General features: G+C 44.8%; 1 non-coding gene across 1 annotated transcript; it reads right to left on the bottom strand.

Annotated features, from left to right (window-relative positions):
• Positions 1-46,934: 46,934 nt before the first annotated feature.
• Positions 46,935-47,016, bottom strand: trnal-uaa (transfer RNA leucine (anticodon UAA)). The gene has a single exon. It is a non-coding gene; the product is annotated as a tRNA-Leu (tRNA).
• Positions 47,017-72,089: the final 25,073 nt, after the last annotated feature.

Genomic DNA, 72,089 nt, shown 5'->3' with positions numbered 1-72,089 from the left:
TCCAGCTCCTTTATTTTCTATAATACCAGAGGAAGCAGTGACGCTGCTCCAGCTCCTTTATCTTCTAAAATACAGGAGGAAGCAGAGACACTGCTCCAGCTCCTTTATTTTCTATAATACAGCAGGAAGCAGTGACCCTGCTCCAGCTCTTTTATTTTCTATAACACAGGAGGAAGCAGTGACACTGCTCCAGCTCCTTTAATTTCTATAATACATGTGGAAGAAGCGACGCTGCTCCAGCTACTTTATTTTCTATAATACAGGAGGAAGCAGTGACGCTGCTCCATCTTCTTTATTTTCTATAATACAGGAAGAAGCAGTGACGCTGCTCCAGCTCCTTTATTTTCTTTCATGCAGGAGGAAGCAAAGACACTGCTCCAGCTCCTTTATTTTCTATAATACAGGAGGAAGCAGTGACTCTGCTCGAGCTCCTTTATTTTCTGTCATACAGGAGGAAGCAGTGACTCTGCTCCAGCTCCTTTATTTTCTATAATACAGGAGGAAGCAGTGACGCTGCTCCAGATCCTTTATTTTCTCTAATACATGAGGAAGCAGTGACGCTGCTCCAGTTCCTTTATTTTCTATAATACAGGAGGAAGCAGTGACACTGCTCCAGCTCCTTTATCTTCTCTAATACAGGAGGAAGCAGTGACGCTGCTCCAGCTCCTTTATTATCTACAATACGGCAGGAAGCAGTGACACTGCTCCAGCTCCTTTATTTTCTATAATACAGGAGGAAGCAGTGACGCTGCTCCAGATCCTTTATTTTCGATAATACAGGAGGAAGCAGTGACGCTGCAACAGCTCATTTATCTTCTATAATACAGGAGGAAGCAGTGACACTGCTCCAGCTCCTTTATTTTCTATAATACCAGAGGAAGCAATGACGCTGCTCCAGCTCCTTTATCTTCTATAATACAGGAGGAAGCAGAGACACTGCTCCAGCTCCTTTATTTTCTATAATACAGCAGGAAGCAGTGACCCTGCTCCAGCTCCTTTATTTTCTATAATACAGGAGGAAGCAGTGACGCTGCTCCAGCTCCTTTATTTTCTATATTACAGGAGGAAGCAGTGACGCTGCTCCAGCTCCTTTATTTTCTATAATACAGGAGGAAGCAGTGACTCTGCTCCAGCTCCTTTATTTTCTATAATACAGGAGGAAGCAGTGACGCTGCTCCAGCTCCTTTATTTTGTATAATGCAGGAGGAAGCTGTGACACTGCTTCAGCTCCTTTATTATCTATAATACAGGAGGAAGCAGTTACACTGCTCCAGCTCCTTTATTTTCTATAGTACAGGAGGAAGCAGTGACGCTGCTCCAGATACTTTATTTTCGATAATACAGGAGGAAGCAGTGTCGCTGCAACAGCTCATTTATCTTCTATAATGCAGGAGGAAGCAGGGACACTGCTCCAGCTCCTTTATTTTCTATAATACCAGAGGAAGCAGTGACGCAGCTCCAGCTCGTTTATTTTCTATAACACAGGAGGAAGCAGTGACTCTGCTCCAGCTCCTTTATTTTCTATAATACAGAAGGAAGTAGTGACGCTGCTCCAGCTCCTTTATTTTCTATAATACAGGAGGAAGCAGTGACTCTGCTCCAGCTCCTTTATTTTCTATACTACTGGAGGAAGCAGTGACGCTGCTCCAGCTACTTTATTTTCTATAATACAGGAGGAAGCAGTGACTCTGCCCCAGATGCTTTATTTTCTGTAATACAGGTGAAAGCAGAGACGCTGCTCCAGCTCCTTTATTTTCTATAATACAGGAGGAAGCAGTGACGCTGCTCCAGCTCCTTTATATTCTATAATACTGGATGAAGCAGTGACGCTGCTCCAGCTCCTTTAACTTCTATCATACATGTGGAAGTAGCGACGCTGCTCCAGCTCCTTTATTTTCTATAATACAGGAGGAAGCAGTGACGCTGCTCCAGATCCTTTATTTTCGATAATACAGGAGGAAGCAGTGTCGCTGCAACAGCTCATTTATCTTCTATAATGCAGGAGGAAGCAGGGACACTGCTCCAGCTCCTTTATTTTCTATAATACCAGAGGAAGCAGTGACGCTGCTCCAGCTCCTTTATCTTCTAAAATACAGGAGGAAGCAGAGACACTGCTCCAGCTCCTTTATTTTCTATAATACAGCAGGAAGCAGTGACCCTGCTCCAGCTCTTTTATTTTCTATAACACAGGAGGAAGCAGTGACACTGCTCCAGCTCCTTTAATTTCTATAATACATGTGGAAGAAGCGACGCTGCTCCAGCTACTTTATTTTCTATAATACAGGAGGAAGCAGTGACGCTGCTCCATCTTCTTTATTTTCTATAATACAGGAAGAAGCAGTGACGCTGCTCCAGCTCCTTTATTTTCTATAATGCAGGAGGAAGCAAAGACACTGCTCCAGCTCCTTTATTTTCTATAATACAGGAGGAAGCAGTGACTCTGCTCGAGCTCCTTTATTTTCTGTCATACAGGAGGAAGCAGTGACTCTGCTCCAGCTCCTTTATTTTCTATAATACAGGAGGAAGCAGTGACGCTGCTCCAGATCCTTTATTTTCTCTAATACATGAGGAAGCAGTGACGCTGCTCCAGTTCCTTTATTTTCTATAATACAGGAGGAAGCAGTGACACTGCTCCAGCTCCTTTATCTTCTCTAATACAGGAGGAAGCAGTGACGCTGCTCCAGCTCCTTTATTATCTACAATACGGCAGGAAGCAGTGACACTGCTCCAGCTCCTTTATTTTCTATAATACAGGAGGAAGCAGTGACGCTGCTCCAGATCCTTTATTTTCGATAATACAGGAGGAAGCAGTGACGCTGCAACAGCTCATTTATCTTCTATAATACAGGAGGAAGCAGTGACACTGCTCCAGCTCCTTTATTTTCTATAATACCAGAGGAAGCAATGACGCTGCTCCAGCTCCTTTATCTTCTATAATACAGGAGGAAGCAGAGACACTGCTCCAGCTCCTTTATTTTCTATAATACAGCAGGAAGCAGTGACCCTGCTCCAGCTCCTTTATTTTCTATAATACAGGAGGAAGCAGTGACGCTGCTCCAGCTCCTTTATTTTCTATATTACAGGAGGAAGCAGTGACGCTGCTCCAGCTCCTTTATTTTCTATAATACAGGAGGAAGCAGTGACTCTGCTCCAGCTCCTTTATTTTCTATAATACAGGAGGAAGCAGTGACGCTGCTCCAGCTCCTTTATTTTGTATAATGCAGGAGGAAGCTGTGACGCTGCTTCAGCTCCTTTATTATCTATAATACAGGAGGAAGCAGTTACACTGCTCCAGCTCCTTTATTTTCTATAGTACAGGAGGAAGCAGTGACGCTGCTCCAGATACTTTATTTTCGATAATACAGGAGGAAGCAGTGTCGCTGCAACAACTCATTTATCTTCTATAATGCAGGAGGAAGCAGGGACACTGCTCCAGCTCCTTTATTTTCTATAATACCAGAGGAAGCAGTGACGCAGCTCCAGCTCGTTTATTTTCTATAACACAGGAGGAAGCAGTGACTCTGCTCCAGCTCCTTTATTTTCTATAATACAGAAGGAAGTAGTGACGCTGCTCCAGCTCCTTTATTTTCTGTAATACAGGAGGAAGCAGTGACTCTGCTCCAGCTCCTTTATTTTCTATACTACTGGAGGAAGCAGTGACGCTGCTCCAGCTACTTTATTTTCTATAATACAGGAGGAAGCAGTGACTCTGCCCCAGATGCTTTATTTTCTGTAATCCAGGTGAAAGCAGAGACGCTGCTCCAGCTCCTTTATTTTCTATAATACAGGAGGAAGCAGTGACGCTGCTCCAGCTCCTTTATATTCTATAATACTGGATGAAGCAGTGACGCTGCTCCAGCTCCTTTAACTTCTATCATACATGTGGAAGTAGCGACGCTGCTCCAGCTCCTTTATTTTCTATAATACAGGAGGAAGCAGTGACGCTGCTCCAGATCCTTTATTTTCGATAATACAGGAGGAAGCAGTGTCGCTGCAACAGCTCATTTATCTTCTATAATGCAGGAGGAAGCAGGGACACTGCTCCAGCTCCTTTATTTTCTATAATACCAGAGGAAGCAGTGACGCAGCTCCAGCTCGTTTATTTTCTATAACACAGGAGGAAGCAGTGACTCTGCTCCAGCTCCTTTATTTTCTATAATACAGAAGGTAGTAGTGACGCTGCTCCAGCTCCTTTATTTTCTATAATACAGGAGGAAGCAGTGACTCGGCTCCAGCTCCTTTATTTTCTATAATACAGGAGGAAGCAGTGACGCTGCTCCAGCACCTTTATTTTCTATAATACAGGAGGAAGCAGTGACGCTGCTCCAGCTACTTTATTTTCTATAATACAGGAGGAAGTAGTGACTCTGCCCCAGATACTTTATTTTCTGTAATACAGGTGAAAGCAGAGACGCTGCTCCAGCAACTTCATTTTCTATAATACAGGAGGAAGCAGTGACGCTGCTCCAGCTCCTTTATATTCTATAATACTGGAGGAAGCAGTGACGCTGCTCCAGCTCCTTTAATTTCTATCATACATGTGGAAGTAGCGACGCTGCTCCAGCTCCTTTATTTTCTATAATACAGGAGGAAGCACTGACGCTGCTCCAGCTTCTTTATTTTCTATAATACAGGAAGAAGCAGTGACGCTGCTCCAGCTCCTTTATTTTCTATAATACAGTAGGAAACAGTGACTCTGGTCCAGCTCCTTTATTTTCTAGAACACAGGAGGAAGCAGTGACTCTGCTCCAGCTCCTTTATTTTCCAGAATACAGGAGGAAGCAGTGACGCTGCTCCAGCTCCTTTATTTTCTATAATGCAGGACGAAGCAAAGACACTGCTGCAGCTCCTTTATTTTCTATAATACAGGAGGAAGCAGTGACTCTGCTCCAGCTCCTTTATTTTCTATAATACAGGAGGAAGCAGTGACTCTGCTCCAGCTCCTTTATTTTCTATCATACAGGAGGAAGCAGAGACTCTGCTCCAGCTCCTTTATTTTCTATAATACAGGAGCAAGCAGTGACGCTGCTCCAGCTCCTTTATTTTCTCTAATACATGAGGAAGCAGTGACGCTGCTCCAGTTCCTTTATTTTCTATAATACAGGAGGAAGCAGTGACGCTGCTCCAGCTCCTTTATTTTCTATAATACAGGAGGAAGCAGTGACACTGCTCCAGCTCCTTTATTTTCTCTAATACATGAGGAAGCAGTGACGCTGCTCCAGTTCCTTTATTTTCTATAATACAGGAGGAAGCAGTGACGCTGCTCCAGCTCCTTTATTTTCTATAATACAGGAGGAAGCAGTGACCCTGCTCCAGCTCCTTTATCTTCTCTAATACAGGAGGAAGCAGTAACGCTGCTCCAGCTCCTTTATATTCTATAATACATGAGGAAGCAGTGACGCTGCTCCAGCTCCTTTATTTTCTATAATACAGGAGGAAACAGTTACGCTGGTCCAGCTCCTTTATTTTCTATAATACAGGAGGAAGCAGTGACGCTGCTCCAGATCCTTTATTTTCTATAGTACAGGAGGAAGCAGTGACACTGCTCCAGCTCCTTTATTTTCTATAATACAGGAGGAAGCAGTGACGCTGCTCCAGATCCTTTATTTTCGATAATACAGGAGGAAGCAGTGACGCTGCAACAGCTCATTTATCTTCTATAATACAGGAGGAAGCAGTGACACTGCTCCAGCTCCTTTATTTTCTATAATACCAGAGGAAGCAGTGACGCTGCTCCAGCTCCTTTATCTTCTAAAATACAGGAGGAAGCAGAGACACTGCTCCAGCTCCTTTATTTTCTATAATACAGCAGGAAGCAGTGACCCTGCTCCAGCTCTTTTATTTTCTATAACACAGGAGGAAGCAGTGACACTGCTCCAGCTCCTTTAATTTCTATAATACATGTGGAAGAAGCGACGCTGCTCCAGCTACTTTATTTTCTATAATACAGGAGGAAGCAGTGACGCTGCTCCATCTTCTTTATTTTCATAATACAGGAAGAAGCAGTGACGCTGCTCCAGCTCCTTTATTTTCTATAATGCAGGAGGAAGCAAAGACACTGCTCCAGCTCCTTTATTTTCTATAATACAGGAGGAAGCAGTGACTCTGCTCGAGCTCCTTTATTTTCTGTCATACAGGAGGAAGCAGTGACTCTGCTCCAGCTCCTTTATTTTCTATAATACAGGAGGAAGCAGTGACGCTGCTCCAGATCCTTTATTTTCTCTAATACATGAGGAAGCAGTGACGCTGCTCCAGTTCCTTTATTTTCTATAATACAGGAGGAAGCAGTGACACTGCTCCAGCTCCTTTATCTTCTCTAATACAGGAGGAAGCAGTGACGCTGCTCCAGCTCCTTTATTATCTACAATACGGCAGGAAGCAGTGACACTGCTCCAGCTCCTTTATTTTCTATAATACAGGAGGAAGCAGTGACGCTGCTCCAGATCCTTTATTTTCGATAATACAGGAGGAAGCAGTGACGCTGCAACAGCTCATTTATCTTCTATAATACAGGAGGAAGCAGTGACACTGCTCCAGCTCCTTTATTTTCTATAATACCAGAGGAAGCAATGACGCTGCTCCAGCTCCTTTATCTTCTATAATACAGGAGGAAGCAGAGACACTGCTCCAGCTCCTTTATTTTCTATAATACAGCAGGAAGCAGTGACCCTGCTCCAGCTCCTTTATTTTCTATAATACAGGAGGAAGCAGTGACGCTGCTCCAGCTCCTTTATTTTCTATATTACAGGAGGAAGCAGTGACGCTGCTCCAGATCCTTTATTTTCTATAATACAGCAGGAAGCAGTGACGCTGCTCCAGCTCCTTTATTTTCTATAATACAGGAGGAAGCAGTGACGCTGCTCCAGATCCTTTATTTTCTATAATACAGCAGAAAGCAGTGACGCTGCTCCAGCTCCTTTATTTTCTATAATACAGGAGGAAGCAGTGACGCTGCTCCAGCTCCTTTATTTTCTTTAATACAGGAGGAAGCAGTGACTCTGCTCCAGCTCCTTTATTTTCTATAATACAGGAGGAAGCAGTGACGCTGCACCTGCTCCTTTATTTTCTATAATGCAGGAGGAAGCAGTGATGTGCTCCAGCTCCTTAATTTTCTATAATACAGGAGGAAGCAGTGACGATGCTCCGGCTGCTTTATTTTCTATAATACAGGAGGAAGCAGTGACACTGCTCCAGCTCCTTTATTTTGTATAATACAGCAGGAAGCAGTGACGCTGCTCCAGCTCCTTTATTTTCTATAATACAGGAGGAAGCAGTGACGCTGCTCCAGCTCCTTTCTTTTCTATAATACGGGAGGAAGCAGAGACGCTGCTCCAGCTCCTTTATTTTCTATAATACAGGAGGAAGCAGTGACGCTGCTCCAGCTCCTTTATTTTCTATAATACAGGAGGAAGCAGTGCCGCTGCTCCAGCTCCTTTATTTTCTATAATACGGGAGGAAGCAGAGACGCTGCTCCAGCTCCTTTATTTTCTATAATACAGGAGGAAGCAGTGACGCTGCTCCAGCTCCTTTATTTTCTATAATACAGGAGGAAATGGAGACACTGCTCCAGCTCCTTTATTTTCTATCATACCGGAGGAAGCAGTGACGCTGCTCCACCTCCTGAATTTCCTTTTTCGATCCCGTGTCCATCTTCGGCACGATACCTTGTGTGTTCTGATGTTTTCAACGCAAAATTCAGATAAGATTATCCCTATGATCTTAAACGAGACAACAATGGGAGGGAGTGAAACACCGTCATACTGAAGATAAATCCCCTCGAGCAACCCATTCACATTTTCCCCCATAGAGTGAGTCACAGACACACATGCCCGGAGGTGGGTCTGGGGTGTGCCAGGGAGGGCAGAGGTTTCGGGATTATACCAGCTCCTTGTGCTTCAGTTCCGCTCTCCATCTACTAAAGATCACCTCCCCCACCCCCCCACCCCCCCCACACACAAAGATTTCTCCAACGAAAGGCAGCTTTTGGTGCAACTAAAGCCAGTTTTACAGACAATCAGAGACATTGCGATGAGTTGGAATTTAAAATGGACAATTGCCTCACATGGAACTTTCAAATTTGAAAACACACTGATCCAATTCTGCAGCTCCTCAAAATCTGTCGCACATTGAGGTACAATACTCCCAAATTCGAGGCCCTTTGATCCAATCCCTGCAGTACATTGCACACAAATCAGGAAGGATTCGAACCACCAAAACTCCGAGGCATTATCCATGATGTCAGTGGCCCAACGGCAACTGGAGGTATGACAGGGAGTCGATATGAAATGGACACATGGACATCGGGGGAAACAGTATTCACAAGGTGAACAATCAGTAAAAATAATTATCGTCACTGTTTCACATCAGATGTCCCACTCCGTGAAGCAATGTCTTTCAATGCCCAAGGAAACATATTTACCCTCGGGTACCTGCTTCAGGGTCGCCTGCGCCTCTGCTGGAAGTTGCCATCATTTTATTCACAGTCACTCCGCGATTTTTTGATTCACTCCAGTGAAACATCTTTTCATACCATGTGCCATGGCCTCTTCCAGTCAAGATCCTGAACCAGTCCAGCGAGAAACCTCTGTTGATTTGAATCCCGGGATGGAGAATCAGACGAGATGGACAGCGCCTTTTATTATTGGAACCCCTTCACTGCAACCTCACGCCTCAAAACGTATCTCTGCCCGCGTCAACCTGTTCTGTACATTCCTGCATTACACCTCCTGACCAACATCAGATTACCACAGCTCCGCTTTCTTTACTTTGAAACCTAAGGCGATAATATGAAGCATTTGCAAAATTGAAGAGAGAAACTTTCTTGCCGAAGGTGGTTATGAAGGGATGGACAGGCACAAGGGCGTGTACAATTCAGGTCGCTTTGGATACTGTCAGCATTACCGGGGGCCCGTGCTGAGGAGTCAAAGTTTGTATCGTCCAGACATGGATACAGTTCCCATTCAGGGAATGAAGGTTTAATTCTCTTCATGTGAATTGTCTGAATGAAAACGCATTCCCCGTTCCACACAGAAGACAAACAGGGATCCCTCCAGAATCAGCCCAGTGATTGCTTGAACCATGTAGAAGGACAATGACAGCGGACAGATACGATAGTGACCCCTTCAAATCTCCCTCCAATCATCTCACCTTCCTGAGGTGGAAATATGTTGGTGTTCCTTCAGTGCCTCTGGGTGTAAATCCAGGAAATCCCGCGCTTGCAGCATAATGGCTGTACCTCCGTGTGAAGGAGTTCAATGGCTCACAAAAGCAACTCATCTCCTCCATCTCTGGGGGATTTAGGAATGGACAGCGAGTCCTATTCCATTGAGTGATATCTTTATCCCAGGAATACGTTTCTAACAGTGGTAGGTTCCAATCGGACACCAGCAGGAGATCGGTAGTAAGTTGAGAAGTGGAACAGGGAAGTGAAATTGACGTGAATGACAATGATGACTGGGAGGCATGAGGCAGGAAGTGAGTCTGGATCTGGTGGTGCAAGGCTCAGTGTCGCTGCTAATGGGTCAGCCTTTACTGCAAACTGTTTACATTGCTCACACACCATTCCTGGTCAATTCATGGCAATGAGACTGTTCCTCTTCGTGTCAGATTCCCTCTGTGTGTATTAAAGCCGTGAATACGTCCCAAGAGGATGAAAAATGTCCCCTTTGTTCTGTTAGTTTAAACAGATACAAATATCTGTTTGAAGCCAATGCAAGAGAAGATTGCCCTTTTATGTGCCTTTGCATTGAAGAATGTTCAATCGTGAAATGTCTGGTTTTGCAAAAGCGGGGTTTGATTGCAAATTACACTGAGTAATATTGATACAGAAATGTATTTCCGAGTTACTGTGGTCATGTGGTTAAGGAACTGCACATATGGACGTCGCTTAGTTATTCAAAAACCCCCCTTGGTAAGCAGCTGACCATAGTGTCCAATCGCAGCTGCGCCTGTTTGTTGTCTTGAAGGCTCGTGGGTTCACCTTTTATAAAGTGTCGTGTTACTGATGAAGGGACTCAGCATCCTGTTTGAGTTCGAGTCTGTTATGATTTGGCAAACCCTTTTTCGTGGTTTAGTTCCAGCAGTGCATGTTGTCCTTTCTAACCAATACACCAACCTGGAGTTTTTAGCCGCTGTTCCAAAATGCACCCCTTCTTCTCCTCCACTTTTATTCTCCCTCCTTCAATCCAAGTTTGGTGGGAATAACAAGTTGAGGCAGTAGACACTGCAGAAAGGCCGTGGAATGTTGTGGTTATGGCACAGAAACCATCAGTGGATCACCCTCATTCTCTGCTGTCGCCATTCATTCATTTTACAGCATCATTTATGCTTCCATGTTCTCCTATAGGTGTAGCTTTTTTTTCAATTGGATAAAGAATGCAACTTTAATTTCGAAAGGGTTACAATATTTTGAGGAAGAAATGGCCCCTTGTATCACATCCAAATAGCAGACGTATTATGTGAGCCAGGTTTTACAGACTCCAACCAGGTTCCAGAAAACCTCTCAGCAGCTCCATTCTCAAACTATCCCTGAACGCCAGGCTTTTTATAGAGTAGGAATGGGAAATGAGGGATATTGGCAAAGAAAGGGTCAAAGAATATGATAAAGAGTGAGGTAGATACATAGAGATAAAGACAGAAAATTAGACACCCATCTTGAGGTAGACCCTGAAAGAATCAGATCTCGGGTCGACCTGGCTGCTAACTGGCAAAAAATGTATTTTGAGAACTATCCTCATTCGACCGATAAATCTGACCATTATCCCGGCATTGTGGTCTAGAAATGAAGAACTAATCTGGTTCTGTCGTTGTGAATCATTGTCTCTGTTTCTCTCCACAGATGTTCTCAGGACTATTCAGTTTGCACGTCAATTCTTGTTTTTGGTTCAGATTTCCAACATCTGCATCTCTTGGTTTTCTGTTAAACTTTAAAACGTTTGGCACAAAACCGATGTGCTGCCAGCTTTGAAAAGTGATCAGAAATATTTTTACCACGATGTGTGTGCAGAACAAATCACGCATTCCTTGACCGGGAATAGAACCCGTGTCAGGACGGCGAGAGCGCCAAATGCTGGTAACTAGACTCCAAGGGAAGGCAGAAGGTGGCCTTGCATTTATTCAGAATGAAAACTCTTTTCCCTTTTCATTTCTGATCAGTTTTGCTGCAGATTAGGTCCTCCTTGCCTTCGAGCTTTCACAGAGTGGGAAGAGACCGTTCGGCCCATCGGACAGTGTAGCTCATCAGGCATCCATGTATTCCAGTCCCAGATTCTAGTTTTGGCACAAAATGTTATGTGTACTGATGTTTCCAGAGCAAATATCAACGCGATTCTCACTGTGAATTTAAACGACACGACAATGGGACTGAGGTCTGACATGGTCACACTGTGTTGTAACCACCTTGAGGAACTGAACCTCATTTCCCCCCACAGAGGGAGACACACAGAAACATATCCCGAGAGGAACAGATATCTCAGGATCATACCAGCTCCTTGTGCTTCACTTCCGCTCTCTGCTCCACACAACAGCTTCTCTGACAAAGGCAGCTTTAGGTGGAACACTCGCCAGTTTGACAGGCAACGAGAGATGTTGAGCTGAGCTGCAATTTAAAATGGACAATAGACCTAAATGCAACTTTTAAATTCGACAACACACTGATCCAAACCATTCAGATCCTCAGAACCTGACAAAACAGGACCAATCATACACCTGTCTGACATTGAGCTGTAATGGACCCAAAAGCAACATTCCATTTGAATACACACTGATCCAATCCTTGCAGCTCGAAAGAACCTAAGAAAATAGCAACTGACAACATGCAATTGGCTGAACTAACACATTACACTCGAGACATGTAGGATGTAAACCTACATTCGTCTGATTCAAAGTCAGATGTTTTATCTATTGCTTCACTAGCAGGATGCACACGCACACGCTGGACACCTTTCCATATGTGATGTAAACATGGACATCTGGGAAACAACATTCATAAGGTGATCACCCAGCAAAGATAATCCACTTTGTGTAACAGGGCCTTTCAATGGCAAAGCAAATACATTTGTCCTCAGGTGCCTGCTTCTGTGTCGGCTGTTCTTCTGCTGGACGTCTCCAGCATTTTATTCACAGTCACTACACTATCTTATGATGCACTCCACGGAAATGTACTTTCATACGTGGATTCAGTGTCACTTCCAGTCATGATCCTGAACAAATTCAGCGAGAAATCTCTGGTCATTTCCAACATGGAATTTGGAATCAGACGATTTGAACGAAGGGTTTATTGTCGCCGCCCCATCACCGCAGATCAACGCCTCAAAACGAGCCGCTGTTAGTATCAAACTGTTCTGTACCTTGCTGCAGTAAATCAGGTTAGCACAGCTCCGCTTTCTTCACATTGAAACCAGGTCGGCAATATGAATTTTTTGGAAACTTAGAGAGAGAACCATTGCTGCTGAAGATGATGATGATGTGAAGATCATACACAGAGTCTGGACAGATCAGGTCACAAGTGTTACTGTCAGCTTCAGTCGGGTTCCTGGTTCGGAGTTTGTAATGCCCAGACCGGGATATAATTCCCAGTCAGAAAATGAAGATTTATTCCTCTTCTTGTGAGTTATCTTATTGAAAGCTAACTCCTGCGTCCGCACAGAACACAGACCCAGACCAACCCAGTGACTGTTTGCATCTATCTGGAAGGGCAAAAGCAACAGATACACGAGAGAACTAACCACAAATCACCCATCTAGGATCTCGCCTTTCTCAGTTGGAAATATGTCGCTGCTCCTACAGTGCTTTTGGGTCTAGATTCTGGAACTCCCTCCCTAACAGTAACATGGCTGTACCTCGAGTTCTTCCAGGGTTCTGTGAAGTAACTCAACATTTCGAGTAAATAGGGATGGACAGTGATTCCGATCCCATTGAGTGGCATCCACCGCCACGAATGAGTTTCGAACAGGGTGGTTAGATTCCATATCGCGAGGAAACAGGCCCTTCGGCCCAACACTGGCCCTCCAGAGAGTAACACACACCGACCAATTTCCTTCTGGCTAATGCACCTAATACTTTTGGCAATTCACCATGACAAATTCACCCTAAACTGCACATCTTTGAACTGTGGAAGGAAGCCCACACAGACACGGGGAGACAGTTGCCGGAGGCTGGAATTGAACTTGAGACCCTAGTGTCGTGAGGCAGCAATGTTATCCACTGAGCCACCGCGCGGACCCCTACGGTTTCATGGTGGACACCTGCTAATGATCAAGAGAAGTGATTCAGTGGAGCAGGGTGATTGAAATAAAATGAAAGGTAAAGCCGACTGGAAGGCTTGAATCAGTAAGTGAGAGAGGAGCTAGTGGAGCAAGGCTCAAGGTTAGAACTAAAAGATCAGCCTATACTGCCCACTGTTTGTACTGACTCACACAACACTCCTGATCCATTCACCACAATGACCCTGTTCTCTTGGGGTGATATTCCCTCTGTACATATTAACACAGTTCATGGGCTCCAGGAGGATGAACACATCCTCTTTATCCTGTCAGTTTAATGAAGATGGAGGTATCAGTTTGAACCCAACGCAAGAAGAGATTGCCTCTTTCTGTGCATTATCACTGGGGAATGTTCAGCTGTGAACTATTCTTTTCTGTATAAGGGGAGACTGATTTAAATTCTCACCGAGCAACTTTCAACCCGAAACAAATGTCCGAGTTACTCTGATTGAATAGTTAATGAACTGCAGATCTGGATTTGAAGATCAGTGTCTGCGCTGTCTCCGTGGATTAATGAGTTAAAGCGCCTGGTAAAAACCAGACCAGGACGGTGTCAAATCCTGGCGTTGCATGTCCTGTATGTTGAAGGTTCGTTGCTTAACCATCCCGTAAATGCTATTTTGTTGACCCACCATACCGAAAGAGACGGCTCAGCATCCTTCTGGTGTTTGAGCTCAGCCCATTGGTATTTCATGTTACCACGTCCTACCGCCTCCTGTGGCCCCATCAGTCAATGCTCTATCTTTCTAATTCCACTTTTATTCTCTCTCCTTCATTCCCACTTTGTAGGGAATAACGAGGTGAGGCAGGAGACACTGCAGATATCCCAGCAATGTTGTGGGAATGGCACACACACTGCAAGATGATACCCCTCCTTTTCTGCTGTCACCATTCATTCGTTCAATTGAAGCAAAGGCTTCACTTAAATCGTATAATTGGGGTGAAATTGTTTTTTTGTTTGGTGGATTCTGAATTCTATTAAGAATTGTAAAAGCTCATCATATTTTGAGTGAAGAAATGTCACCTTACCACAGGCCTCAGTGACATACACTCTACCCGGAGAATGCGAGTACAGTTCTACACACTCTACTCAGGGGCGGGGAAAGCCCATTAGTAGGTCTACTCTCAAACTATCTCCGAGTGTCAGACTTTTCAAAGAGCAGAAATGGAAAATAAGCGATATTGATAGACAGAGAGTGGGAGAATGTGGAAGAGAGTGAGGTGGATACAAAGAGGAAATGAAAGACGAGTAGAGACACATATTGAGGGAGAGCCTGATAATGGAAGCTCTCCATTTAAAATGGGTGCTCACTGACAGAAAGGGGAATAAAAAAGAACAATTGAAGGCCAGCGTTTCACCAGCTCAAGGCAACAGAATCAGCATTACACCCGGAAAAGGTCGGTTGACATTCAGAAAGTTGACCTTTCTCGTCTAATGTAATATTCTGATAACTATGCTGATTTGCTCAGTAAATCTGACAATTACTCCAGCATTAAAACAATAACATACATAACTAGTCTGGTTCTGTCGATCTGAAACATTAAACCTGTTTCTCTCCACAGATGCTGCCAAGTCTGCCTAGTTTCTCTGTCAATTTCCGTTTCTGATTCAGGTTTCCAGTATTCGCAGTGCTTTGTTTAAAGTTACTCTGCATTAAGTATGGGACAACACTTGATCAATTGTCAGCTCCATACTTCATTCCCTGCTTCGGGAAGGCTGTCCCCACGATTAATGGTACGAGGAAAACTCCACTTGCTGCAACAGTGAGAAAACTGAATCCTCACCAGGAGGCTCACAGGGAAAGCAAAAAGAAAAGGCACTGTGTGTTTTCATCATGAAACCGCTTTTGTCTTTTCATCTGTGATCATTTTAGTTTCAGATTAGTTTCTCCCTTTCTTCCGATTTTACAGCGTGAAAAAGACCTTTCGGCCCATCTGCAGTGCGGGTCATTGGACTTCCATCTATTCTAGTCCCAGTTCCCATAAACCTGCGTTTCTGATGTTACCAGGGCGAATCGAAATGGGATTCCCCTTTGATCTTAAATGACACAACAATGGGACTGAAGTTGGACATGGTCACATGATGTTGTAACACCGCCGAGGAACTCAACCTCATATTTACCCACAGATGGAAACAAACAGAGGTCTCAGGATTAGTCCCGTTCCATATGCTTCACATCCGCCAGTTTCTCCAACCAGCTCACCACAGCTTTTCAAAGAGGTCTGCAGCACAAAAAATGCCCTTCGGACCATCCAGTCTGCACCAGTCGAAGACTGGCCCCTGACTGTTTTCATCTCGTTTTCCAACGGTTGGCTCGTAGCTCCAACAAAGTTGGGATGGAATTGTTCAATTCATACCGTCTCAACTTCCTCTGGGGATTTCTGTGTGTTGTACCCTGAAAGGCAGAGGGTTGTGGATTGTCCCCATTCCCACCCTGTCTGAAATGTCTTTTTTCCCTTCTCCCGTGTTTTGTATGTGAAAGATGAAGATAGGATGTAATTTTCCTTTTTTATTTGTTGTCATTACTGAATCGTAACCGGTAGGATTCCAGGCTGTGAGGGTAAAACCAAATAAATTTCAAGTCCATTGCCTTAAACACGCATCGACGATTACAGAACCACACTGTCCTCTTCATTTTCCAGGTGTCTCTCATTGTGGAGCTGAGGAAGAGTGAATCATTATCGGGTTTGTTTGAATCCAATCACTTCACAGTTTGCAAAAGCGTTACATTTTGGTGCATGGTGGGTCTGGTTGTATCATTCTGAAAGATGGAACGGACATTCATTTAAACCCAAGAACAATAATTGCAAGAGAAACTCAGCAGATCTTACAGCATCTATGCAGAGAAAATCAGAGACAACATTTCAAAACTTCATCAGAACTCGGTAATCTCCCACAGGTCCTGCCAAACCCGTCAGATTCGACAGCAGCTTCTGTTTTTGCTTCAGATTGCAAGAATCCACAGTTCTTTACATGAACCATTAAAGCAATGCAGAAACATCTTTGTGGTTCCTCACACGAAAGGGTTCCGATTGGAGAACATTTTCATGACCCCACTCGACACACGAAACTGTGCATCATCCAAACAGATGCAGCAAGAACAACCATTGCTGTCGCCCTGGGGGCTCTTGAACTAGGAACCTTTCATTTAACAGCCGAATGCGCTGAAACTTCTAACCTAACACCTTGCACGATCCTCTAAAGCAGGCTGTGACTGACTTCCCACTTCAGTCTGCCCTTCCCCGAACGCCAACTCTCCTCTATCAGTTTTACTTTGCCAGAATATAGACTGGGACATTCATTATGGCGACATGGGAACAGTCTGATCCCACCCACTACAGACACACCCATGACACTGGGAACCAGCTCTCCTCCAACAGGGACAATCTCCCTTCGAGCCTCCCAGTGTCTTGTGTGGCCCCGAGTTATTTCATTGATCTAGAGTCCAGATGAGATTTGTATTCCTCATGTACAGGAACGAGAATTCTTTCAATGTCTCCGATTAGTTCATGTGGCGTCCTCTTAAAGAAGGGGAAGGTGTCTTGGCTGTTTCTGCTTAGCCCGACAGTTCACCCTTCTTCATCCTCCTCTGATTCCATTTCCCAAAGAGTTCCCGAACATTCACAAAGCTGGAAACTGTGTTATAAGGGATGCGCCTTTATCATTTGTGCACCTGCCAACTGACAATATTTTCCCCAAATCTCTTCACAATCCTCTGTCTTACACCGTGTCCCAGGATGAGAAATCCCGTTTTATGGAGAGATTCACGAGGCTGGTGAGTTTCCCTTCGGAGTAAAGATAGTTAACCGGCAATTTCCGGCGGCTGTTTATAATGATGGGAGTGGGAACCGTGGGCATGGGCACTTTGACGAGCAGGAGCAAGTGTTGCCACTGACCAGAGGCAGTGAACAGGGGACTGGGATTAAAGGAATCTAATGAAAAGCAGCACTTCTGCGCAGTACATTCAGAGAATACTGCAGGAGCTCGATGGGTCCAGCAGTATCTGTGAAAAGATAACAGAAATAACGGTTGGAGGGTGGTATATTTCTGATTAAGAACTCGAGCAGCCTATGTCTAATCAAACAACTGACATGCTGTTTCTGAAGTTTGAGCGAGAATGCATCCTACAGGAAGTTGTTCAAGATGGAATTGGCAGGATTCGACCCTGCATGGGGAAGCATCAATGGATTACTAACCCATGGCCTTAATTACTGTGGCATGAGGACCCTTGCATGCAAATGGCTTAATATCTCTTCTAGAATGGAGATTTGTAACCTGAAATACCAGTATTTGGCTTGTCCTGTCCGCAGCATGACCCCAGTATTCGCTGTCACCCTCTCTTGGTTCAGAACGGAGGAGGATGCTGGGAGATCAAGTTGAATGACACACACATTGATGAGAGGTAAAGTGGATGGGAAGGATCCATTTTGATGTGCAGAGAGATTCATAGACACAGCAGTGCACCGAGTGTTCTTGTGTTTGACTAGCACTTACACCGCCAGCTGAATTACAGCCATTGAAGTCTCTTGAAGAAGACTCTCCATTGGCAAATCTAATGTGAAAAATCAGGTCTAATTGGTTAATCAGATGTCAAAATATGAAATGTTTTCAAATACCCACAGCTGTCAGTAGAGAGTGTAGATCTACCTTCAGTGGTTCATTCTGCTCGGATTTACACCCAGGATAATGTGGGACTCGATGGCCTCATCGCAACGGAAGGGGTCAAACATTGAAGACTCTGATGGGGAGGATATTCTCTCGATGAGAGGGTAGCAAATCAGTGGAATACTTTCCAACAGATGGTCGTCAAGGCTAGGTATTTTAACGGCTGAGATAGACACACATTTAGTCAATTCGCAATCAAGGGCCAGGGAGATAAGGCTGAGAAGGGGAGTTGAGGATTAAACAAATCAGCCCGTGATCTCATTGAAAATCGCCATCTTGATCGGCGAAAATGCTTCCAACTGATCTAATATCTTTGCTGTCATTTGGAAGATGCTAAATACCACTGTAAACGAAGGAAAGCACAAAGTTAGGAAGAGATGACTGCAGGCAAACGGAGTCACAATTATTTATTGAAGGGAAAATCAAACTGTCAATTTGCCAGATTTCTTTGCTCACGTGGGCGGTAGAGTTGATCAAGGGAGCTGTTGATTTGAGTGTTCTTGGATATGAAACAAATAAAGGTCAGTGACTTTTGTTTTCTGGCAAAATACATGGCCTCTCCTGATGCTTACAATGAAAGAGATGGTTTCCAAGAAAAGACAGAGACTAAGTCACCTGTAAAGTAATCGATGGCCAAGATATAACTCGCGATGTTCTATGGGACATATGTGATTTATTGATTATTGTTCTCCAAACTTCCTTTACAATGGAAACGGGAGTGGGAGCGGAGAAATTAAACCCACCCATGATTATTCCCATCTTTTATCACTCACTTTGTTTATTTCTTGTACGTTTTATTTCACATTGTGGTTACTGCGAGTGGGCTTGTAAACTGCATCTGCTGGTGAGTTCTTTCCTCACGGTTGCTAATCTTTTTCAAAACACATTCTGCATCCTTATCTCCTGAATGAAGGTAATCTCTCACCATTGTGTAAGTGTCACTAAAACCTCTGCATTTCACACGCCTCTGTATGTCATCTCCCAACATTAGTTGATACTTTACTGTGTTGCAATTGTCCATAATAAGATTAAAAATACAAAATAGAAACAGGTGAACATGGGTTTACAAGCAAGTTATTGCAGCTAAACCGCAGATGACTGCCCACAATACGATCACGGAAACACACACCGAACCATCAGGCAACACGGAATAAGTTCAGCACTAGAGGACATGTCAGGAACAGCACCAGAAACACAACAGAAATATTTCTCTGCGCTGCTATGTTGGATGGATTTCTCAATGAGCAATCGAGAGTTACATGTGTTCCATCAGGAGTTACGTCACACACGGAAGTAACCAGTGTCACAGACGTTCATGTGATCCAAGTTCCAAGCCCCGGAATCCGAGACACTCAGTGCCCTGTGGATAGCTCCAAGGTACAGCCGTCCGTGGCGTTTATGGGTTAGTTGAACTTTATGAATGCAGCTCGCTAGTTGTCGGCCTGTTTCTCCGATATAGTGTTTCATGCTGTCGCTGCGTGGAATCTACACAACCACGTTTGTACATGATGGGTATTGAGTGTTGTGTTCTGGTGTGTTTTGTCTGAGCGAGGCTGTCGGTTTATGTGCTGTTGCAACCCAGTGTGTTCAGAGGAGTCTGACTGTCAGTTCCCAGCAATTTATTTTAATAAAGGGGAGTATGCTTTTATAATTGCCTGGTGGCATATCCTCGTTGCGAATTTCGTGTGCTAGATATCTGGGAATGAAGTCGTGGGGATATCCATTCTTGGCAAAGAAATTGTGTGGCCGTCCCGAATTGTTACGGACCAGCTGTCCCGAGTAGCAATCCGTCCAGACGGCAAGGTTTGGTGAGAACAGCACAATAGTAATAGGACAGGGGCAAACAGAAGGTTGCCAGAGAATTTCTAGAAGCAGGGCACTCATCCGCGGATTCCATCAATAAACAGATTCATCTGGACCCAGTCTGTAACCCCAAAATCCGGAAGCAGCGGGAATGAAACCAAATCAATTCCAACTGCCACAGGACAGCAGCGCTTCACAACAGACTCTGCAGCCCTGAGGAGGTCACCCAGAAATGTGAGAAAAAGGCTGTAAACCATCTTCCCAGCTCCGCCAAACATTCCAACACCAACTCCAGGGGGCACACGGGCTCCACATCTTTCTGCTCCAAAACGCTCCGGTTTTCTGCAGCAGAGTATTTTACCCTGAACCCCCAGGAACAAGGTGAGGATGCAAACCCGTACACGGCCAGGAACGGCAGTGAGAGCGAGGGCAACAGCTGCCATTGTCGTATGGACAGCCACAAACACTACCTTTGAAAAGGACTTTGTCCATATGAAAGTCTGTGCAGCAGAATAACCCGGAGCCCAAACCGCCTGCCCTTGGGATTCATATTCCAGACAATTTACGGTGGGTCACCGTTTTCCCTGAAAGTGAGTGGGGATTGATATTTCATTTCTGATGTGAAACCAGATCCTCCACTGAATCTGCTCGCCGTTTTTTGTTGCTGTGGTGAAACGGTGCGCAATCACGGTGTGAAACGTTGTTATAGCTCTCTGGTTTCCTTCATTACTGTCCTGGTCAGGGAGGCTGGGGATTGGTCCTCTCCATCAGATGGAGAGACCAGCGCATTGTTGACCCAATTTAATCAAGAATGAAATTCATCATCTTCACTTCTCATGGTTCATTGTTGTTCTGTTTTGTTGTATGTTACTTGAGCACTTTCTGGGACTTGACAATGCATTAAAGCTCCAGTATGTTTGGAAGCACGGTTTGGAATTGTCTCGCTGGCATTTGTGTGAGCAGTACATGACATTGACGAATCGCACTTTACAAAGTCAATATGCCAGTGTGTCTGGCAATGGTTCCGCCTATTCTGTTTTGCTTCTGTTCCACGCTAAGAGCTGTCAGTTTTTGGATTCGCTGGAGTGCTGAGGGAGTAACACAATTTGCGTGGTATTTTTCTTCAGGCCAAACTCCACCCTCTAGGAAAAATAGCCAAACGCGCAGAGTAACAAACAGCACGCGTTGTTTAGCAAATGGTCTATTCAAGCTGGTGTCAGCTTCTGGAGCGTCTCAGAGTTGCCAAGCACGGAAACAGACCCTGTTATCGAACGTGCAAAAGTGACTTCACTACGAAACCAGAAGGAACAGAAAGCCAGTTAAGTGAGAGAAACTAAAAGAAATGGAGTTATCAGAGGGAGATCACAGGAAGTGACACCTTTTCCTACAGAAAATAACCTAAGACCAGGAGGCAGTGTTTCCTCCCCATGCTGGGTTTCAGGAAACATGGTCAGAGCTGAAGCTGAGTTTTCAATGGGACGGGCAGGATACCATTTTACTGACCATGTAGGTGTGAACAACATACAAGGGTCTGCCTCGTCACTCTCAGGAACTCACTGTTTAACTAAGAAGCTGACCCACTGGATTAATATCTGTGTGCAGTGTTAATTAGCACAGAGCCAATCAGATCAGGGAGATACCTTGGTGCCTTGCAGACTGCTGTGGGAGAAATGGGTTCTGGTTCCCTTCTCACAGATGCTGCCTGACCTGATGGGGTTAGATTTCAGATCCCCAGGAACAGCATGGGTTTCCCTTTATGTATTTTCTTTCTCCTTACTTAATGGGTCATTTGTGTGCTTAAGATCCCACATGTTTTTTACTTACCCCTTCAGCAGATCTTGTTACAGTAAAAGACCTGTGCACATGAACACCAAGGTAACTCTATCCATGTTCACGTTTCACACTCTGTAGTTCGGTCGAGTTTGTCTCTCTTTAGCCTTTTATACCAAACTCCATCACAGCGGGCTTCAGTCTGTTCATTTCCCTCCACAACCTTCTGCTATTTCCTGGTGACATTATTATTCGCCTGTCTGTACAAACAATCATGATAATGTGTTACTGGAAAAGCGGAGCAGGTCAGGCAGCCTCCATGGAGCAGGAGAATCGACGGTTCGGGCATGAGCCCTTCTTCAGGAATGTGCAAACAATCCTGTTGGCCGGAATCATTCACAGTATCTTCTCCAAATCCAAGTTAGATGTCAAGGAAAATATTGATTGTCTTTTCTTTCTCGATAATAAATGACCGTCTGTATCGTTCATATATAGAGAACAACAGGATTAAAATATTCATCCTTGTAGTAAAAAAGCAAATTGGATTTTAATTCTGCTGTTTGCAAGTTGCAGTAATTTATGATCACTTTGCATTTCTCCATCCGAGCACATTAATTCTCCATGGTGAGCTGGAGCCATTTATTAGAATAACTTCAGTTTTTATCCAGCCTCTTATGTAATAAGTTGTGAAACAGATTGGACGGCCTTACCTTCATTCATCTTTTATTTTATTCCATCACATTTGTTGAATTTTAACTCCACACTGACTCTCCTTATACAGAGTGACCCTCTCCAGTTGGGTTTGTGTTGTTCTGCTCCAGGTATATTCCAAGTGTAAACAGCACCGGTGGCAAACTGATCCGCCTGTTGTCATCAGGAAAAGATTCTTGTTGTACTTTTGAGACTGATGTCATATTGTAAAATTTGTATGTTGAGGCAATAGAATTACCCTTTGGGCAGAGAACTGGCTCGAATGTAGAAGACAGAGGGTAGTGGGGGAGAGTCAGAAAGATGCTATTCCACATTGGAAGTGTTTAAGGGGAATTGCTGTTATACAGATGTTTGTAAAACTTAGGAACTCTAGCTCTTTGTGGCTGGAGTTTATTTTATCCTTGTGTCGATTTGACACATTAACCCTCCTTCTCCACCACTACAGAAGCTGTTGGAACTGTTCAGTGTTTCCAGCAGCTTCTGTAATTATTTCAGGTTCCTGACGGGAGCTGAAATAATTCGCCAGGAAAACCAAGGAGCAATCTGACAGATCCGGTTTACCACATAATGAAACATTCATGAGCTGGTTTTGTTCGGTGGATTTCTTTAAAGGTGAGTTTAAAATCCATAACCAGGAATTGAACCTGAGCTTGGAAGGCAGCTATGCACACCACTATCCCACTATCACCCTGCTAGCAGCTCCCTCCCCATTCCCAAACACACTTAACAAGGCCGTGATCATCACCAACTGGGTTGGGGCTGAAATCCAAACAAGAAATTGCTGGGGAAGCTCAGCGGGTCTGACAACACCAGAATCAGAAGCCTTCAGTTCTGAAGACCAATCCCTGGATCTGAAAGGTTCCCTCCCCACAGATGCTGCCAGACCTGCTGAGTTTCCCCAGCAATTTCTGTGCTGTCTCTTAGATCTGCAGCATCTGCAGTTCTTTGTTGGAAACAACGCAAACGTTGAGCCACCGAAGGGGATATTGGGTCAGGTGATAGTCTCCCTCATCCATAGAGGCAGATGGGAAGGAGCATAGAATCATAGAATCCCTACAGTGTGGAAACTGGCCATTCGGCCCATCATGCATCCCACCAAGACTCACCCCCGCCCCACCTCTCCCTGTAATCACGCATTTCCCATGGCTTATCCATCTCACCTGAACATCCCTGTATACTACGGATGGTTTACCATGGCCAACCCACCCTAACCTGCGCATGTCTGGACTGTGGGAGGAAACCGGAGCACCCGGAGGAAACCCACACAGACCCGGGGAGAATGTGCAAACCCCACACAGACAGTCTTCAATCAGACAGGGATCTGGGGAATTGGAGAGGATTAGACAGGGAGTCCAGGCGGTTCGACTGGTATGTGAATGATGGGCCGAACAGCCTGATCTCAGTGCTGTAGAAACTCTACAGTAACATGCCTCCCTTCATGCAGCATTCATCACAGTTTGTATTGTGCTTTAATCCGTCCTGTTATTGACCTTATTCTGAATGAAATGGATGGAGAGGGGTTGTTGTTGCAACAGTAAGGGAATTCCTAGAGGCATGGGACTCATCCACAGATTCAATCAATAAGCACATCGACCTGTACCCAATATACCAGCCACTACAGTGGACAACTCGAAATGACAACCGGAAGCGGCAGAGACAGGCCACTATAAATGCCGGAGGAAACAGCACAGAAGCGCTTCACAGGAGGCTCCCAAGCACTGAGGATGTCACCTAGACAGGGGACAAAGTCTGCAACACAAATTCCCAGCTCGGCGAACAGACCCCAACAGATTTGATGAGATTCCCTACAGTGTGGAAACAGGCCCTTTAGCCGAACCAGGCCACACCGACCCCTCGAAGAGTAACCAACACCACCCCGACCCCCCGACCCCCCGACCCCCCGACCCATTTCCCTCTGACTAATCACTATGGACAATTTTCCAAGGCCAATTCACCGAACCTGCACATTTTTGGCCTGTGGAAGGAAGCCGGAGCACCCGGAAGAAACCCACACAAACATGGTGAGAATGTGGAAACTCCACACAGACAGTCACCCGAGGCGGGTATTGAACCTGGGATCCTGGTGCTAACCACAGAGCCACCTTGCCACCTAAATTCTGGTGCTGTCAGACCTGCTGAGCTTCCCCAGCAATTTCTTGTTTGGATTTCAGCCCCAATCCAGTTGGTGATGATCACGGCCTTGTTAAGTATGTTTGGGAATGGGGAGGGTGCTGGGAGCAGGGTGATGGTGGGATAGTGGTGAGCATAGTTGCCTTTCAAGCAGCTGACCCAGGTTCGATTCCCGGCTATCGCAGTGTTGCGCTTTCTAAGTCGATTTTTAAAAGAAAACCACCAGGATGGAACCGCATCTGTCAGATTGCTCTGTGCTTTTCCAGGCGATGGATCCTCTGAATTGCAGTGTGGAACCGGGCAAAATTGCTCGGCATCTCGGAAGCTTTCCCCTCTGCTGCTTCCCATTTCTTATTGAAATATTGGTTGCAGCACAAGGATGGGTTTGTTTTGTTCGAAAAGTGAGAGACTGCTCCCGTCAGGAACCTGAAATAATTACAGAAGCTGCTGGAAACACTGAACAGTCCCAACAGCTTCTGTAGTGGTGGGGAGGGAGGATTAATGTGTCAAATCTACACAAGGAGAAAATAAACTCCAGCCACAAAACAGAGTTCTTAAGTTTTACAAACATCTGTATAACATTATTCGGAGCCATAAATTCCCCTTAAACACTTCCAATGGGGAATAGCATCATTCTGATTCTCAGTTTGAGAGATGTCCCTCAGTGAGCTCCTCCACCATTCTTTCCATTTAACTGGGAACCCACTATCCGCAGTCTCCAATCAAATGACCTGAACTGAGACACACAGAGATCTTAAAGAGTGACACAATGCAGATAGGAAGTTGATTTCATTTCTGGTTCTTAGTCCAATCTTCACTCAGTGAGACAGAATCAGGTATTCAAGGCTCAAACAAGAGCTGGATTCTGCTTCTGGTGATTGTCTTCATTCAGTGAGAAGGAGGGCGTGGGCCGGAAGGAGTTCATCATTGTGCTTCGGGTTGGCTGCTCAGTCTGCAGCATTGCAGGCCGTGGGAGCAGGGAAGTGGGAAAGGTACCTCGTGTGGACTGCAATAGGACTTTCCACACATTGTTCCAGGCCAGTTACAGAGCTCCAGGAATTCTGAATGAGGATCGGAAAAATGCATTGATTGAAGGAGGAGGATCAGGAAAACAGGATAAAGCTGATGAGATCAGCAGGATCTCTCGGTCTAACTCTGTGCCATACTTTATTTTCTGCTTCATAAACCTACAATCCGGATCTCAATTCACTCAGAGCACTATAAGCTCAGAAAAAAATCATTCAGTCCAATACATCCATGCTGAACTGATATCCGATATCAATCTCATCCTATTTGTCAGAATTCGGCCCATGTTGCTCTGAACGCTTTTTAATTCCTACACCCACCCAGATGCCTTTTAAATGTTGTAATTGTACCAGCCTCCACTACTTCATCTGGCAGCTCATGCACACAGTGCCCTCTGCGTGAAAAATGTTCCTCTTAGGTCCCTTTTAGTTTCCCCTCTCAACTTTAACAAATGCCATCTGCTTCTGGACTCCCCCACCACAGGAAAATCACCTTGCCTTTTTACCCTATTGAGGACCTTCATGAATTTGTGAACCTCTATAAGGTTACCCCTCAGCCGCTGACGCTCCACGGATAATAGCCTCAACCTATACAGTCTTACCCTCCAGCACAAACCCTCCAACCTTGGCAACATCCTTGTAAATCTTTTCTGAACCCTTTCAAGTTTCACAACCGCCTTCTTATAGGAGGGAGTCCAGAATTGCACATTATATACCAAAAGTGGTGGAACCAATACTGCAACATGGACCTCCCAACTCCTTTACACAATTAACTGAGCAATAAAGGCAAAAATGACAAAAGCCTTCTTCACTATACTATCGAAATGTTAGTCCACCTTCAATGATCTATGAAGCTGCACTCCAGGTGTATTTGTTTAGCAACATCCAGTACCTTGTGAATAAGTCAGTGAATAAGCGAATAAGTCCTGCTCTCTTTTGCTTCTCCAAAGTGCAACACCTCACATTTATCTAAATTAATCTCCATCTGCCACTCCTCGGGCCATTGGCCCATCTGATCAAGATCCCGTTGTCTTCTGAGGTAACCATCTTCACTATCCTTGACACTTTCAATGTTACTGTCATTTGCAAACTTACTATCCATTCGTCCTATGGCAACATCCAAATCATTTATATAAATGACAAAACAACAGTGGACCCAGCACCGATCGTTGTGGCACACCGCAGGTCACAGGCCTTAAGTCTGAAAAGCAACCCTCACCAGCACCCTCTGTCTTCTACCTTCGAGCCAGTTCTCTACCCAAAGGGTAATTCTACTGCCCCAACATACAAGTTTGAAATTATGACACCATTTTCAAAAGTACAACAAGAGCCTATTCCTGATTGGGCAATCGGGGCCAGGGAATCAATAAAAAGAAATGTGCAAGGTTCGGTAAATTGGAGATTCAGTTCAGGGCATCACTAAATGAAAACAATTCAGCAGGGCACCTGTACGTGGAAGAAGTGATTCAGGGAACAATTAAATGGAAGGAATTGAGGCAGGGCAACAATAATTGGAGAATTTATGCTGGTGCCTTTATATTGGGCAGGATAACACTCAAAGGGAGAATTGGTGCAGTTTCAGGATTGGTGCAGGATTGGTAAACGGGAGAAATGGTGCAGAGCAGCGGAGTCATAAATAGGGTCATACAATCATAGACATGTACAACATGGAAACAGACACTTCTGTCCAACTTGTCTATGACTCAATCTTAGAATTCTGGCAGCACTCCACAAAATTGGAGGATCATTCCAAGGAAATGCTAAATGGATGGACAGTTTGTCAAATTAGTGCAGTTAGAACCGAATGGGAGAGTTTCAGTATCGCAGTAAATGGGAGAATTAATGCAGTGCAGCACTAAATGGGAGAATTGGGACATGACAGTACTTGATATGGGAATGAGAGTCGGGCACCCCGAAATTGGACGAGGGCATCAGTCAGTATGAGGATTGGTGAAAGGCAAAACTGAATGGAGAACCTGTTCAGGACATCAGCAATTGAGGGAAATGGTGCTAGGCAACAAAGAATTAGATAATTGATGCGGGACATCGTAAATGTGAGACCTGGTGCAAAGTGGAGCTAAATTAGAGAATTGGTGCATGGCAACAGTAAATGGGAGAATTAGAGTAGCGCACCCTTAAATGGTAGAATCGGGCTCAGGTATCAGTAAATGGAAGGATTAGTACAGGGATACGAGTAAATGGGAGATTTGGTGGGAAACAATAAATGGGAGATCTGTTGCACAGTGCAGTTACATTAGAAAATTGATGGGAGTGCCAATATATTAGAAAATTGGAGCAGACCATGTCTAAATTGGGGAATAGGGGCCAGGGATTCAATAAAAAGAAGATATGTTGCAAGCATCGGGAAATTGGAGATTCGGTTCAGTGCATCACTAAATGAAAAAAAAACAAGACATCCGATCGTGGAAGATGTGTATCAGGAAACAACTAAATGGAAGGAATTGATGCAGGGCAACATTGTTTGGAGAATTCATGCAGGTGCCATTAAATTCTAAGTGTGAGGACTGGGGCAGGATAACCCCAATGGGTGAGTTGGTGAAATTCCCGAATTAGTGCAGGATTGGGAAATGGGAGAATTGGTGCAGGGAAGGGGAGCACTAATTACAGTCTCAGAGATGCACAGCACGGACCCTTCGATTCAACTTGTCCACACCTAAATTTAAGAATTCTGGCAGCCCTCCGCTAAATTGGAGAATCATTGCAAGAAACTACTAAATGGAAAAGTTGGGGAAGAGCCGATTGAAATGTGAGAATTTCCAACAGGGCGTCAGATAATGGGTGAATAAGTGCAGTTCACCACGAAATGGGTAAGTTATGCTGTGTTGCACTAAATGGGAGAATTGGGGCAGGGAGATTTAGAGTAGCGCACCCCTAATTTGGGCGAGAGCATCAGTCAGCATGAGGATTGGTGTAAGGCAAAACTGAATGGAGAACTTGTTCAGGACATCAGTAATTGGGCAAAATGGTGCTCAGCAACACTGAATTGGAGAGTTGGTGTGGGGTATCAGTAAATGAAAGACCTGGTGCAGGGTGCTGATAACTTCGAGCACTAAACATGGAGCAAATGGGAGAACACGGGCAGTGAATCAGTAAATAGGACAATTGTTGCAAAGGATTAGTGGTCCAGATTCAATACAGTGCACCATAAAATGAGGAGTTGGTGCAGTTCACCACGAAAGGGGGGATATTTGCAGTTTGGGGAATTTGGAGATTTGATGCAGGGATTGCCAAGATTAGAGAATTCTGTCAGCAGTCTACTAAATAGGAGATTTTTGCAGGGAAATACTGAATGGAAGACCTGGTGCACAGTGGAGCTAAATTAGAGAATGGGTGCATGGCAACAGGAAATGGGTGAATTAGAGTAGCGCACCCTTAAATGGTAAAATCGGGGTTGGGCATCAGTAAGGAGAAGAGGTAGTACAGGAGTATAAGTTAATTCGAGATTTGGTGAGTTTCAATAAATGGGAGATTCGGTGCACAGTGCCCTTACATTGGAAAATTGGTGGGAGTGTCTGTATATTAGAAAATTGGAGCAGAGTATGTCTAAATTGGGGAATAGGGGCCAGGGAATCAAGAAAAAGAAATGTTGCGAGCATCAGTAAATTGGAGAGTCAGGTCAGTGCATCACTAAATGAACAAATAGAATCAGCAGGGAATCCGTACATTGAAAATGTGTATCAGGGAACAAGTAAATGGAAGAAATTGATGCAGAGCAACAATAATTGGGGAATTCATGCAGGTGCCGTTACATTCTAAGTGGGAATACTGGGGCAGGATAACGTCAATGAGTGAGTTGGTGAAATTCCCGAATTAGTGCAGGATTGGTAAATGGGAGAATTGGTGCAGGGAAGCGGTGCACTAATTACAGCCTTAGAGATGTACAGCACGGAAACAGATCCCTCCGTCCAACCTGGCCACGCCCAAATTTAAGAATTCTGTAAGCTCGACACTAAATTGGAGAAACATTGCAACAAAATACTAAATGTATAAATTTCGCAAGGGCTTATCGAAATGTGAGAATTTTCAACAGGACATCAAGTAATGGGTGAATTAGTGCAGTTCAGTGCTCAGTGGGTGAGTTATGCTGTGTTGCAACTACACGGGAGAATTGGGGCAGGACAATACCTTTTGGGACATTTAGAGTCGGGCACCTCTAAACTGGGCGAGAGCATCAGACAGTATGAGAATTGGTTTCAGGCAACACTGAGGCAACCTTGTTCAGGACATCAGTAATTGGGGGAAATGGAGCTGAGCAAAAATGAATTGGAGAATTGGTGTGGGGTATCAGTAAATGAGAGATCTGGTGCGGGGTGCTAACAACTTTGAGAATTGGAGCAACTGGGAGACCCCGGGCAGTGAATCAGTAAATAGGACAAATGTTGCAATCTGATCTCCAAGATTAGAGAATTCTGTCAGCAGACTAATAAATGGGAGAATTGTTGCAGGGAAATACTGACACTCAGTCGCAGCAGTGTGTACCATAGACAAGATGTACTGGAGAAATTCCCTAAGGTTCCTTCCAGAGCAGCTTCCAGACCCACGGCACTATCATGTGGAATGCTGAACACAGCAGATACACGGGAACACCACCAGTTGACAATTCCACATCAAGCCACCCCCCATCCTGGCTTGGAAAAACATCTCAGTCCCACAAGTGCCATTGGTTGGAAATCCTGGAACTCCCTCCCTTACATCATTGTGGGTTTATCTGGACCAAATAAATGGCAGAAGTTCAAGGCAATATCTCACCGTCACCTACACCAGAGCAATTATATCTGAGCAATCCGTGGTGACCCAGCGGCAATGACCCAAACACATGAATGAATCATAAAATAAAGCTCAGTATTTGGGACCCAGTGCTCAGCTTCTGAATAAATTGGATCTATATTCTAGAAAATAGAAAGGCGATTTCATTGGAATGTATCTGGTTCCGAAGATGCTTGAGAGGGAACATGCTGAGAAATTAATCCTGTGGGTCTGGGAATCTGAAACACGATAACACAGTCTCAGGGGTTACTGGAAAAGCTCAGCATCTGTGCAGAGAAATCAGTGTTAATGTTTCAGCATCCGCAGTTCATTCGGGTTTGATTACCACCCTCTCAGGGTAAGGGGCAGGTTATTTGGGACTGAGATGAGGAGACAGCGCTTCACTCTAAGGCCTCTGAGTCTTTACTATTCTCTCTCCCTGAGGATTGTGGATGCTCCCTCACTGAGTACATTTCAGATTGGAATAGACAGATTGCCAGTGTCTCAGGGAGTCACGGGATATGGGGAGTGGATAGGAAACCGGATTTGAAATCTGAAACCAACTCTGATTGGATTGACTGCCAGAACAGACTGAACAGTTTAAACAGGCTGTATAGTCTCCTCCTGCTCACATTTCCTGAGCTCTTAGATGTTTACTGAACCAATTCCCAATCCCCTTTGGATTTGGTTCAGAACTGATGGCTTCTGATTAGATTAGATAAAATTCCCTACAGTGTGGAAACAGGCCCTTTAGTCCAACCAGGCCACACTGACCCTCCGAAGAGTAACCCACCCAGACCCATTTCCCTCTTACTAAACACTATGGACAATTTACCAAGACCAATTCAATGAGCCTGCACATTTTTGGCCTGTGGAAGGAAGCCGGAGCACCCGGAAGAAACCCACACAAACATGGGGAGAATGTGCAAACTCCACGCAGACAGTCGCCCGAGGCGGGTATTGAACCTGGGACCCTGGTGCTAACCACTGAGCCACTATGCCGCCCAAAGTCTGGTGTTGCGCTAAGCTTCCCCAGCAATTTCTTGTTTGGATTTCAGCCCCCACCCAGTTGGTGATGATCACGGACTTGTTAAGTGTGTTTGGGAATGGGGAGGGAGCTGCTAGCAGGGTGATGGTGGGATAGTGGTGAACATAGCTGCCTTCCAAGCAGTTGACCCAGGTTCGATTCACGGTCATCGCAGTGTTGTGGTTTCTAAGTCGACTTTTAAAGGAAAACCACCAGTACGAAACCGGATTTGTCAGATTGCTCCTTGATTTTCCTGGCGATGGTTCCTGTGAATTGCAGTGTGGAACCCCGGGCAGCATTGCTCGGCATCTCAGAAGCTTTCCCTTCTGCTGCTTCCCATTTCTTATTGAAATATTGGTTGCAGCACAAGGATGGGTTTGTTTTGTTGGAAAAGTGAGAGACTGCTCCCGTCAGGAACGTGAAATAATTACAGAAGCCGCTGGAAACACTGAACAGTTCCAACAGCTTCTGTAGTAGTCGGGAGGGAGGGTTAATGTGTCAAATCTACACACGAATAAAATAAACTCCAGCCTCAAAACAAACAGAGTTCCTAAGTTTTACAAACATCCTTATGACACTTTTCTGAGCCATCAATTCCCCTTAATCTCTTCCAATGCGGAATAGCATCTTTCTGATTCTCACTTTGAGAGATGTCCCTCAGTGAGCTCCTCCACCATTCTTTCCATTTCACTGGGGACCCACTATCCGCAGTCTCCAATCAAATGACCTGAACTCAGACACAGAGAGATCTTAAAGAGTGACACAAGGCAGATAGGAAGTTCATTTGATTTCTGTTTCTGAGTCCAATCTTCACTCAGTGAGACAGAGTCAGGTATTCAAGGCTCAAACAACAGCTAGATTCTGCTTCTGGTGATTGTCTTCATTCAGTGAGAAGGAGGGCCGTGGGCCGGACGGAGCTCATCATTGTGTTTCGGGTTGTCTGCTCAGTCTGCAGCATTGCAGGCCGTGGGAGCAGGGCAGTGGGAAAGGCACCTCGTGTGAACTGCAATAGGACTTTCCACACATTGTTCCAGGCCAGTTACAGAGCTCCAGGACTTCTGACTGAGGATCGGAAAAACGCTTTGATTGAAGGAGGAGGATCCGGGAAACAGGATAAAGCTGATGAGATCAGCAGGATTTCTCGGTCTAACTCTGTGCCATACTTTATTTTCTGCTTTATAAATCTACAATCCGGAGCTCAATCCACTCAGAGCAATATAAGCTCAGAAACAAATCATTCAGTCCAACAAATCCATGCTGAACTGATATCCGATGTCAATTTCATCCTATTTGTTAGAATTTGGCACATGTTCCTCTGAACCCTTTTTAATTCCTACACCCACCTCGATGCCTTTTAAATGTTGTAATCGTACCAGCCTCCACTACTTCCTCTGGCAGCTCATGCACACAGTGCCCGCTGTTTGAAAAATGTTCCCCTTAGGTCCCTTTTATGTTTCCCCTCTCAACTTTAACATATGCCATCTACTTCTGGACTCACCCACCGCAGGGAAATCACCTTGTCTTTTTACCCTATTGAGGGTCCTTCATGATTTTGTGAATCTCTATAAGGTGACCCCTCAGCCACTGACGCTCCAGGGATAATAGCCTCAACCTATATAATCTTACCCTCCAGCACAAACCCTCCAGCCCTGGCGACATCCATGTAAATCTTTTCTGAACCCTTTAAACTTTCACAAAACCCTTCTTATAGGAGGGAGTCCAGAATTGCACATTATATACCAAAAGCTGCTGAACCAATACTGTAACATGACCTCCCAACTCCTTTACACAATTAACTGAGCAATAAAGACAAAAATGACAAACGCTTTCTTCACTGTCGTATTGAAATCTTAGTCCACATTCAACGATCGATGAAGCTGTACTCCAGGTCTACTTGTTTAGCAACGTCCCTAGTACCTTGTCCATTCAGTGCAAATGTCCTGCTCTCTTTTGCTTCTCCAAAATGCAGCACCTCACGTTTATCTAAATTAATCTCCATCTGCCACCCCTCGGCCCATTGGCCCATCAGATCAAGATCCCGTTGTCCTCTGAGATAACCATCTTCACTATCCTTGACACTTCCAATTTTACTGTCATTTGCAAACTTACTAACCATTCGTCCTATGGCCACATCCAAATCATTTATATAAATGACAAAACAACAGTGGACCCAGCACCAATCCTTGTGGCACACCGCTGGTCACAGACCTCCAGTCTGAAAAGCAACCCTCCCCCACCACCGACGTACCAGCTCTCTACCCAAAGGGTAATTCTACTGCCCCAACATACAAGTTTGAAATTATGACACCATTTTCAAAAGTACAACAAGAGCCTAAGTCCAGTCAAGGATCGTAGTGGGAAGTTGTGTGTGGAGGCGGAGGAGATTGGTGAGACACTAAATCAATACTTTTCATCAGTATTCACTCAGGAACAGTACACTGTTGCTGATGTGAATATTGAGTCACAAGTGATTAGAATGGATGGCCTTGAGGTACGTATGGAAGAGGTCTGGGAATACTGGAAAGGATAAAAATAGATAAGTCCCCTGGGCCTGATAGAATTTATCCTAGGATCCTCTGGGAAGCTAGGGAGGAGATAGCGGAGCCATTGGCCTTGATTTTTATGTCGTCGTTGTCTACGGGAATAGTGCCAGAAGACTGGAGGATAGCGAATGTGGTCCCCTTGTTCAAGAAGGGGAGCAGGGATAGCCCGAGTAACTATAGGCCAGTGAGTCTCACTTCTGTTGTGGGCAAGGTCTTAGAGAGAATTGTAAGGGATAGGATTTATGAACATCTGGATAGGAATAATGTGATCAAGGATAGTCAGCATGGTTTTGTGAAGGGCAGGTCGTGCCTCACAAACCTTATTGAATTCTTTGAGAAGGTGACCAAGGAAGTGGACGAGGGTAAAGCAGTAGATGTGGTGTATATGGATTTTAGCAAGGCGTTCGATAAGGTACCCCATGGCAGGCTAATGCAAAAACTACGGAGGTATGGCATTGAGGGTGCATTAGAGGTTTGGATTAGGAATTGGCTGGCTGGAAGGAGACAGAGGGTAGTAGTTGATGGTATAGGTTCATCTTGGAGCGCAGTTACTAATGGTGTTCCACAAGGATCTGTTTTGGGACCATTGCTGTTTGTCATTTTTATAAATGACCTGGAGGAGGGGCTTGAAGGCTGAGTGAGCAAGTTTGCGGATGACACGAACGTCGGTGGAGTTGTGGACAGCGAAGAAGGATGTGGCAGGTTACAGCACAATATAGATAAGTTGCAGAACTGGGCAGTAAGGTGGCAAATGGAATTCAATGTAGCTAAGTGTGAAGTCATTCACATTGGTAGGAGTAACAAGAAGATGGATTACTGGGCTAATGGTAGACTACTTGGTAGTGTGGATGAGCAGAGGGATCTTGGTGTCCATGTACGTAGATCTTTCAAAGTTGCCATCCAGGTAAATAGTGCTGTGAAGAAGGCATATGGTGTACTGGGATTTATTGGTAGTGGAATTGAGTTCCGGAGTCCTCAGAGCATGTTGCAGTTGTATAAGACTCTGGTGCGGCCTCATCTGGAGTATTGTGTGCAGTTTTGGTCGCCATACTATAGGAAGGATGTGGAGGCACTGGAACGGGTGCAGAGGAGGTTTACCAGGATGTTGCCTGGCATGGTAGGAAGATCGTATGAGGAAAGGCAGAGGCACTTGGGGCTTTTCTCATTGGAGAAAAGAAGGGATAGAGGTGTACAAGATGATTAGGGGGTTAGATAGGGTTGATAGTGAGAACCTTTTTCCGCGTATGGAGTCAGCTGTTACTAGGGGACACAGCTTTAAATTAAGGGGTGGGAGGTATAGGACAGATGTTAGGGGTAGATATTTTACTCAGCGGGTTGTGAGTTCATGGAATGCCCTGCCAGTATCAGTGGTGGACTCTCCCTCTCTATGGGCATTTAAGCGGGCATTGGACAAGCATATGGAGGTTATTGGGCTAGTGTAGGTTAGATAGGCATCGGTCGGCGCAACATCGAGGGCCGAAGGGCCTGTACTGCGCTGTATTTTTCTATGTTCTATGTTCTATGACAGTACTCGATGTGGAAATGAGAGTAGGGCACCCCTAAATTGGGCGAGGGCATCAGTCAGTATGAGGATTGGTGAAAGGCAAAACTGAGTGGAGAACTTGTTCAGGGCGTCAGTAATTGAGAGAAATGGTGCTAGGCAACAAAGAATTCGAGAATTGATGCGGGACATCAGTAAATGTGTGACCTGGTGCACAGTGGAGCTAAATTAGAGAATTGGTGCATGGCAACAGTAAATGGGAGAATTAGAGTAGCGCACCCTTAAATGGTAGAATCAGCTGGCGCATCAGTAAATGGAAGGATTGGTACAGGGATGTGAGTAAATGGGAGATTTTCTAGGAAACAATAAATGGGAGATTCGGTGCAAAATGCCGTTACATTGGAAAATTGATGGGAATGCCAATATATTGGAAAATTGGAGCAGTGCATGTCGAAATTGGGGAATAGGGGCCAGGGAATCAATAAAAAGAAGAAATGTTGCAAGTATCGGTAAATTGGAGATTCAGTTCAGTGCATCTCTAAATGAAAAAAAAAACAGCAAGACATCCGTACGTGGAAGATGTGTGTCAGGGAACAACTAAATGGAAGGAATTGATGCAGAACAACAATAATTTGAGAATTCATGCAGGTGCCATTAAAGTCTAAGTGGGAGGATTGGGACAGGATAACCTCAATTGGTGAGTTGGTGTAATTCCCGAATTAGTGCAGGATTGGGAAATGGGAGAATTGGTGCAGGTACGCGGAGCACTAATTACAGCCTTAGAGATATACAGCACGGAAACAGATCCCTCCGTCCAACCTGTCCACGTCCAAATTTAAGTATTCTGGCAGATGTCCACTAAATTGGATAATCATTACAATAAAATACTAAATGGGTAAATTTCGCAAGGGCTTATCGAAATGTGAGAATTTTCAACAGGACATCAAGTAATGGGTGAATTAGTGCAGTTCAGTGCTCAGTGGGTGAGTTATGCTGTGTTGCAACTACACGGGAGAATTCGGGCAGGAGAATACCTTTTGGGAGATTTAGAGTCAGGCACCCCAAATTGAGCTAGAGCATCAGTCAGTATGAGGATTGGTTTAAGGCAAAACTGAGTGGAAAACGTGTTCAGGACATCAGTAATTGGGGGAAATGGTGCTGAGCAACACGGAATTGGAGAATTGTTGTGGGGCATCAGTAAATGAAAGACCTGGTGCAGGGTGCTGATAACTTCGAGAATTGGAGCAAATGGGTGAACACGGGCAGTGAATCAGGAAATAGGACAATTGTTGCAAAGGATTCGTGATCCAGATTCAATACAGTGTATCACGAAATGGGGGAGTTGGTGCAGTTCACCACTAAAGGGAAGATATGTGTAGGATCGGTAATTTGGAGATTTGATGCAGGGATTGCCAAGATAAGAGAATTCTGTCAGCAGACAACTAAATGGGAGAATTGTTGCAGGGAAATACTGAATGGAAGAACTGGTGCACAGTGGAGCTAAATTAGGGAATGGGTGCATGGCAACAGGAAATGGGAGAATTAGAGTAGCGCACGCTTAAATGCCAGAATCGGGCTCGGGCATCAGTAAGTAGAAAAGGTAGTACAGGGCTACGAGTCAGTTCGAGATTTGGTGGGTTTCAATAAATGGGAGATTCGGTGCACAATGCCATTACATTGGAAAATTGGTGGGAGTGTCTGTATATTAGAAAATTGGAACAGAGCATGTCTAAATTGGGGAATAGGGGCCAGGGAATCAATAAAAAGAAATACTGCAAGCATCGGTAAATTGGAGTCAGGTCAGTGTATCACTAAATGAACAAATATAATCAGCAGGGCATCATTGAAAATGTGTATCAGGGAACAACTAAATGGAAGAAATTGATGCAGAGCAACAATAATTGGAGATACTAAATGGGGGAATCAGTGTAGAGTTCCATTCCATCAGAACATTGGTGAGAATGCAAACATATTTTCTGTAATACAGGAGAAAGCAGAGATGCTGCTCCAGCTCCTTCATTTTCTATAATACAGGAGGAAGCAGTGACACTGCTCCAGCTCCTTTATTTTCCATAGTACAGGAGGAAGCAGAGATGCTGCTCCAGCTCCTTCATTTTCTATAATACAGGAGGAAGCAGTGACACTGCTCCAGCTCCTTTATTCTCTATAGTACAGGAGGAAGCAGAGACGCTGCTCCACCTCCTTTATTTTCTATAATACAGGAGGAAGCAGTGACGCTGCTCCAGCTCCTTTATTTTCTATAATACAGGAGGAAGCAGAGACGCTGCTCCATCTCCTTTATTTTCTATAATACAGGATGAGAAGAGAAGCTGCTCCAGCTCCTTTATTTTCTATAATACAGGAGGAAGCAGTGATGCTGCTCCAGCTCCTTTATTTGGTGGAAACAATAAATGGGTCGGTTCCATGTTGTACATTACTATGACTCTATTTAAAAGGCATGTGGATGGGATGTGGACAGGGAGGGTTTGGAGGTGTAAGGGTCAAATATTGGCAAATATAGCTAGATTAATTTCGGTTATCTGGTCAGCAGGGACGAGCTGGAATGGAGGGTCTGTTTCTGTGCTCGGCACCTCCGAAATCCTGATGAAGGACTTTTGCCCGAAACGTCGATTTTCCTGCTCCTCGGATGCTGCCTGACCTGCTGTGCTTTTCAAGCACCATTCTGAGCTAAGCCCTGAAATGCACTCATTCAGAGTTCCATCAATCTCATACCATGTACTTCTCAAGCAGGCGACTTCTACTGCCTACCGAAGGTACACAATGCCAGCACACCAAGATGTCCCATCATATTAGGCAATGGGACCCGATGTGGGGACCTCACTGCCAATGTCAAATACATCTTGAAAGCCATGAGGCAGCGGGTATCCCCAGCTTTTGCCAGGACAGAACATTGGGACACAGGCAGATTTCAACCTCACACCTTCAAAGATGAATCTGAGCTGAGGTGGCACCTATTGTTAACGAGTTACCTGAGAATTTAGCTATTTTTACAGACGGTTTACATATGATACAACAAAATCTAACATGGTATTTCTAACAGTATACAGACCGAACAGACAATACACTTTTATTTTTAAATATATCATTTCAGTGGCATCACCCTGTAATCTTTTACAATAAAGTCTGTGTCGTATGATGTTATGCTCCATGAAGGATCAGCGCTCCAAAAGCTGGTCCTATCAAATAAACCTGTTGGACTATAACCTGATGTTGTGTGACTATTTAATTTTGTCCACCCCAGTCCAACACCGGCACCTCCAAAACTTTACTGCATATTGTTTACACTAACTCACACGCTGTTCAGGTCAGTTTAGCACAATGACCCTGTTCCTCTTTTTGTGAGGTTCCCTGTGTATATTAACAGAGTTAATGGGCCCCGAGAGGATGAACACATTCTCTTTATCCTGTCAGTTTAAACAGTGAAACATATCAGTTTGAAGCCAGTGGAAGAGGAGATTGTCTTTTTCTGTACAATTTCAGTGCAGAACGTTCAGCCATTAACAGTCTTTGTAAAAGTGGGGGTTGAATGCAAGTCTCACTGAGCAACATTAATACAGAAAACACAATTCCGAGTTCCTGTTATCAATTGGTTAAGGAACTGGGATGAGAAAACCACTTGTGGTGTGGTGCCGTGGCTCAGTTTGTGAACTTGCCTCCATCATAAACAGCCCACCAAGATTTCACATCGTAGTGGTGCCTGTGTATTTTACCAAATGCATGGTTGTCTCAACATCTCCCAAGTCAGTGTTGCTCATCCGAGGGGGCAGAAAGCCTGTTAGCTCGTCCACTCTCAATTTGTCTCCGAATGTCAGACTTTTCAAAGAGCAGAAATGGGAAATGAGGAATATAGGCAGACCGAGAGTCCGAGAATGTGAAAGAGGGTCAGGTGCATTCACAGAGAAAGAAAGAAATATGGAGACGCATATTGAGGGAGATACTGAAAGAACCAATACTCCAATCGCCATGGCTGCTGACTGACAGAAACAAATAGGAATAAAAAGGTAACTATTAAGCACAGCCGTTCACCAGCTCCGGGTAACGGAAAGATTCTTACAGCCAACAAAGTCATTTTGAATTTTCAACATTGACGGTTATAAGTTAATGAAAGATTTTGGTAAATATCCTGACAGGGAAAACTGATCATTTTACCAAAAATATAATACAGAAATGTCGAAGTACCCTCGCTCTGCCGATATGAAAGATTAACTCTGTTTCTCTCCACTGCCCGACTGAGTTTTTCTATCAAATCTTGGTTTTGGTTCAGATTTCAAACATCTGCAATTCTTTGTTTCATGTTACTCTTAACAACGTTTGAGACAAAACCAATGACCTGACGGCTTCAGAAAATGGGTCAGAAATACTGTTAGCAAGATATCTTTGCAGAACACATCGCCCATTCGCTGACAAGGGATCACTCTTTCCCCTTCAGAGAGTGCACCAACTCCTCACCGTGAGATTAAAAGGGAAGGGGACAGAAACTGTCGCATTTATTCTCAATGAAACCACTTATACATTTCATTTTGGATCATTTTCACTGCACATTAGTTTCTCGTTGTCTTCGAGGTTTTTTTAACACAATAGAAAAATATCATTCGGCCCATCATGCAGTATGGCTCATCAGATAGTCATCTGTTTTCGATCCAGTGTCCAGCTTTGACACGATACCTTGTGTGTTCTGATGTTTTCAACGCCAAATTCCGAAAAGATTATCCCTGTGATCTTAAACGAGACCACAATGGGAGGGAGTGAAACACCGTCACACTGAAGGGAAATCCCGTCGAGCAACCCATTCACATTTTCACCCATAGAGTGAGTCACAGACACAAAGGCCCGGAGGTGGTGGGGGGGGGGGGGGGAGGTCAGAGGTTTCGGGATTATACCAGCTCCTTGTGTTTCTGTTCCACTCTCCACCTACTTAAGATCACCCTCCGCCTCCCCCACCCATCTCCCCCGCCCCACCCCCCCTCCCCCACACACACATAAGTTTCTCTGACAAAAGGCAGCTTTAGGTGGAACTAAAGCTCGTTCTACACACAATGAGAGACGTTGCGATGAGCTGGAATTTAAAATGGACAATTGCTTCACATGCAACTTTCAAATTTGAAAACACACTGATCCAAAGTCGGCAGCTCCACAAAATCCGTCGCACATTGAGGTACAATACTCCCAAATTCGAGACCCACTGATCCAATCCCTGCAGCACATTACACACAAATCAGGAAGGATTCGAACCACCAAAAGTCAGAGCCATTATCCATGATGTCAGTGTCCCAACGGCAGACGGAGGTACGACAGGGAGTCGATATGAAATGGAATCATGGACATCAGGGGAAACAGTATTCACAAGGTGAACAATCAGTAAAAATAATTATCGTCTTTGTTTCACATCGGATGTCCCACTTCGTGAAGCAAGGTCTTTCAATGTCCCAAGGAAACATATTTGCCCTCAGGTACCTGCTTCAGGGTCGCCTGAGCCTCTGCTGGAAGTTGCCATCATTTTATACACAGTCACTCCGCGATTTTTTGATTCACTCCAGTGAAATATCTTTTCATACCTTGCGTCACGGCCTCTTCCAGTCAAGATCCTGAACCAATCCAGTTCACCTTTTATTAAGGGTCGTGTTGCTGATGAAATGACTCAGTATCCTGTTTGCGTTCGAGCCTGTTATGGTTTGGCAAACCCACTCCTTTTTCCTGGTTTAGTTCCAGCAGTGCATGTTGTTCTTCCTGACCAATACACCAACCTGCAGTTTCTTGCCGCTGTTCCCAAAGCACCCCTTCTTCTCCTCCACTTTTATTCTCCCTCCTTCATTCCAAGTTTGGTGGGAATAACGAGTTGAGGCAGGAGACACTGCAGAAAGGCCGTGGGATGTTGTGGTTATGGTACAGAAACCAGGAGTGGATCACCCTCATTCTCTGCTGTCGCCATTCATTCATTTTACAGCATCATTAATGCTTCCAAGGTGTAGTTTTTTTTTTCTATTGGATGAAGAATGCAACTTTAATTTTGAAAGGGTTACAATATTTTGAGGAAGAAATGGCCCCTTATATCACATCCAAGTGGCAGACGTATTATCCGTAGAATGTGAGCCAGGTTTTACAGTCTCCTGCCAGGTTTCAGAAAACCTCTCAGCAGCTCCATTCTCAAACTATCCCTGAACGTCAGGCTTTTCATAGAGTAGGAATGGGAAATGAGGGATATTGGCAAATAAAGGGTCAAAGAATATGAAAAAGGGTGAGGTATATACACAGAGATAAAGACAGAAAATTAGAGACCCATCTTGAGGTAGACACTGAAAGAATCAGATCTCGGGTCGACATGGCTGCTAACTGGCACCAAAAAAAGGATTTTGATAACTATCCTCATTCGACCGATAAAACTGACCATTATCCCGGCATTGTAGTCTAGAAATGAAGACCTAACCTGGTTCTATCGTTGTGAATCATTGTCTCTGTTTCTCCCCACAGATGTTGTCAGGACTATTCAGTTTGCACGTCAATTCTTGTTTTTGGTTCAGATTTCCAACATCTGCATCTCTAGGTTTTCTGTTCAACTTTAAAACGGTTGGCACAAAACCGATGTTCTGCCAGCTTTGGAAAAGTGGTCAGAAATATTCTTACCGCGATGTGCGTGCAGAACAAAGCACGCATTCCTTGACCGGGAATAGAACCCGAGTCACGGCTGCGAGAGCGCCAAATGCTGGCTACTAGAACACATGGGAAGGCAGAAGGCGCCCTTGCATTTATTCAGAAAACTGAATTAGTGACTGTATGAGAGCATGAGTCAAGCAGTTCATCTGAGGATGTGAATCTTTTCATTCCTGTTGTTGACTGAATGAGCGGTAACCATACCTTCTGCTTGGAAACTCCAATATGTGAACTGCTCCAAACCATGACTGAGGTTTTCTGGTTTGGGTTCACGCAGGTTTAGAAATGCTCGGGTCTAAATGAGGCGTTTCCGAGCCTACTTTGGGATACATTAGACAGAGATGACATCAGGTAACCAGTGTTCGCTGTGAGCCGAGCAAATGAGAGCTTTCCATGTCACTGAACCAGGCTGCCTTCACATGGAAAGCAAATGTGATAGTTTTGGTGCAGAAAGGATCAGTGCAGGTAACTGTACCCTTAAAATGGACGGCGGGAGAAGATCTACAATCGACGTATATCGCCGACCCGGGAGGAGAGAAACTTAGTTGAGAGTGTGGTGCTGGAAAAGCACATCCAGTCAGGCAGCATCCGAGCAGCAGGAGAACCGCCGTTTGTTTTCGGAGCGTTTCATCATCTCCAGTCATCACTTTATCCGAGCAGAGAAACTGAATAAAGTTTGACCCAGCAATTAATTGGAATGGTATTCCTTTTCACCATGGCAGCAGATATGGGCTAGCTCATTCAAAGGCAGGTTTGCTGATGAGAACAACCAGCAGGAACGCTCCATTCCCACCAATCCACCTGTCCCAAGGGAATAAAGTTGCTCCTGCCCTGGTTTGAACTAGAGATGTTTCGGATGTGACCCAAATGGAACAACGAGGTCCCAACCGAGTCACCGAGCCACTGCTCTTCATCCAACACTGACATTTCCGTTCCGTATAGACCAATGTTGGCCAGGGTTATTAACATGATTGAAAACAATAAAGGATATCACGGGAAAATGCTCAGGAAATACTGACAAACAGGTTGCCAGGTTTGCCGAGTTTGGAATGTACAGCGAGGCTGAATAGGCGCGGGCAATTTTCCCTGTAGCGCCGAGACAGAGGAATGTTCATAAATGCGCTCTTAAACAGGATGGCCAGTAGGGCTGGAGATATCGCCACATATTCACCACCACTGCGCAGTGAAATTTGAAAAGAAATTAATGCAGCAGTTATTTGGAATTATACTTCTTTTCACCACTAGAGTAGTGATAGGCGAGTAAATACAAAACAAGGTTTGCTGATGAGACTGCAATAAAGCCCCATCGATCACCATCTGGAAAACTGTCACGATTTGGAGATGCCGGTGTTGGACTGTGGTATACAAAGTTAAATATCACACAACACCAGGTTATAGTCCAACAGGTTTAATTGGAAGCACACTTGGTTTTGGAGGTGATAGTGGAGGGCTCGATCGTAACACAGAATGTAGAGCAAACATTTTCAGTATGATTAAACTGAAATTATACATTGAAAAATTGATTGTCTGTTAAGCCTTTCATCTGTTAGAATACAGTGATAGTTTCACTTCTTTCATGTGTAAATCACCAAACCATTTTTAAAAGTTGCATTCTCGGGTGAGCTGTTAACAATGGTGATAGCGAGACAATATGTTGAAGGTGTTAGCCCCCTGAGTTCTCTGTCTATGACCTGATGTTTAGATTGATTCTAATCTAAAAAGTGAGATAACAGCGTTTTACATAAATTCATGCAGTTTTTGAGCTCAGAGTTCTACATGAATGTATGCAGTTTTTGAGCAAAGTACAATGTAACCGTGAAAGTATAAATTCACCCCACAAAATATACGTGTGCATGTCGGTCTTTGTCTGTCTGTGTGTCTGTCTGTCTGTCTGGGGTGGGGGTTGTGAGTGGGTGTGTGTCTGTCTGTCTGTCTATCTGGGGTTGGGGTTGTGAGTGTGAGAATGTGTGTGTGTGTGTGTCGTGAGTGCAGAGTGTCTTAAGTCTGTGAGGGGGTGCATGTGTGAGTGTAGGAGTGTGTGTCTCTCTAACGGTGTGTGTGGGTGTTTGTGTGCGCGTCTGTGTGTACCTGTGTCCGTGAGTATGTGAGAGTGTGTGTGTAGGAATATTTGTGTGTGTGCAGTGCAAAGGTAATGTGACATGAACCCAAGATCCCGGTTGAGGCCGTCCCTATGGGTACGGAAATTCGCTGTCAGCCTCTGCTCTGCCACTTTTCTCTGCTGCCTGTCCCGAAGTCCACCTTGGAGGATGGTCACCTGAAGGTCTGAGGTTGAATGTCCAGGACCACTGAAGTGTTCCCCAACTGGGAGGGAACCCTCCTGTCTGTTGATTGTTGTGCGGTGCACATTCATCTGTTGTCGTAGCCTTTGCTCGTTTTCCCCAATGTACCATGCTCCGGGCATCCTTGTCTGTAAAGTATAAGATAGACAACTTTAGCTGAGTCACATGACTACCTGCCCTGTACAATGTGGGAGGTGTCCCCACGCGGAATAGTGGTATCTATGTCCACAATCTGACACATTGCAAGTATCAGGGCCCGCCGACTGCATTCTTCAAAATAGTGATGATCTGTGCTGGAAACATCCAACTTTCTTCCAAACGAGGAAGAATGTGTATCGAATAAAATCGTACACGGCAATTAATTGGACTTGCATTTCCTTTCACGACAATGGCAGGAATGGACAGGGATATACAGAGTAAGGTTTACTGACCAGGTCAGAGAGCAATTCCCTCCACCTATGTTCACACACAAGCCGATCGTTCTTACTGCCCGGATATTTGAAGCACCGATCCTTCCCATGGGAGGTGAAGGTGATAACTGCTCCCCCGCAGAAACACAGTGGGGCCAGAGACCTGATCGAGCTGTCCCCCAACGGTGATTGTGTTGTTCAGAACAGATTGGTTTTGCCGTGTGGGACTGAAACTCAGCTCGATCACACACACAGACACGGTGCAACATACGCCAGCAGATGTGGAGGGGTTTGGGGTAGATGTAGACCCAGTCTGAGAAAAAAGACTGGGTCCTAAATTCAGGGGGAATGAGTGTTACAGGGAGAAGACTGAAGAATGGGATTGAGAACGGTCTTAGCCCATGATCGAATGGCAGAGCAGACTATGGGCTGAAAGCTCTAACCGTCATCCTATACCTTCCGGTCTCTGGGCACCTGGTATCTAAGGAATGAGAAACAGAGTTAATTGTTCAGTTCCAAGTTCTCCGGTCATAAATGGGCAAAGTGAGAGATGGGACAGATCTGATACAAATTTAAAAACTGGGGAAATGGTTGGAGAGGAAAATAAAAGAGAAGCTGAGTATAAAGTTGGAGGTCAGAAGATAGTCAATAAAAAGGAACAGTGCACCAATCCAGAGGGAGATGGGCATGCAAAAAGAAATGTCACTAGTCCCCAAGTCTTAACTCTGTTCCTTTCCAAAATGTGAGCAGACCTGCTGAGATTTTCCAGCAATTTCATTTGTTGGTTCCGAAACAGAAGATGGGAGTGATCCTGGACCAATCAGCTCTCCCGTGCTCTGGGGATGTTTGACTGACCCGTTCACCCAGATCACTTCTGTCCCACTGTGAAACCTCACAATCCTGCCCCACCCCCACCCCTGTTACTGACAATAAGCTGTTCATTACGTGAACCCCCATGAGCACACAAGATCATTTTCCGTGTAAATTGTGAAACGTTCAGGGAGAGTTCCCTTCGGTTTCCGTCAGAACGGTCTGAATCACTTCATTTTGGTTCAGGACCATTTGACATTGAGCGGTCACTGTCAGACCCCCCAATAAGTAGCCATTCGTGTTGTGTGTCTCTGAGCACTTTGTTTGGTGCACGTTTGGAGTGGAACCTGATGATTTGAAAGGGACACCATTCATCGTACATTCGGCTGCACTGATAAACTTGTCTCTGGCACTTCCAGGAAAGTGGAGACAGCTTTCACTCACAAACCGAGGTGTGATCAAACACAGTCGGATCGACGTGTCAAAACCAACCCCTGCACTGGGTTGCAATACTGCAAGTGGAGCAGAGAGCTGGATTTCTTTCAAGGAGGGGAAGGGCCCATCGTGAGGCTTGAACCTACGGCCCTGAGATTAAGCATCTCATGCTCTACCGACTAAAGTAGCTGGGCTGGCTCACGATTGATCAGTGTGTCATTTCATACTGAGCATATTTCACCTGGCATTGCAATTTGCAAGGATCCAGTTCATTCCTCCCAATCACAAATGTCATCATTCACATTTTCCATTTCTCAGCTGCTATTCCTTCAGAACATTATTATCTATTCAGCACTTGTCTCTGGATTTAAGACTCAATATAAATATTTTCATATTCTTATCCTCATCTTTATGTCTCTGGAGTGATTCCCAGTCACTCTGGCAGACGGTAAGTCAATTGGGAAATTACCTAAGGAAACCCAACCATTTCTGTTTCGAGTGTAAGGAATCCCATCTGCTGACGAGATAGAGTCCTCACAGTCAACACTTTCCCTATTCTTCCTGCCAACAACTTTTCCCCCTTCTTATTTGCGAGACAGGAGTTTTGTTTATGAAACGTTCCAAGAACAGGAACAATCCTCTGAAGCCGTGTCCAATTTAAAGTGGAATGGTTGTCCCTTTCACACGGGAAGAGCCGTTGCTGGGGAAGGATTTTCCATGTGCTGTGTCCCAGGGCTGAGCAGGAAGCCGCTGATTGAAGCTGCAGTAGCCGCTTTCTGTTGGCAGCGGGGCCTTGGAGAGATTGGGGCCACATCCAGCTGCAGACTCGGGTGAGTTCTCGTGGTTGCAGTGTCTGGACATGGTTGGTCTCAATGCTTGAACTGAAATAATTGAGGCTCGGTGCGAAGTGCGGGCTCGAACCACCAAACTTTCAGACAAACGCGCTGACTATTTGAGACACCGAAACTGGCCGCGCATTTTTCCGAAAGCAGAGTGGTTGAGGAGGTTCCGACAGCAAGGGCTCACACTGTTTTCCAAGTCAGTCTGGATCAGAGGCTTGAGCAGCTGCAAACACAACAACGAAAACGTTCAACATCCACCAACTTGGTAGCGATGGGATTCGAACCCACGACTTCATTGAGACTGGAGCTTAAATCCAGCGCCTTAGACCACTCGGCCACGCTACCGTACTGAGGGAAACTGTCAAAATTGTCATTACTAGTGTTTCAGCATCGCTTCACTTCAGGTCCTAACAGATCGCGAAATTAAGGAACGAACGTGGTGTAATTTGGAAAATATTTGAAAGGGTTTCCAAGGTTTGCACTGTTTGGACAATAGCACGAGGCTGAATTGGCTTCGACAGTTTTCCCTGGAGCTTAAGGGCTGAGGAATGGCCTTACAGAATTTTATCAAGTCATGAGGCAGACGGACAGAGAAAAGAGTCAGGGAGTAATTTTTCACAAGGCACATGAGTTCAACGCGAGATAACATTGGTTTATTGTGAGAACAGGAACATTTAAAGGGGACGTGAGGGACACTTGTTTTGAACACAGACATTTCCGTGTGTTCAGAATGAATTGCCTTATTTCGTGGCAGAGACTGGTGCGCTCACAACATTTCAAAGGCATCTGAATGGGTTCGGAGAGATAAGGGACAAATTTTGGCAAATATTGTTTAGATTAATTTCGGTTATCTGTTTAGCTGTGGCAAGTTAGATATCCGGCTCTCTTTCCGTGCTTGGCAACTCTGAGACGCTCCAGAAGCTGACACCAGCTTGAATAGACCATTTGCTAAAAAACGCGTGCTGTTTATTACTCAATTAGAGCGTTTGACTATTTTTCCTGGAGGGTGGAGTTTGGCCTGAAGAAAAATAACACACAAATTGTGTTAGTCCCTGAGCACTCCAGCGAATCCAAAAACTGACAGCTCTTAGCGTGGAACAGAAGCTAAACAGAAAAGGTGGAACCATTGCCAGACACACGAGCACGCTGACTTTGAGGTAGTGCGATTCGTCTATGTCATGTACTGCTCACACAAATGGCAGCGAGACAATTCCAAACCGGTGCTTCCAAACATACTGGAGCTTTAATGCATTGTCAAGTCCCAGAAAGTGCTCAAGTAACATTCAACAAAACAGAACAACAATGAACCATGAGAAGTAAAGATGACCAATTTCATTCTTGATTAAATTGGGTCAACAATGCGCTGGTACCTCCATCTGATGGAGTGGACCAATCCCCAGCCTCCCTGACCAGGACAGTAATGAAGGAAACCAGAGAGCTATAACAACGCTTCACACCGTGATTGCCCACCGTTTCACCACAGCAACAAAAAACGGCGAGCAGATTCAGTGGAGGATCTGGTTTCACATCAGAAATGAAATATCAATCCCCACTCACTTTCAGGGAAAACGGTGACCCACCGTAAATTGTCTGGAATATGAATCCCCAGCGCAGGCTGTTTGGGCCCCGGGTTATCCTGCTGCACAGACTTTCGATTCCAGTCTGTAACAGAGTCCTGGGTACCTGACACTCTGTGTACACACCATCCCGATGCACTTGGTTAGATCCCTGCCTGTATCAGTTACTGGGTGGATGAATCAACCCCCAAAAATCGATTAGATTCAAGTCTGTAACTCACTCCCCGGGATCTGTCATTATGTATAACCACGTCTACTCCCGAACCCCACATCAACACCCCCCACTCCCCACCCCAACACCGATTAGATTCAAGTCTGTAACTCACTCCCCGGGATATGTCATTATGTATAACAACGTCTAGTCCCGAACCCCACATCAACACCCCCCACTCCCCACCCCAACACCGATTAGATTCAAGTCTGTAACTCACTCCCCGGGATCTGTCATTGTGTATAACCACGTCTACTCCCGAACCCCACATCAACACCCCCCACTCCCCACCCCAACACCGATTAGATTCAAGTCTGTAACTCACTCCCCGGTTTCTGTCATTATGTATAACAACGTCTACCCCCGAACCCCACATCACCACGCCCCCACTCCCCACCCAAACACCGATTAGATTCAAGTCTGTAACTCACTGCCCGGTATCTGTCATTATGTATAACAACGTCTACTCCCGAACCCCACATCAACACCCCCCAATCCCCACCCCAACACCGATTAGATTCAAGTCTGTAACTCACTCCCCGGTTTCTGTCATTATGTATAACAACGTCTACCCCCGAACCCCACATCACCACCACCCCACTCCCCACCCAAACACCGATTAGATTCAAGTCTGTAACTCACTGCCCGGTATCTGTCATTATGTATAACAACGCCTACTCCCGAACCCCACATCACCACCCCCCACTTCCCACCCCAAAACCGATTAGATTCTTGTCTGTAACTCTCTTCTGAACTCTATGTTATTCCATATATAAATCGCCCAGAATTCAATAGATTCCTGTCTGTACTCCATCCCCGGTACCTGTTACTCTCTGTGTAAATCGCCACGGAACCCTCAATTAGGTTCCATGCTGTAACTCACTTCCGGGCATCTGTTATTTGATACATAAACCTCCTGAACCCATACTGAGTGGAAGGGTGAGTGAGAACGAGTGAGAGAACGTAAGTGTGCATGTGTGTGTGTGTGTGTGTGTGAAAACATGTGTGTATGAGAGCGTGTGAGTGTATGAGCATGTATGTGTGTGTTACTGTTTGTTAACGTATCTGTTAGTGCGCGTGTAGGTGTCAGCTCATGTGTGACATTGTGTCTGTATGTGAGAGAGAGTTAGGAGTTCCATCATAAAATCATTGACACTCAAACCTTTTACTCAGATGGACACACACACACACAAACACGCACACAAGTAGGCATATTTGATGGAAATGTAGAAATAGAAAATAGATGTAGAGAGTTATATCTGGGAGTCACACGAGCAGCAAGAATATACTGAGACAGAGCCTCAGCTAATAAACCTACCATCTGCCCAGTCCTCTGTGTCGGGTTGGGGGGGGGGGGGTAGGGGATTCAGAAATTGTTACATGTTAGTGTGGGAGCAATGTTCAATAGTCACAAAATGTACTGATGTTGCTCGACTCTTTTGTTTTTCCCTCTTTGTAAAGTCCATGCCAATGCTGTGCTAACATGCATTGTCTGCCGGGAACATACTGGTGTAGATTGTGTATGAGAGAGAGAGTGAGATTGTCTATGAGAGAGTTGGCAAGATTGAGTATGCGAAAGAGTGCCATTGTGTTTGACAAAGAGACAGTGAGACTGCATGTGAGAGAAAAATAGTTTGTATATGAGAGGGAAACATGGTGAGACCTGGTCGACAGTCTCCACCCCGTGCGGGCCAACAAGAATCGTTCATTTATTTATATCGAGTTACCTGACGGCATTCTGGGAGCTACTAATGGAAGATAAATGCCAGCAGAACATAGTCAGGGATGTTCAGCTCTTAAGATGCCATTTCGAGAGACAATGGAAGAAACAATAAAAATAAACAAAGACACTTACAGCCATTCTTGGAGACAGAGGATGTCAAACCATGACAGAGTGTTGGTTCAGGACCATAGAGACGAACCAGATCAGTGGATTAACTTTGATTCAGATCCAAAGAAAAGGGTCACACCAGCTAAAAAGAAATGTGACGCATTCACAAATATAAGAGAACAGTTCTAGAAGTTGAATTGTGTAACTTACTGGGAAAAACTCACTGTTCTTCACTTGATAACCAAATTTCAGAGACTGCAGGTCGAAAAACTCAGAAGCACGGTGGTTAGAGCAAACTTTCAAAGTTGGGGAAATACCCAGGAATCAGAGTGACGTTACTGAACAACTACCAGTGTGTCATCACGAAACCGTCATGAACACAGAGCACTTGCGTCTATGTAAACAGATGATCACCACAAAAGCATGAGCCTCTGTTGAGAGATTTAAAAGGAGATTTATTTGAATAATCCAAATATTGAGGAATATTAGATGTAAGATCAGATTGGTGAAACTGAAGTTGTTCTGCACAGAGCAAATGAGATTTTGGTGTGATTAGTTCAAGGTGTCTAGAAATATGGCAGGTTTAGAAAGTTAAATAGAAGCTGTTCCCATTACCTGATAGTAAAAGAATTGAGTAAAAGAATATTAAGGTGAGACAGGAGACACTGCAGACTTGCCCGGGGGTATGTTGTGGTAACAGCACAGACGCCACCAGCTGAATACACTCTTTCCCTGCTGTCCACATTCATTCATTTTACACCAACAGGAAATACATTATTTTTCTCAGATATCTGTTGTGTTATTGCGTTATTTTTCTGTGCATTTAGAATTCTATTTTGAATTCGAAAGGGTCATAATGTTTTGAGGGAAGAAATGTCTCCTTACTTGAGTTCGAAGTGACAGACATGTTATCAGGAGAATGTGAGCCCAGTCCCACCCACCCACCATCCAGGGAGCCGAAAGCCTCTCAGCAGCCCCACTCTCAAACTGTCTCCGAGTGCCAGACTTTTTCAAATGGCAGAAATGGACATTGAGGGATATGGACAGAGAGAGAGAGTCACAGACAGTGAAAGAGGGTGAGGTGGATGCACACAGAAAAAGAGAAAAATAGAGACACGTATTGTGGTCGACACTGAAAGAACAAATTCTCCATTTGACGTTCCTGCTGACTGACAAAAAGGAAAACAAAAAAGTGACCATTTGAGCCCAGGTCAGGGCAACGGAAGCAGCATTACAGCTGATAAAGTCATTTTCAATTTGTAATGTTGACGGTTGCAAGGCAATGAGAGATTTTGATAAATGTTGCGATCCGACAGATAAAAGTGATCATTGTCCTGGCATTATACTCAAAAAGCGTATAACTAATCTGGGTCTGCCGATCTTAAATATGAACTCTGTTTCTCTCCACAGATGTTGCCAGTCTTGCTGAGTTTCTCGATCCATTCTCGGTTATGGCTCAGATTTCCAGCAACTGCAGGTCTTTGTTTTATGTTAATCTTAATAACGTTTCGGACAAAACCAATGACCTGCCAGCATCGGAAAATAAATCCGAAGTGCTGGTACGCCGATATGTTTGCAGAACAAAACAACTCTTCCATGAATGTGAATAGAATCCGGGCCGCGGTGGTGGGAGTGCTGAATCCCAACAAGTAAATAGCAAGAGAATGCAGTAGACACTGTCGTATCTGGTCTCAATAAAACATCTTTTGAGCTTTAGTTTGCGGCTTGCAGATTATTTTCTACTTGTCTTCGAATGGGAAAAGGCCTTTCTCCCATTGTGTGTTGCGGCTTATCAGAGAGCCATCTATTCTAGTCCCAGTTTCCAGCTTTGGCCCAAAGTCTTGTGTGTTCGGATGTTTCCGGTGCAAATGTCCATGAGGTTGCCCTGTGATCGTAACTGACCCAACAATCGGACAGAAGTTTGACATCGTCACAACGTACTGTAACCCCCTTGAGAAACACATCCTCATTTTCACTCACAGAGGGAGACACTCAGGCAGATCCCCCGAGAGTGACAGAGGGCTCGGGACTTTACCTTCTCCATGTGGTGCACTAACACTCTTCGCCTTCACCCATAAGTTCCTCTGAAAATAGGTAGCTTTTGGTGAAAAACCTGCCAATCCTACAGACAATGAGAGCCGTTGTGGTGAGCTGGAATTGAAAATGGACAATAAAACAAATGCAACTTTCAAATTCAAAACGACAAGGAAGTCATCCCGATAGCACCTGACAGGGGACCATCAGCATGAACTACGTGTAAAGAGGGGGGACCATGATAATGTCAGGGAGGACTCGAACCTATCAATATGTAACGTAATAAAATTTCACGGAATCAGAATTAACAAGGTGAACAGACAGCCAAGATAATCACCGTCACTGCTTCATTTCGAAGATCCAACTTGGTGAAGCTGTGCCTTTCACTGGCAAAGGAGGTACATTTGTCCTCATGTGTCTGCTTCAGGTTCGCCTCCTTCTCTGCTGTGTGTTTGAATCGTTTTATACACAGTCATGACGCGATTCCATGATTTACTCTGGTGAAAAGAGTCATGGTCTCTTCCAGTCAAGACCCTGGACAAACTCAGCGAGAGATCTCTGGTCATTTCTAGCCCCGGATGTAGAATCAGACGAGATGAGGGACACCTTTTATTAGCGCCTGCCCTTCACTGCAAACAAGCGCCTCAAAACGAGCCGTTGTTAACATCAGCCTGTTTGGTACCTTCCTGCAGTGCATTTGCTGAACAGCATCAGATTATCACAGCTTGCTTTTTTCCCTTTGAAACCCAAGGCGATAATATGAAATGTTTGGAAAGTTGGAGGGAGAAATATTGCTGTCAAAGGTGGTGATGATGTGAAGAACAGGAACGAGAGTGTGTACAAGTCAGGCTGCAAGGTGTATTGTCAGCATCACTGGGAAGGAGTCCGAGTTTGTACCACCCAGAGATGGATACAATTCCCAGTCTCGAAAGGAAGACTTATTTCATTTCATCCGAATGAAAACACGTTCCTCGCTAGACACAGAACACACACCTAGATCCTGCCAGAATCCAACCAGTGATTGTTGTATTTTATTTAGAAGGACAATGGCAGCACATACACGGGGAAACTACCACGGCAATTCCCCCTCCAATCAACCCACCTTTCTGAGTTGCACTTATCTCGGAGTTCCTTCAGTGTCGCTGGTTCTCAATCCAGGAATTCCATCTCTAGCGGTTTCATGTCTGTTCCTCCATGCGAAGGAGCTGAAGAGTTAATAAAAGATACTCACCCGCTCCATCTCTGGGGTAATTAGGGATGGGCAGTGAATCTTATCAGATTGACAGGATTAACTGGGACACAGTTGCCTGTCAATCTGATAAGATTCACTGCCCATCCCTAATTACCCCAGAGATGGAGCGGGTGAGTATCTTTTATTAACTCTCCCAGTTTCTAATAATTGCATGTTCTAATTCGATACCTGCAATCGGTCGGGAATAAGTTGAGAAGTGGCGCAGACTACAGAAATAAAAGTCAAAGGCACTGCTGACCGGGGGACATGAGGCAGGATTTGAGTGTGGAGCTGGTGGTACCAGGTTCAGTGTCGGTCCTATTCGGTCAGCCTTTACTGCCCACTGTTTGCAGTGACCCACACACCACTGCTGGTCAATTCTCCACAATGAGCCTGTTCCTCTTGGTTTGAGGATCCCTCTGTGTGTATTAACGCGGTTAATGGGCCCCGAGAGGATGAAAACATCCTCTTTACTCTGTCAGTATAAACAGCTGAACAAATCAGTTGGAAGTCAGTGCAAGAGGAGATTGTCTTTTTCTGTGTCTTTTCAGTGGAGGATACTCAGCCGTGAAATGTTAGATTTTGTAAAAGTGGAATTTGATTATAATTCATACGAAGTAACGTTGAAACAGAAAACACATTTTCGATTTTCTGTGATCAAGTGGAGAAGGAAATGTACATATGAACGAGAAACTCGCTTTTAGCGTGGCGCCGTGGAATAGTTGGTTAAAGCACCTCCCATCACAGTGGTGTCTGCTCATTGTATTGAAAGCTCGTTATTTCTCACAAGTGTAGTTTTGCTGATCGAGCAACTCAATGTTCCGCTTGAGTTCCTGTCTGTTCTGATTTGGCGTTCCCGCTGCTTTTTCCTGGTTTAGTTCCAGTGGTGTATGTTGTACTTTCTAAACGCTGTTTTAACCTGGAGATTCTTCCCGTTGTTCCACTAGCACTTCTGCTTCTCCTCCTCTTATTCCCAGTTTGGTGGAAGGAAAGAGTTAAGGCAGGAGAAACTACAGGGTTACTGGGAAATATTGTGTTCATGGCACATACACCACGAGCTGTTCACCCTCATTCTCTGCTGTCACCATTCATTCCTTGTATGCCAACAGTAAATACATGCATGTTATCCTGTAGCTGTCATGTATTTAATTAAACGTCGAAAGTGTCATAATATTTTGAGGAAGAAATGTCTCCTTGCCTAAGGCCGAAGTGACAGATGGATTATCTGCAGAATGTGAGCCTTCTTGGCCCGACTCCAGCCAGAAATCCTCTCAGCAGCTCCACTCTGAAACAGTCTCTGAATGTCAGGCTTTTCAAAGATCAGAAATGGTAAGTGAGGGATATGGACAGACATGACACCGACAGAGAGTCGGAGAATGTAAAAGAGACTCAGGAGGATACACAGAGACAAACAGAGAAAAACACAGACAGATATTGAGGTGGACACTGAAAGTAACAATTCTCCATTGGACACGGCTGCGAACTGACAGAAAGGAAAAGAGAAAGGTACCCATTTAAACACAGCCTTCCACCAGCTCAGGGAAATGGAAGGAGCAATACAGCTGATGAAGTCCTTTTAAATTTGTAACTTCGACGGTTGTTTCTCGAGAGAGATTTTGATAAATTTCCTGATTCGACAGGTAAAACTTACAGTTTTCCCAACACTATAATTAAAAAATGTGTAACTAATCTGAGTCTCTCCATCTAAAAAAAATTCTGTTTCTCCCCACAGATGTTGCCAGGCGTACTCAGTTTCTCTAGCAATTCTCATTTTTAGTTCAGATTTCCAAAACCTGCACGTTTTTTTTTCCGTCAACCTGAATATCATTTGGCCCAAAACCAACCACCTGCCAGTATCGGAAAAGTGGTCAGAAATACTGGTACCACGATATATTTGCATAACAAAATACTCATTCCCTGACCGAGAATAGACAAAATGCTGCGGTGGTTAGAGCTCCAAATCCTAACTATGAGATTACACGGGGCGAAGGCAGTCACCCTTGTAATCATGCTCAATGAAATGGCTTTTGTCTTCTCATTTCTGATTAGTTTCACTGCAGCTTGGTTTTGACTGGAACAGTCCATTCGGCCAATGGTACAGTGCGGTTCAAAGACATTCATCTATTCTATTCTCAATTTCCAGTTTTCGAACATACCCTTATGTGTTCTGATGGTTCCAGAAAAATGGCAATGAGATTCTTCCTTTGATCTTAAATGATACAAAAATGGGCCTGAAGTTTGACATTGTCTCACTGTGTTATAACCCCCATGAGGGACCAACCTCGTTTTCTCCCACAGAGGGAGAGAGACACAGACACATGTCCCGAGAGTGACAGAGGTCTCAGGATTAGACCAGCTCCTTGTGCTTCACTTCCGCTCTCCGCTCCCACACACAAGTTGATGCAGCTTTTGGTGCACCTCAAGCCAGTTCTACAGACAATGAGAGGCGTTGCTGTGTGCTGGAATTTAAAGTGGACGAAAGACACAAATGTAAATTTGAAAACCCACCACCTTCCGTTCCTGACAGACAACAGGTAACGGGAATGAACTAACGCACTGCATCCTCGTGATGTTAAATTCGAACCTACAATCCCCTAACCCGACGTCAGACACGTTACCCATTACGTCACTAGCCCAAAGACCAGGAATGGCTGCCACAGTTTGTCTCCATGTAATGTAAACATCCACATCGTGGAAACAGCATTCACAAGGTGAAACATCAGCAAACATAATCACCGTCACTGCTTACCTTGGAAGGCCCCAATATGTGAAACATTACGTTTCATTGTACTTTCGGTATTTGGAGACTTTTACAGTCCAGATCCTGAACAAATTCAGCGAGAAACCTCTGGTCATTTCGAGCCCAGCATCTGGAATGAGAAGAGTTGAACGACGCCTTTGTTGCTGTCGACTTATCAGCGCAGCTCAAACCGAGCTCCTGTCAGCACCAGCCTTTACTTACCTTCCTGCAGTATATCTGCTGAACAACATCAGATTAGTACAGCTTTGCCTTCTTCACATTGAAACCCAGGGCGATCATATGAAGTGTTTGGAAACTTGGAGAGAGAGTTACTGCTAATGCAGACGATGATGACGTGAAGATCAGGCAGAAGAGTTGTGCAGGTCAGATCCCAAAGGCCTCCTGTCAGTATCAATGGAGATCCCTGCTCAGGAGTCTGAGTTTGTATCGCCCAGACCTGGATTTAATTCCCAGTCAGGAAATCAAGATATAATTCTCTTCTTGTGAATTATCTAAATGAAAACTAACTCCTGGTTACACATAGAACACAAACACGAATCCTGCCAGAACAACCCCAGTGATTGTTTGCATCTATCTAGAAGGACAATAGCAGCAGATAAACGTGAAAACAATCACCGTAAATTCTTCTCCAAGTATCTCGCCTTTCCAAGTTGAAAATATCTCGCTGGTCCTTCAGTGTCACTGAGTCTAAATCCTTCCCTCATTGCATCATGGCTGGACCTCCGTACTGAGGATAATCCAGGGTTAGATTTGATTAGATTATTTACAGTGTGGAAACAGGCCCTTCGGCCCAACAAGTCCACATCGACACTCCCAAGAGAAACCCTGCAGAGTAACTCACCATCTCTATCTCTGGGGTAATTAGGGATGGGCGGTGCGTGCTATCCCATTGAGTGATGACTGTATCCCAGTGATACGTCTCTAAAAGCTGCAGTTTCTAAGGAAACACCTGCAAATGTATGGGAATAAGTTGAGAGGTGGAACGAGGGAGGGGAAAAAGTGAAATTCAATGATGACTGGGAGGCATGAGAAAGCAAGTGAGTGAGGAGCTGGTGGTGTAAGGCTCAGTATCGGTGTCAGTATTTACTGCCCACTGTTCACACTGACTCACACATCACTCCTTGGGAATTCTCCGCAATGAGCCCATTCCTCTTGGAGTGAGATTCTCTCTGGGTATATTAATGCGGTTGATGGGCCCCGAGAGGATGGCTGCATCCTCATTTTCCTGTCAGTTTAAACAGGCGAAGGCAAGAGTTTTAAACAGAAGTAATAAGAGATTGTCTCTTACTGTGCATTTAAAATAGAGAATATCCAGCTGTGAACTCTTCTGCAAAAGCGGAGGTTGACTTAAATTTTCACCGAGCAACTGTGAAACAGAAAAAAATATGCCCGAGTTACTGTGATTGAATAGTTCAGTAAATGCACATATGGATTTGAAAATCTGAGTTTGGGCATGCTGTGGCTTAGTTTGTTGAAGTTGCTGTCAATAAACCGGCGATTATGGGATCAAATCCCTACCCCACTATCTGCATAGGTCTTTCATAAAAACCCGATGACCCGACTTCACCCGTGGCTCTGGTTACGGTGGGACTCAAACCAATGACTGGACTGAGACTACAGTTTAAGTACAGCGCCTTCGACCACCCTTCCACGCTGCCTCACAAAACCCCACAACCACGTTTTTCATGACTAGTGTTTCAGAATCTCCTCATTTCAGGGACTTTAGCTCATGGACATTCAATGACGGATTTGGCGTAAGTTCAATCATATTCCTGAGGATGTTGAAACTTTTGCAGGGTTTGGTCTGTAGTGTGAAGCTGAATAAGCTGCGATAACTTTCCGTGGAGCTTCAGGGCTGAGGGATGCCCTTACAGAAATTTATATAATTATGAGGGAGACGGATAGAGTAAATAGTCAATAGTTTATTCACAAGGCAGGGAAATTCAAAACTAAAGAGCACAGGTTTAAGGTGAGAGTGGTAAAATTTAATAGGGATCTGAGGGACACTTGTTTTACACACAGGAAGTTTTGGGATGAATTGCCAGATTTAGTGGTGGAGTTCAGTACACACAACATTTCAAAGGCATCTGGATCGGGTGAAGAGGGATAAAGGGCAGTTTGGCAAATAGGGGGAGATGAATTATGAATATCAGGTCAGCAGGGACGAGTTGGATCAGAGGGTCTGTTTACCTGCTCAGTGGCGAACAGTAGTTAGAATATGTTATTGATAGGAATGCAGGGCACTCTTCACTCGGTCAGCGCGTTGGGCTAGTTTTCTGGAAGGTGGTTGGTTCCAAACCAGTAACAGGTCAAGGTTTTCCGGACGATGGCTGCCAGTGACTATTCCTCTAGACCCATTCCCAAGTTCTCAGCGAAATATTTTGGCTGCGGAAAATACATCAAAAATCCTGTGACTCCATCAGCTCTCCAGCGAATCTAAAAACTGACAACTGTTAACGTGGAACAGAAGCAGAACTGGCAAGGAGAAGATATACTGAGACACACCGAAGCATGAATGCTGTCTGTGAAGCACTGCGAGATGTCTGGATCATGAACTGCTCAAACAAATGGCAACGAGGCAATTCCAAATGGGAATTTCAACGGACTGGCGCCTGAGTGAGTGCACCACCACTTTCTGGAAAGTAATTAAGTAAAGTAAAACCGAACAGACTAACATTGACCCATGAAAAGTGAAGATTAACAATTACAATCTCGATGAGATTGGGTTAACAATGGGCTGGTGTATCTATCGGATCGAGAGGGCCAATCACGAGCCTTCCTCATTAGGACAGGAATGAAGGGAATGAGAGAAATGTAACCAAGTATCACATCGTGAGTGCCCTCCTTTTCGTCACAAAAAAGCGGTGAGGGGATTCAATGCAAAATCTGATTTCACAACAGCCGGGAAATAACTATCGCCATTCACTTCCAGAGAAAACGGGGAACAACGCAAATTGTCTGGAATATGAAAATCTGGCGCAGCCAGTTTGGGTCCTGGATTAGGCTGGGGGTCCTTCGAGCTGGAGGTGAATGTGATACCCACAGCAGTAGGGGAACACAGTGTGGACACTGACAGGTTGGCTGCTTTATGATATGCCACGTCACAGCGTGGTTTAGAAGAAATGACTACAGTTTATTGTGTTCAACATCAACACAGCTCATCCTGCCAAAGGTTACCAGCCTAATCCGTTAGCACAAGTGGCAGCGCAAGGATCCAACCCAAGTCTGCTTGAGAAGTGGAACCTGAAAGCAGTGTCTCATATTGCTCAGCCACGCTAGCACACAGGCAACAACCAGAAAGCCAAGAACTGATGACATCCTGCAGCATATTCACAGCAACTGCACCAGTTCTGCAGGATACTCTGAGGAAAGGAATTCCTCCATCTGAAAATAAAAACTGATTTAGCACTGAAATCTGAGAATGGTAAAACAGGTAGCGAGGTTATTCAAAACGCGGGACCAGTAAGAGTTGTAACTTTCCTTGTCTTGGTCCTTAACCGTACATTGTCCAGCAGAGGCCTGAGAAACTGCCAGCTGAGTTACAAACCTGTGTGGGAAGCGAGGAGATGCGGTTCACTTATTGTTAGTAAATCAAACAGTTCTTACTTAGAGACGTACAAAAATCAGTTTCTGCACATGTTCAGGGAAGGTCAAAGGCGATCTGAGACGTCAAATAGGTGCTCACTGTACATGATTGGTCTTTGTTCTAGGTATGGAAAGCTCTCCCACTTTAGTCACATTCACGTCTCTTGTCGATGACTGAATCAGACACAAGGTGTTTCACCAGGGCTGCAGCTGACTTGCATTTGTCTCCCTCCCTGTTCATACTTTCCTGCAACTCTGTGGTATGAGGAAAACTAAATGGATACAATGTCATTCGGCAGCTTGTCCGTCATTTCCTCAATTTCAGTTACAACATGGCTTCAGGTTCAGACCACACGGTAATATTAGTGACTGTATGAGAGCTTGAGTCAAGGAGTTCATCTGACGATGTGAATCTTTTCATTCCTGTTGTTGACTGAATGAGCGGTAACCATACCTTCTGCTTGGAAACTCCAATATGTGAACTGCTCCAAACCATGACTGAGGTTTTCTGGTTTGGGTTCACGCAGGTTTAGAAATGCTCGGGTCTAAATGAGGCGTTTCCGAGCCTACTTTGGGATACATTAGACAGAGATGACATCAGGTAACCAGTGTTCGCTGTGAGCCGAGCAAATGAGAGCTTTCCTTGTCACTGAACCAGGCTGCCTTCACATGGAAAGCAAATGTGATAGTTTTGGTGAAGAAAGGATCAGTGCAGGTAACTGTACCCTTAAAATGGACGGCGGGAGAAGATCTACAATCGACGTATATCGCCGACCCGGGAGGAGAGAAACTTAGTTGAGAGTGTGGTGCTGGAAAAGCACATCCGGTCAGGCAGCATCCGAGCAGCAGGAGAACTGCCGTTTGTTTTCGGAGCGTTTCATCATCTCCAGTCCTCACTTTATCCGAGCAGAGAAACTGAATAAAGTTTGACCCAGCAATTAATTGGAATGGTATTCCTTTTCACCATGGCAGCAGATATGGGCTAGCTTATTCAAAGGCAGGTTTGCTGATGAGAACAACCAGCAGGAACGCTCCATTCCCACCAATCCACCTGTCCCAAGGGAACAAAGTTGCTCCTGCCTGGCTTGAACGAGAGATGTTCCGGGTGTGACCCAAATGGAGCAACGAGGTCACTACCGAGTCACCGAGCCACTGCTCTTCATCCAACACTGACATTTCCGTTCCGTATAGACCAGTGTTGGCCAGGATTATTAGCATGATTGAAAATAATAAAGGGTATCACGGGAAAATGCTCAGGAAATACTGACGAACAGGTTGCCAGGTTTGCCGAGTTTGGAATGTACAGAGAGGCTGAATAGGCGCGGGCAATTTTCCCTGTAGCACCGAGACAGAGGAATTTTCGTAACTGCGCTCTTAAACAGGATGGCCAGTAGGGCTGGAGATATCGCCACATATTCACGACGACAGCACAGTGAAATTTGAAAAGAAATTCCCGCAGCAGTTATTTGGAATTATACTTCTTTTCACCACTAGAGTAGTGATGGGCGAGTAAATACAAAACAAGATTTGCTGATGAGACTGCAATAAAGCCCCATCGACCACCATCTGGAAAACTGTCGCCCTTTAAGAGGGAACAACAATATTTCTGCTCAGCTCTGGACTAGGCCACTTTCTGCACAAACTGATGCTTCTCCTCTCCAGAAAGTATCAGGGCCCGCCGACTGCATTCTTCAAAACAGTGATGGTCTGTGCTGGAAACATCCACCTATATTCCAAAGGAGGAAGAATGTGTATCGAATAAAATCGTACACGGCAATTAATTAGACTTGCATTCCCTTTCACGACAACGGCAGGAATGGGCAGCGACATACAGAGTAAGGTTTACTGACCAGGTCAGAGAGCAATTCTCTCCACCTATGTTCACACACAAGCCGATCGTACTTACTGCCCGGATATTTGAAGCACCGATCCTTCCCATGGGAGGTGAAGGTGATAACTGCTCACCCGCAGAAACACAGTGGGGCCAGAGACCTGATCGAGCTGTCCCCCAACGGTGATTATGTTGTTCAGAACAGATTGGGTTTGCCGTGCATGACTGAAACTCAGCTCAATCACGCACAGAGACACGGTGTAACAGACACCAGCAGATGGGGAGGGGTTTGGGGCGGATGTAGACCCAGTCTGGGAAAAAAGACTGGGTCCTAAATTCAGGGGGAATGAGTGTTACAGGGAGGAGACTGGAGAATGGGATTGAGAACGGTATTAGCCATGATCGAATGGCAGAGCAGACTATGGGCTGAAAGCTCTAACCGTCATCCTATACCTTCCGGTCTCTGGGCACCTGGTATCTAAGGAATGAGAAACAGAGTTAATTGTTCATTTCCAGTTCTTCGGTCATAAATGGGCAAAGTGAGAGATGGGACAGATCTGATACAAATTTAGAAACTGGGGAAATGGTTGGAGAGGAAAATAAAAGAGAAGCTGAGTATAAATTTGGAAGTCAGAAGATAATCAATAAAAAGGAAGAGTGCACCAATCCAGAGGGAGATGGACATGCAAAAAGAAATGTCACTAGTCCCGAAGTCTTGACTGTCTTCCTTTCCAAAATGCGAGCAGACCTGCTGAGATTTTCCAGCAATTTCATGTGTTCCTTCCGAAACAGAAGATGGGAGTGATCCTGGACCAATCAGTTCTCCCGTGCTCTGGTGGTGTGTGACTGACCCGTTCACCCAGATCACTTCTGTCCCACTGTGAAACCTCACAATCCTGCCCCACCCCCACCCCTGTTACTGACAATAAACTGTTCATTACCTGAACCCCCATGAGCACACAAGATCATTTTCCGTGTAAATTGTGAAACGTTCAGGAAGAGTTCCGTTTGGTTTCCGTCAGAACGGTCTGAATCACTTCATTTTGGTTAAGGACCATTTGACATTGAGCGGTCACTGTCAAACCCCGCCCCAACAAGTAGCCATTCGTGTTCTGTGTCTCTGAGCACTTTGTTTGGTGCACGTTTGGAGTGGAACCTGACATTTTGAAAGGGACACCATTCATCGTGTATTCGGCTGCACTGATAAACCTTTCTCTGGCACTTCCAGGAAAGTGGAGGCAGCTTTCACTCACAAACCGAGGTGTGATCGAACACAGTCGGATCGACGTGTCAAAACCAACCACTGCACTGGGTTGCAATACTGCAAGTGGGGCAGAGAGCTGGGTTTCTTTAAAGGAGGGAAAGGGCCCATCGTGAGGCTTGAACCTATGGCCCTGAGATTAAGCATCTCATGCTCTACCGTCTAGCTGGGCCTGGCTCACGATTGATAAGTGTGTCATTTCATCCTGAGCATATTTCACCTGGCATTGCAATTTGCAAGGATCCAGTTCATTCCTCTCAATCACAAATGTCATCATTCACAATTTCCATTTCTCAGCTATTATTCCTTCAGAACATTATTATCTATTTAGCACTTGTCTCTGGATTTAAGACTCAATATAAATATTTTCATATTTTTATCCCCATCTTTATGTGGCCGGAGTGATTCCCAGTCACTCTGGCAGACGGTAAATCAATTGGGAAATTACCTAAGGAAACCCAATCATTTCTGTTTCGAGTGTAATGAATCCCATCTGCTGACGAGACAGAATCCTCACAGTCAACACTTTCTCTATTCTTCCTGCCAACAACTTTTCCCACTTCTTATTTGCGAGACAGGAGTTTTGTTTATGAAACGTTCCAAGAACAGGAACAATCCTCTGAAGCCGTGTCCAATTTAAAGTGGAATGGTTGTCCCTTTCACACGGGAAGAGCCGTTCCTGGGGAAGGATTTTCCATGTGCTGTGTCCCAGGGCTGCGCAGGAAGCCGCAGTAGCCGCTTTCTGTTGGCAGCGGGGCCTTGGAGAGATTGAGGTCACATCCAGCTGCAGACTCGGGTGAGTTCTCGTGGTTGCAGTGTAGGGACATGGTTGGTCTCAATGCTTGAACTGAAATAATTGAGGGTCGGTGCGAAGTGCGGGCTCGAACCACCAAACTTTCAGACAAATGACTATTTGAGACACAGAAGCTGGCACCAAAATTGGCCCCGCATATATCCAAAGGCAGAGTGGTTGAGGAGGCTCACACTGTTTTCAGAGTCAGTCTGCACCAGAGGCCTGGGCAGCTGTGAACGCAACCAAATAGAACCTGCGATGTACAACTGCCTGCAGTGGAACAGCCGCGAGCCTGGTAGCGGTGGGATTCCAACCTACTTCGCGAAAGGGACTGGAGATTAATTCCAGCGGCATAGACCACTCGGCCACGCTACCTTACAGAAAGCGTTTGCCAAAATTGTCGTTACTAGTGTTACAGTGTTGCTTCACTTCAGTCACTAACAGATCGCGCATTCAGTAACGAAAGTGGTGCCATTCCGAAGGTATTTGAAAGGGTTTCCAAGGTTTGCACTGTTTGGACAATAGCACGAAGCTGAATTGGCTTCGACAGTTTTCCCTGAAGCTTCAGGGCTGAGGAATGGCCTGACAGAATTTTATAAAGTCATGAGGCAGACGGACAGAGAAAAGAGTCAGGGAGTAATTTTTCACAAGGCACACGAGTTCAAAGCGAGATAACATTGGTTTAATGTGAGAACAGGAACACTTAAAGGGGATGTGACGAACACAGACATTTCCGTGTGTACAGAATGAATTGCCATATTTAGTGGCAGAGACTGGTGCGCTCACAACATTTCAAAGGCATCTGAAAGGGTTCGGAGAGATAAGGGACAAATTTTGGCAAATATTGTTTAGATTAATTTCGGTTATCTGTTTAGCAGTGGCAAGTTAAACAGCAGGGTCTGTTTCTGCGCTTGGCAACTCTGAGACGCTCTAGAAGCTGACACCAGCTTGAATATACCAGTTGATAAATAAACGTGTGCTGTTTGTTACTCAGCGCGTTTGGCTATTTTTCCTGGAGGGTGGAGTTAGGCCTGAAGAAAAATACCACACCAGTTGTGTTACCCCCTCAGCACTCCAGCGAATCCAAAAACTGACAGAAGCTAAACAGAAAAGGCGGAACCATTGCCAGACACACTGCCATGCTGTCTTTTATTTAGTGCGAGTCGTCTATGTCATGTACTGGTCACACAAATGGCAGCGAGACAATTCCAATCCGTGCTTCCAAACATACTGCAGCTTTAATGCATTGTCAAGTCCCAGAAAGTGCTCAAGTAACATCCAACAAAACAGAACAACAATGAACCATGAGAAGTGAAGATGACCAAATCCATTCTTGATTAAATTGGGTCAACAATGCGCTGGTCCCTCCATCTGATGGAGAGGACCAATCCCCAGCCTCCCTGACCAGGACAGTAATGAAGGAAACCAGAGAGCTATAACAACGTTTCACACCGTGAAAACCCACCGTTTCACCCTGAGGATAAAGTATTTGCTTTGCCATTGAAAGGCCCTGTTACACAAAGTCGATTATCTTGGCTGGTTGATCACCTTATGAATGTTGTTTCCCAGATCTCCATGTTTACATCACATATGGAAAGGTGTCCAGCGTGTGTGTGTGTGCATCCGGCTAGTGAAGCAATAGATCAAACATCTGACTTTCAATCAGACGATTGTTGGTTTACATCCTACATGGCTCGTGTGTAAAGTGTTAGTTCAGCCAATTGCAAGTTGTCACTTGCTATTTTCTTAGGTTCTTTCGAGCTGCAGGGATTGGATCAGTGTGTATTCAAATGGAATGTTGCTTTTGGGTCCATTGCAGCTCAATGTCAGACGGGTGTATGGCTGGTCCTGTTTTGTCAGGTTCTGAGGATCTGAATGGTTTGGATCAGTGTGGTTTCGAATTTAAAACTTGCAGTTCGGTCTATTGTCCATTTTAAATTCCAGCTCAGATCAACATCTCTCATTGCCTGTCAAACTGGCGAGTGTTCCACCTAAAGCTGCCTTTGTCAGAGAAGCTGTTGTATGGAGCAGAGAGCGGAAGTGAAGCACAAGGAGCTGATATGATCCTGAGACATCTGTTCCTCCCGGGATATGTTTCTGTGTGTCTCCCTCTTTGGGTGAAAATGAGGTTCAGTGCCTCAAGGTGGTTACAACACAGTGTGACCATGTCAAACCTCAGTCCCATTGTCGTGTCGTTTAAATTCACAGTGAGAATCGCATTGATATTTGCTCTGGAAACATCAGTTTTGAGCCAAAACTAGAAACTGGGACTGGAATACATGGATGCCTGATGAGCTGCAATGTACGATGGGCCGAACGGTCTCTTCGCACTCTGTGAAAGCTCGAAGGCAAGGAGAAACTAATCTGCAGCAAGACTGATCAGAAATGAAAAGGCAAAAGTGTTTTCATTCTGAATAAATGCAAGGGCGCATTCTGACTTCCCTTGTCGTCTCGTAGCCAGCATTTGGCGCTCTCGCCTCCGTGACACGGGTTCTATTCCCGGTCAAGGAATGCGTGCTTTGTTCTGCACACACATCGTGGTAAGAATATTTCTGACCACTTTACCAAAGCTGGCAGGACATCGGTTTTGTGCCAACCGTTTTAAAGTTGAACAGAAAACCTAGAGATGCAGATGTTGGAAATCTGAACCAAAAACAAGAATTGACGTGCAAACTGAATAGTCCTGACAACATCTGTGGGGAGAAACAGAGACAATGATTCACAACGATAGAACCAGGTTAGGTCTTCATTTCTAGACTACAATGCCGGGCTAATGGTCAGTTTTATCGGTCGAATGAGGATAGTTATCAAAATCCTTTTTTTTGGTGCCAGTTAGCAGCCATGTCGACCCGAGATCTGATTCTTTCAGTGTCTACCTCAAGATGGGTCTCTAATTTTCTGTCTTTATCTCTGTGTATATACCTCACCCTTTTTCATATTCTTTGACCCTTTATTTGCCAATATCCCTCATTTCCCATTCCTACTCTATGAAAAGCCTGACGTTCAGGGATAGTTTGAGAATGGAGCTGCTGAGAGGTTTTCTGGAACCTGGCAGGAGACTGTAAAACCTGGCTCACATTCTACGGATAATACGTCTGCCACTTGGATGTGACATAAGGAGCAATTTCTTCCTCAAAATATTGTAACCCTTTCGAAATTAAAGCTGCATTCTTTATCCAATTGAAAAAAAAGCTACACCTATAGGAGAACATGGAAGCATAAATGATGCTGTAAAATGAATGAATGGCGACAGCAGAGAATGAGGGTGATCCACTGACGGTTTCTGTGCAATAACCACAACATTCCACGGCCTTTCTGCAATGTCTCCTGCCTCAACTCGTTATTCCCACCAAACGTGGAATGAAGGAGGGAGAATAAAAGTGGAGGAGAAGAAGGAGTGCTTTGGGAACAGTGGCAAGAAACTCCAAATTGGTGTATTGGTTAGGAAGGACAACATGCACTGCTGGAACTAAACTAGGAAAAAGGAGTGGGTTTGCCAAACCATAACAGGCTCGAACTCAAACAGGATGCTGAGTCATTTCATCAGCAACACGACACTTAATAAAAGGTGAACCGACGAGCCTTCAAGACAACAAGCGGGAGCAGCTGAGATTGGACCCTATGGTCAGCTGCTTACCAAGGAGGGGTTTTAAATAACTAAGCGACGGCCATATGTGCAGTACCTTAATCACATGACCACAGTAACTCGGTAATACATTTCTGTATCAATATTACTCAGTGTGATTTACAATCAAACCCCGCTTTTGCAAAACCAGACATTTCACGATTGAACATTCTTCAATGCAAAGGCACATAAAAGGGCAATCTTCTCTTGCATTGGCTTCAAACAGATATTTGTATCTGTTTCAACTGACAGGACAAAGGGGACATTTTTCATCCTCTTGGGACGTATTGACGGCTTTAATAGGAAGTCTATTTAGAACTTGAAAGGATCATAATATTTGGAGGAAGGAATGACTCCTCACCTCAGGCATAAGTGCCAGACACATTATTCGGAGAATGTGAGCCCAATCCCACACATGCTACCGAGGGGGCAGAAAGCCTGTTAGCTCGTCCACTCTCAATTTGTCTCCGAATGTCAGGCTTTTCAGAGAGCAGAAATGGGAAATGAGGAAATGAGGAATATGGGCAGACCGAGAGTCCGAGAATGTGAAAGGGGGTCAGGTGCATTCACAGAGAAAGAAAGAAATATGGAGACGCATATTGAGAGACATACTGAAAGAACCAATTCTCCAATCGACATGGCTGCTGACTGACCCTCCATTCCAGCTCCTCCCTGCTGACCAGATAACCGAAAATGATCTAGCCATATTTGCCAACATTTGTCCCTTACCCAATCCAAACCCTCCCTGTCATCATCCCATCCAGATGCCATTTAAATAGAGATGTACAGCATGGAAACAGACCCATTTATTGATTGCACCAAATAAAGGAGCTGGAGCAGCGTCACTGCTTCCTCCGGTATTATAGAACATAAAGGAGCTGGAGCAGCGTCACTGCTTCCTCCTGTATTATAGAACATAAAGGAGCTGGAGCAGCGTCACTGCTTCCTCCTGAATTATAGAAAATAAAGGAGCTGGAGCAGCGTCACTGCTTCCACCGGTATTATAGAACATAAAGGAGCTGGAGCAGCGTCACGGCTTACTCCTGTATTATAGAAAATAAAGGAGCTGGAGCAGCGTCACGGCTTCCTCCTGTATTATAGAAAATAAAGGAGCTGGAGCAGCGTCACTGCTTCCTCCAGTATTATAGAAAATAAAGGAGCTGGACCAGCGTCACTGCTTCCTCCTGTATTATAGAAAATAAAGGAGCTTGAGCAGCGTCACTGCTTCCTCCTGTATTATAGAAAATAAAGGAGCTGGAGCATCGTCACTGCTTCCTCCGGTATTATAGAAAATAAAGGAGCTGGAGCAGCGTCACTGCTTCCTCCTGTATTATAGAAAATAAAGGAGCTGGAACAGCGTCACTGCTTCCTCCTGTATTATAGAAAATAAAGGAGCTGGAGCAGCGTCACTGCTTCCTCATGCATTATAGAAAATAAAGGAGCTGGAGCAGCGTCACTGCTTCTTCCTGTATTATAGAAAATAAAGGAGCTGGAGCTGCGTCACTGCTTCCTCCAGTATTATAGAAAATAAAGGAGCTCGAGCTGCCTCCAATCTTCCTCCTGTATTATAGAAAATAAAGGAGCTTAGCAGCGTCACTGCTTCCTCCTGTATTATAGAAAATAAAGGAGCTGGAGCAGAGTCACTGCTTCCTCCTGTACTATAGAAAATAAAGGAGCTGGAGCAGCGTAACTACTTCCTTCTGTATTATAGAAAATAAAGGAGCTGGAGCAGAGTCACTGCTTACTCCTGTATTATCGAAAATAAAGGAGCTGGAACAGCGTCACTGCTTCCTCCTGTATTATAGAAAATAAATGAGCTGGAGCAGCGTCACTGCTTCCTCCTGTATTTTCGAAAATAAAGGAGCTGGATCAGCGTCACTGCTTCCTCATGCATTATATTAAATAAAGGAGCTAGAGCAGCGTCACTGCTTCTTCCTGTATTATAGAAAATAAAGGAGTTGGAACAGCGTCTCTACTTCCTCCTTTATTATAGAAAATATGTTGGCACTCACTCCAATGTTCTGACGGAATGGCAATCTGCACTGAATCTCCCATTTAGTGTTTCCATCAAATCTCCCTTTTACCCATATCCCTGTATTAATTCCTCCATTTACTGATGTCCGACCCCGATTCGACCATTTAACTGTGCGCTATTCTAATTCTCTCATTTCCTGGTGCAATGCACCCATTCTCGTCTTGAGCTCCACTGTGCACCAGGTCTTCCATTCAGTATTATCCTGCCACAATTCTCCCATTTAGTAGTCTGCTGCCAGAATTCTCTAATCTTGGAGATCCCTGCATTAAATCTCCAAATTACCGATCCTTCACATATCTTCCCTTTTGTGGTGAACTGCAACAACTCCCCCATTTCGTAGTGCACTGAACTGAATCTGGACCACGAATCCTTTGCAACGTTTGTCCTATTTACTGATTCACTGTCCATGTTCTCCCAGCTGCTCCAATTGTCGAAGTTATCAGCACCCCGCACCAGGTCTCTCATTTACTGATACCCCACACCAATTCTCCAATACAGTGTTGCTTAGCACCATTTCCCCCAATTACTGTTGTCCTGAACAAGTTCTCCACTCAGTGTTGCCTTCAACCAATACTCATACTAACAGATGCCCTCGTCCAATTTAGGGGTGCGCTACTCTAAATCTCCCAAAAGGTATTGTCCTGCCCCAATTCTCCCATGCAGTTGCAACACAGCATAACTCACCCAATTAGCACTGAACTGCACTAATTCACCCATTTTCTGATGTCCTGTTGAAAATTCTCGCATTTCGATTAGCCCTTTCGAAATTTATACATTTAGTATTTTGTTGCAATGATTCTCCAATTTAGTGTCGAGCTTACATAATTCGTAAATGTGGACGTGGACAGGTTGGACTGAGGGATCTGTTTCCGTGCTGTACATCTCTAAGGCTGTAATTAGTGCTCCCCTTCCCTGCACCAATTCTCCCATTTACCAATCCTGCATTAATTCGGGAATTTCACCAACTCACCCATTGGTTATGCTGCCCCAGTCCTCACACTTAGAATTTAACGGCACCTGCATGAATCCTCCAATTATTGTTGCTCTGCATCAATTCCTTCCATTTCGTTGTTCCCTGATACACATTTCCACCGTACGGATGCCCTGTTGATTATATTTATTCATTTAGTGGTGTACTGACCTGACTCTCCAATTTACCGATGCTTGGAACATCTCTTTTCCTTCATTCCCTGGCCCCTATTCCCCAATTGAGACATGCTCCGCTCCAATTTTCTAATATATCGACACTCCCACCAATTTTCCAATGTAATGGCACTGTGCATCGAATCTCCCATCCATTGAAACCCACCAAATCTCGAATTGACTTATACTTCTGTCCTCCCTCTTCTCCTTACTGATGCCCGAGCCCGATTTTATCATTTAAGGTTGCGCTACCCTAATTCACCCATTTCCTGTTGCCATACACCCATTCTCTAATTGAGCTCCACTGTGCACCAGGTCTTCCATTCAGTATTTCCCGGCAACAATTCTCCTATTTAGTAGACTGCTGACAGAATTCTCTAATCTTGGCAATCCCTGCATCATATCTCCAAATTCCCCAAACTGCAAATATCCCCCCTTTCGTGGTGAACTGCACCAACTCCCCAATTTTGTCGTGCACTTTATTGAATCTCTACCACTAATCCTTTGCAACATTTGTCCTATTTCCTGATTCACTGCCCGTGTTCTCCCATTTGCTCCAATTCTCGAAGTTATCAGCACCCTGCACCAGGTGTTTTATTTACTGATACCCCACACCGATTCTCCAATTCAGTGTTGCTGAGCACCATTTTGCCCAATTACTGATGTCCTGAAGAAGTTCTCCATTCAGTTTTGCCTTACACCAAACCTCATACTGACTGATGCTCTCGACCAATTTAGGGGTGCGCTACTCTAATTCTCCCTGCCCCAATTCTTGCATTTTGTGCAACACAGCATAACTCACCCATTTAGTGCTGAACTGCACTAATTCACCCATTATCTGATGCCCTGTTGCAAATTCTCACATTTCGATAAGCTCTTTCCCAACTTTTCCATTTAGTAGTTTCTTGCAATGATTCTCCAATTTAGTGGAGGGATGCGGGAATTCTTAAATTTAGGCGTGGACAAGTTGGATCGAAGGGTCTGTTTCCGTGCTGTACATCTCTAAGGCTGTCATTAGTGCTCCGCTTCCCCGCACCATTTCTCCCAATTCCCAATCCTGCACTAATTCGGGAATTTCACCAACTCACCCATTGAGGTTCTCCTGCCTCAATCCTCCCACTTAGAATTTATTGGCGCCTGCATGAATTCTCCAATTATTGTTGCCCTGTATCAATTCCTTCCATTTTGTTGTTCCCTGATACACATCTTCCACGTACGGATGTCTTGCTGCTTTTTTTTCATTTAGTGATGCACTGAACTGACTCTCCAATTAACCGATGCTGCAACGTTTCTTACTTTTATTGAATCCCTGGCCCCTATTCCCCAATTTAGACAGGCTCTGCTCCAATTTTCCAATATATTGGCACTCCCATCAATTTTCTAATTCAACGGCACTGTGCACCAATCTCCCATTTATTGTTTCCCATTAAATCTCTCATTTATTCATATCCTTGTACTAATCCTTCCAATTACTGATGCCCGAGCCTGATTCTACCATTT

Source organism: Chiloscyllium punctatum, chromosome 21 (assembly GCF_047496795.1).
Source record: "Chiloscyllium punctatum isolate Juve2018m chromosome 21, sChiPun1.3, whole genome shotgun sequence".
Classification (NCBI taxonomy): Eukaryota; Metazoa; Chordata; class Chondrichthyes; order Orectolobiformes; family Hemiscylliidae; genus Chiloscyllium; species Chiloscyllium punctatum.
This window is presented reverse-complemented; position numbering and strand designations above follow the sequence as displayed.